This window comes from Thunnus maccoyii, chromosome 22, assembly GCF_910596095.1.
Source record: "Thunnus maccoyii chromosome 22, fThuMac1.1, whole genome shotgun sequence".
NCBI lineage: Eukaryota > Metazoa > Chordata > Actinopteri > Scombriformes > Scombridae > Thunnus > Thunnus maccoyii.
The window spans coordinates 653,214-712,117 of record NC_056554.1 but is presented as its reverse complement, the minus strand read 5'-3'; the positions used below and the strand labels follow the sequence as shown (position 1 = coordinate 712,117).

Genomic DNA, 58,904 nt, shown 5'->3' with positions numbered 1-58,904 from the left:
AATAGTGAAAGCTACTGTTAAAAATATACACTACTGGTGCCAGAACACCAGCAAACGGAAAGAGTATTTCAGTACTGATGATTTTTTTTGATTTTGCTAAGTAGAACATGATTTTCTACATTTTTTTCTTCTCAGAGAACATCTTAGAGAATGTGGACCACACTCAGAGTGCGGATGTACTTTACCATACCCACGCTTAATGTGAGCTGATGTGTCAGAGGACACGGTGATGCTCACACAGAGCAGAAAAACCATCACATTTACACACACTCATACATGGACCGAGGACCTTTAAGAGGATAAAAGAAGCAACAGGAGTTACTGCAGACACAAGTATAAGACCTGAAGTTTGACTGGGAGCAGTTCCCACTATGTTGTTGGGAATCCCAGGGCTCACGGTGGCAGCACATAATGATTTGGAGTGATTCAGCATATATCTGCAAAACATGATGTGCTGCTAGAGCGTACCCTGGACACACTGAGACCAAGAGTCCATCAGATTTACTGCCTCATGCTGCACACACTCAAAGGGGAAAACACACCAGTTTAACACCCAGACACAAACAGGGGAAATTCATGTGTTATGATGTTTTTCTTTTCATCATTTTCCTTGTTAATTTAGGTACAAATTAATTCATCATCTCTTTAATGTACACCAAACATGTCTTCATGTGTATAATAGCTACAAGTTGCTTAAAAATGCTTTTTTTCTTTTCTTTTAGCAGCTGCTCACTTCAATCAAATGTGTAACAGTTTGTAGTAAATAACTGAATTAATTTCAATATTGTGAAAAAAACACCATTGAGCAACACATGAGTTTTTCAGTGTTGTGTATCATTTGTAAAGGAAATCTAACACAAACAAAATGGTTGAGGGAGACAAAATGGAGGAAGAGGAAAAGAAAAAAAAAGAGGAAGCAGTAGAAGTGAAGAGTACACCAGAAACACTGCTTATCTGCTTTAAGAATTACTGCAGAAAAATGCAACAAAGTCTGCAGTTATGTTCAGACCTATTATAGAACTGGATTAGTTATATGGGGAATACCATATTCTCACTGTCTTCCCCCCCTTTGTCTCCTTTCTCTCATTGTGTAGAAAATGTTCAGTGAGCAAAAAAAAAAACTTCTTTTTCATTTCAGGCATATTTCACATGTTACAAAATTCCTTTTACTCTTTTGTAAAGTTACACTGAAACATACAACAAAACAAATACAATTAAATATAATTACAATGTCATTCAGAGTATGAAACAGCAGATTTTGCCTGAAACAACTGGACAGTTGGAAAAAAAAAAAGCCTCAAATTTCAAGGACACAAGTCAAACATCTTTGCTACTAACTCTGATGAATCTATACATGAAGCTACGTCATATCTGCTAACTGCAATAATCCAACATCTCACCCAATTTATTTTAAAACAAGTGTGAAAAATCAGCCGATGATTCTTATTTGACTAGTTAACAAATCAGATCAGCTTTAGTGTCATATTTCTTGATATTAGTGCAGTGATCTGCCTTTATTTCAACATACTAATGATTTCCACAATACTGATGGAAATTGGAAGCAGCTCCATTACTGAAATCACACTACATTAGCATATTTCTTTTCATTTAAGAAAATTTGATTTATGATTTCGATTTTATTAAAAAAAAAAGTACCAAACAAGTGTTGTTTTGGAACTGTAAAAGAATATTCTTACATTATTTGTCAATCTGCTGTGTGTCACTAACTGCCACACAGAGATGTGGACACATGTGATGAGGCCAACTTCTGTTTTCATTCTCAAAACTCTCTAGAGTCCTCTGGCCATAAAAGAACCCTAAAGACAGCAGGATTGTAATGTCTGCTGTTAAAACTTCATACATATCAGCCTTGTAAAGTACATCAACTGCTATTTCAATAAGTCAAAATCAACCATGTGAAACAGGTTCAAATAAAAAGGAAGAGCAGATGGAGTTTGTAGCAAAAAGGAATAAAGATGAAGACAGAAGGTGTGATCAGCTGAACAGCATCTTACCTGCAGAGGGTCACACATTGAACACTTGAAAAGGGAAAAGATGAGTTAGTGTGAGGGGGGAAAATGATGAGAAAGAGCAACATGTTGTTGGAGAAAGATCCAACAAGTCAGAGTGAAGGAATCATCCTAACCTGCTTGTGTTTTATTTAAGAAGATGTCCACACAGCTGAACACACTCTCCATCACAGACAGATACAATCATTATTTTCTTTATCCACTAATCCATCTGTTCACTGATTCCTTTCTTGATCGATTGATCATTTAGCCTATATGTCAAGACCCTCAAGTAGTTCAAATAACAACTTCAAAAGCCCAAAATATTCAATTCTCAGTGATATGAAACACAAAAAAGGAGCAAATCCTCACACCTGACTCACATGATTAGTCCATCATCAAAATTGTCATGTGCCACAATTTTTTTTTGTCAATGAAGGAATAATTTCAGAAAACAACAAACCCTGTAATTAATCTTATTATATGTTATCACTTGTGATACCGATTGATTACACGAGTGAGCAGCCATATTAATGCCACAAAACCAAGCGGACACCTGAGCCATGAAGCTACAACAGAACTACAACCAAACAACACCAACAACAATCACAACACACACTGATGGCTACATTCAGTGTAAAGTTAGGAATGAAGTGAGTAGCTGTTTTTCATTGTCACCAGTGTGGAATCTGTTCTGCTCTGGCACATAGGTGTGTATGAGTAAGAAGAAGAATATAGAATGTACAACTATAACAGTAATATGGGTAAAAATCCTCTATCAGCCAATATGTCATTTTATATCACAATATCCATATATATCCTGATACAATTCATTTTCTGCATGAAAATTCACTCAGAAATGAGATAAAATACCCTGTGAGGACTTTGTTTTTATTTTGTGAATTAAATATCTGACTTTATTTCATTAATGTAAAAATGCAATGATTTGAATCAGTCCTCCTCACTGAGTCCCTCCATCAGCCACAATGCTTTCATATAAAGGGATAGATAGCTGAGTGTTAACAGTATGATGGTTGACAGATTTACATGTATCAGAGTATATGTGGTCATAACACCCAACACTACTACAAACTGATAACTACAGTAGAGCTACAACTAATGATTATTGATTTCATGTCTTTTTTTAAAATTCATCTACAAAATATCAGAAAATAGTGAAAGATCTGAGTCCAAGGTGACGTCTTCAAATGTGACTTTTGTCTAACAGTCTAAAAGCCAAAGAAGTGTTTGACATTTTTACTTGATAAATGACTGATGAATAATCCATTATCAAAATTGTAGGCGATGCATTTTCTGTTAATCTGCAATCTTTTGCACACTTCATCATTTCAGTAACAAACTACAGTGTATATAAGGTGTAACAGAAAATCTGGAGATGTGCTGTACAGGGCTGCACCTAACAATTATTTTCTTTTTTGAGTGATCTTCACATTTTTTTTTCCGATTATTTAATTAATTGTTTGGTCAGTGAAATATCAGAAAATAATGAAATGTGCCCATTATAAGTTCCCAGAACCCAAAGTGACACCTGAATGTCTTCATTAGTTTGACTAACAGACCAAAACCTCCAACATTTTCAATTTCCAATTATATAAAACAGAAGAGCAGCAAATCTTTACATTTGACAAGCTGGAACTACAGATTATTTGACATTTTTGCTTAAATATGGCTTTAAAAAAATTACCTATTTATCCCATTTGTTGCAAGTTAATTTGTCAATTGACTAATCAATTAACTGACTATTGTTTCAGCACTTTTTATTTATATATAGTATATGTAATATGTAACAAACCTTGAATTGTGGTTTCACTTCCAACTAAAGTAAAATAAAGTTTGAGAGCAGAGGAGAGAATCATGGCCTGTAAGCACCACACCCACCCTGGTGTACTTTAAGATTTTTACTTTCAGAAAAGTTGAGTTTGAGTGATAAAAATGCTCAAATACATCAAATGCTCTGACACTAATTAAATATTAGAAAATCAAATACACTTAAAAAAAACAGATTAGGAATTTAAAAACGGAGGCCAACATTTAAGAGAAAAATGAACTTAATGAAGTGGAAAAAAAAGGCATTGTAAGTCATAGTGAGCCTCCCACAGTGCTCACACTGAGCCTTGCACAAGCATACGACCACTCAGTCAATCAGAAAGGGAAGGAATGATAGAAGGTGATCGGATTTAAAACAAGAGGTCATAACAGCAGGGAGAGCAGCGACAGACGGGCGTTAGAGTCAGACCCAAACTTCCAGCCTCATTCAAAGAAAAAAAAAAAAAAGAAGAAGAAGAAGAAGAAGAAGCATGAAACAGAGAGAGAGGTAGACTGAGGAGGGGGGTGAGAGAGAGAGAAGGAAAAAAAAAAAGAGCGCAACTAAAATTGTGGTGGAGGGAAAGGAAGAAAGAGAGAGAAGCAAAGCAGAGCTGTGAAAAGCTCCTCTCTGTGGCCTGCTGCTCTCTCCATTCACAGCAACAGAGGCCATTTTAAACGCTTCAGAGAAAAAAATAAAGATTCACTTACCGTCTGCTGCAGAGATCATAAAGCAAATGAATGGAGCACTAACGAGCCCTAACTACTAACTCAGAGAGAACACTGCTGGTCATCTGAACACAAGTCCATCCTCACTTTGTGTGGATGCTCTTAACCAAAAGGCCAGTATCACCAATCACAGACTAACTAGTCCACAGTTAAAACTAGTCCTGAAAAATAAAAAATACGCGCACATGCACACACACACACACACACACACGCGCACACACACACGCACACACACACGCACACAAACACACACACACACGCACACACACAGACACATACACACACACACACACACACACACACACACACGTACGGACGCTGCACTGAGGCTACAGGATTACAAAGATATTCAAATAAAAATGAAAACAGGAAAAACACCAGGACTAAAAACGTCACTAAAACACACATATGCTCCATACAAAGACATATCAATGGGAATATACCCAGTCTACTATAGTGACAGGGAGAGCAGAAAAAAGGCCTGTTAGGGATTTCTGGTTGCTCCTGCTTCTGTTCCTAGTAAGAAGGGGGGGGTCTGTGGGGGGTTGGGGGGGATCTGGTCCCAGTCCCAAAAATTGGCCCCCCAAAAACTGAGTGTCCCCCCCCTCATCCTTTCTTCCTGGCCCTTCACATCTTCACCTCCTAGCTATGTGAGTGTGTGTGTCCCAGTCCTCCTCAGTGCTGCCTGCTGCCTCGCTGGAGCCCCAGCTACGCACACTGAGACAGTGAGGAGGCTCAGTAGGCATAAAACCTAAAGGGCTGCAGCCTTTTTCCCCGGCCATCACTTTCTACAATACAAATCAACATTTTTGGGGGCGCCGAAAAATCTGAAAAAAAATCAGGGCAGCCCCCAGGATGTGTGCAAGACAGGTGTGAAAGGAGGGGTCTGTTGGTGCTACCGCTCGTGAGTTAAAAATTAATTTGTGGAAGGCGAGGGGGCTGCTGCGCTGTGCCGAGCGCTGAGTTGTAAGCCTGCCAAGCTGCTCGGCTGTCAGACTGAAAGAAAAAGACTGAGGAGACGGGGAGGGAGGAGAGGGAGGGAAATAAAATGAAGAAAGTGTGGCTGTGAGAGGAAGCTCTCCACGCTTTCATACACAGGGTTTAAGAAGTCTGCTTTCAAGGGTAAAGTTGCAAAACTAAAACCATAAACCACAGCAAAGCTATGAGGAGAGCGAGTTCGACTGGCCGACTTTTATACACAGAAACACAAAATGAGAGGGCTGAGCAGAGACATAGGTGGACTGGTATTAATGCAGAAATATGTTGTTAATTGCACTGATGGCTGGGCTCAGTGTCTGCTCCACTCTCTCTGTATTTTCTCGTGTCATTTGGTCATGAGAGGGGAGTCGACGGGAAGGAGGCCGGCCCTCAGACTGCTGAAAGTGCTGCTCTCAAACTACACTGCTTTACCAGGACACAGAAGCTCTGCCCACCCCCTTTCTGTTACGCATGCATGCGTACACACACACACAAAAATAACCATATAGTGCACAAAGTGAAAAAAAAAAAAGACCAAGGCTCTGCTCTCAGTGTGGTGGTTGAATTCTGACTTGGAAAATCTACTGTAGTACTCAGTTTAACACTAGTTACCACAGTAAAGCTTCCAGGGAGACCCAAAAATATGGAGCTTTCTGATTTTACTGTAATTCCTTTCACAAGAAGTGATCTCAGTCACACATTATGTAATAATGACCACCAGGCTCCAGACTTACACATCATAATGTAAGACATGACATTAATACTGAGCATGGTTTCTTAGACCACCTATGGAACCTCTATACTTTTGAGCACTGCCCGAATTTAGAACATAAAGTTTTTCTAATCACACCTACAAGTTTTAAGCTTCTTAGACTTGTTCATTTCTTGTTTTAATCAAATATTTCTTGATTTAATTCAAAATTCTATTCTTTTTTTCTGTAGTTTTATTTAAGTGAACATCTTGTACGTCTGAATGTTAAGAACATTAAAGACTGATGCAGCTGAGAAGATTAAAGTAAAGTCAAAAAGAAAAAAGGGGTTTTGTTGAAAAACAGGTGTTGACTCAACAAGGTAAGTTATAGAAAAATATATTCATTTGTGTATCTGTGCTGAAAATCACGCATTGGCACTAGTATCAACGTATTTCATTACCCAGCTGCTCTAGTGCTGAAAAAAATAGTTTATTAATCAACAGAAAATTAATTGGCAACACATTTTAAAAGACTAATTATTTATGTAATTTATCAAGCAAAGATGTCAAACACTGTCAGGTTGAAATGTGATGATTTGCTGCTTTTCTGTGTTTTATATCATTGTAAACTGAAGATATTAGAGTAGAACAAAACAGCAATCTGAAGATGAAGAGAGAAGAATTTTTCACTGCTGATATTTTATAGACTAAATGACTAATCAACTGACAATGAAAATTATTAGTAAAAGAGACGGGTACTATAATGGCTCTGAAAGTGAACATCCTTACGTAGGTAAACTGGTGGCATCATAAAAGCACATGTAAGTTTATAAATATTTTTACAAGTAATATAAAAAAGACATTTCATATTTTGTATTGGACGGAATGTTTCAGGAAGGATCAGTGGAGTTCTGGATCACTTGAAAGCTAAATTTCACTCCCCTACACCAGATATTCTCATATTCAGTGCAGATAGTTCTCATGAATCATGTCAAAGAATTAAGATAATTCTCACAGACTAAATTAATTTCGCAACCTACTCTTTATCACCTCTGAATGATTTATGTAGCACTGCAATAAAAACATCAACTTATCAGTTAGTCAGTTGACAGGAAATAGACTGATGACAGTAAAATTGCCACACATTTGCTTCTCACAGCTATTCAAATATGTATATATTACCTTCTGTTTTTTTTCTGATTGATCTAATTTTAAATTGAATAGTTTGGGGGTTTTTTTTTGGATTATTGGTCAGACAAAGTTAACTCTTCAAAGACATCACCTTTGTCTTTTGTAATATGATAGATTTCGTTGATAACTGATGATTATTGATAATGCCCACCTATATCACTTTTAGATTTTTGGATGAAATCTATTCTCCAAAAATAATAATCAATATATTAACTGAAAATGAAAACAACTAATAGTTGAAGCCCCTGAAATGACAAAGAATGTAATGATAAGTACATTTTTTGCCAAAATTCACTTCATCTGAGCACCTGTTTCAGTTGTATTCAACTATATTATCACAGAATGGGAACCGATTCTCAGAAATATTTTACAAGAAGACACAAGAGAGGTTCAGTTTGACTTACACTTTACACCTCACGAGATAATTCACAAAAAAAGGGTTTGAACAATAAACCAATATTCAATATTTAAACATTTTTTCAAGGCAGATGTGTGGCATTACCTGCTCTCGTTGTGATATATCAAATGTAGGTGAGACACGGTGGTAACTCTAATGTAATGACACTGTATATTAAATGCTAACAACCAGAGTCCTGAATTATTAGGAGGGAGGCGGGGGCATGGAGGAATATGTATACATGTGGATGGATTCTGCATTGTCATAGCATATCATACCCCCCCCCTCCCCTCCTCCCCTCCCCCCAAGGGGACCCATATTCATCATCATATTCCACCACTCATTCTTATGTATTCTAACAAGGGAAGATACTGGCCGCCTGAAAGACTTGTTGAAGTGCCTGTACTGGTTGTGGTTGGGCCTGAACTAAAAAACTCTGTTATGTTTTTAGTAAATGACAGCTACACTATTTTCATGTTGCTGGAAAATTCCACTAGCAATACAGCAAAATATACAGGCCTAGAGAGCAAAATCTTCATATTGTTCTCTATATTTTCATATGTTTATGAAGGACTTTTTTAACTAATGAATGAAGAAGTCTTTTTTTATAATTTAACACCAACCACTGTACCAAATTGGCCAGAAATCAACTGTAACGTTTTACTTTAATGTATAATGTGCTATTGAAAAATGTAAACTAATATAGATATAGATGGCTTATTAGCGAAATTATCAACAGGATAAAAAGTCGATAAGGGTGGCTTGTGTTTCGATAACTGCACCTGGCTGCGACATTGTATCTAACCGAGCTGCGGATATACTGTCCACAACCTTCTAACAATGTAATGGCATCATGACAGGGGCGAGTCCTCGATAAACCGCTGAGTCAGACCTGGTACATTCTCGTCCTAGCACTCATTCTACATAATGTAAACGGGATTTATCTAGTTTTTGTCGGTGCCTTTAGTCTCAAATGTAGTTGCGGGTTCGTTTTAATATGGTTAAAATCAAATTTCAAAGCGTATTTAGTCGGAGTGTACGGCCGGTGTGGGTTGGGGTCTTTGGGGAGGGGGCTGTGACTGGGGGGAGTGTCCGCTTCCTCAGTTATCTCTTAACTCTTTTGTACAGAAATATAAAACAATTCCTCCGATGTTAACGTAAGCCTATATAGAGAAACGATTTTTTCAACCCACCTGCCTCAACGAAGAAAAGGATAAACTAGCAGCCGTGTGTCCAGCATTAGAGCCGTGCAAAGCTTCGGTTGTAATTAATGCGAAACAGCCTTTGTTTCAAACTGTAGTTCGTTGATAGCCTACTATGCAGGAGGTTACACGGCAGCTTCACTGTAACTTACAGCAACTCCAAATTCAATCAGAAGCAGCTCAGTTTTTCCCTACAGCTAATTATAAAAAGCCCCAAAAGTTACTTACTGGACTACGACTACTAGTAAAAACAAAAATAAACGTATCATTTCAATTATAACAAAAATATATAAAATATTTAATGACTGAATTGCTTACCTTCCGAAGAAAAAACTGTCCAAAAGAGAAGGGGTGTTAAGATATTCCTCGTCTAACAGTAATTATGAAAAAGAGAAATTAAGTGGTGTGTAACTTAAATGTGTTTGAAGACGGACTAACTGTGTCAGTGCAGGATTTGAAAGTGGCGCCAACAGCTCTGTTCCTCGGCTCCCCACACAGCCGTCACACACACAAAAAATAAATAGAAATTTCAACGCGCGCGCAGCAATATTTCACTAGTATCAAAATGTGCTTGTCGACCAGCCCAATCGATCTCTGTCGTTGGTTTTGAATAATATCGCTTCTGTGATTTTTATTTATTTTTTATGTTAAATTAAAATAACCGTCACAGACTTTCACATTGCCGCGGTGCAGGACGGGAGATGTGCAAGGCGGTTGTGTTTTGAATTTCAAACCGGTTAGAGCCCTGCGTGTGTGTGTGTGTGTGTGTGTGTGTGTGTGTGTGTGTGTGTGTGTGTGTGTGTGTGTGTGTGTGTGCGTGCGCGCACGTTGCGACAGTCTGTACTCGTCAAGTCAAACTTTATTCACTCGGAATAGCACAATCAACAAGGAATTTAAACAAGAAAGTGCTTCAAACATGACATTTGTTTGAAAGAATTTTAAGCTCTCCTATGTGGCAACTGGAAATTCAGAAGTCATGAGAAGCTTTTACAGGAATAGATATAGTCTAGATATGTTTTTTACTAACCAGTAGCCTTCCTTTTATATCAACATAAAGTTGATAAAGTGCATATATCAACACATACACCCACACCCACACACACACACACATATAAAGTACACACACACACACACACACACACACACACACACACACATATATATATATATATATAATAGTATGTGTACAAGTACACACATACTATTATACATTATTATATATTAGTGTATTATATTATATTATATTATATTATATTATATTATATTATATTATATTATATTATATTATATTATATTATATTATATTATATTATATTATATTATATTATATTGAATTAAACTAAAGTGCAAGTGGCAGTAATAAAAGTGATGAGTGGATTGTTCTTCCGCTGGCATGTAAGTAAGTCCATCAAACCATCACAGTAATGTGTATTACACAGCAGAACTTAACAATAAATAGATTAATGTACATTAAAAGAAGGGATGGGGATTGGTTGCAGAATGTCCTAAAGAGCAGCCTTACAATAATAATAATAAAATAAGGAAGTGTGTATGTGTGTTGGTGGAGGGTGGGGGGCGGGGATAAGCAAGGTCCAAGGGGCCTATTTAAACAGGCTCTTGTTGAGGATGGTCACAGCTGATGGAATAAATAATTTTTGTAATCGTTCTTCCTGGCCATTGGAACTTTCAGTCTGTGGCCTGATGGCAGCAACTGAAATGCTGAGTGGAGGGGAAGGGAGGGGTCATTGTAGATTTGGATTGCCTTTTGGTTGGACATGAGTGTTGGCTTTGTCTAGATGATAGTGGACTTTATCCAAGAGAGGAAGTGTGGCATCTTCAACACCTTAATTAGCTCAGTATATGAAGCCTACATTCCAAAATATAAGTTGATGAAGTCAGTGATCATTCACAAACTTGATTTCCATTGAAAAAGAATAAAAATGTACACATAACAGGAGCTTCTATCAAGAGGAAATATGTAAAAAACCGAGAACTTCAAAGTAATCCAAATATTTCATCTCAGTCAAAGAGGAGACCATATCAAATTTCTTCGGAAAAAATACATGTTAAAGTTAAACTTCAGGAAATCCAGCATGAATGAGGATTTCTCAGTTAATGGGGTTTTGTAGAGCTTTTACAGTTTATAGTGTTTCCATAAGTGTTGCTACTATAACCAAGATACCAGAGATGTTAACCAAACTTTACTGAAGAACTGACCACCAACGAGTCACTGTCAACCTTATACATTTGGCGGAGTGATATTAGTCTGCGGAGTGTGACATTATCATGACAGTAAGCTCTTGTGAAGACACCTGGGAAAAGGCCCTCCCCTCACCACCTAAGCACCAGCAGAGAGCGCCAGAAACACAGCCAGCACAGATTAAATGAAAGTAGTGGGACATTTACACACCAAAAAAATCCTTTTTTATGACAATTACAAGTCATAAGGGGGGGCTTTTCCTTCGTTAGGTGTCCCTTTAGGTGTCCTTCGTTAGGTGCTTTAGGTGCACAGTCAGACTTAGACATTGAGGCAGATCTAACCCTTCATAACAAAGAGGTGAAAAAGGTTTATTTGGAGCCCATATGTATAATGTATTACAGATACCTACATAATGAGTTGCACTGCATGTCTAATTCATTATAAGAGTTGCTCTAAACCTTCATTATACATATGTGCTATGCGTTATGTCATAATAAGGCATTATATGTTGTGGATGGTGCATGATACACTAGAAGAGGTAAATAAGAAATAAAATAAAAACATAAATAACTGTCATCTTAACTATAAACTGAGAGAGGACCAAAACATCTGTTTGTATTGGCATGGCAAGGTGCTTCATTGGAACTGCATGGGTGGTACCTGCAAAGTGAGTATGTAGCAGTATGGATACAATAATACAGCAATATGAAAAAATAGTAGTAGAAAATATGACAATATTTTCTACTACTATTCATATAAGGTGAAGGCAAAAAGTCTGATGCTTCACTGTACAGCTGTCAGAAGAGCCCCTGGTCCCAAAACTCCCAGGTGATTGGAGAGTGACAGCTGCTGGTAGGAATAACTTCCTGCAGTGTTCCTTGTGGCACCTGTTTGGCCAGTGGATCGTGGAGGGGATGCAGGACATCCTCAAACAACAAAAGTTGATATAGCATCCCCCTTGCCATTACCAGGTCTAATAAGCAGCCTGTAAAAGGCTCCAGAGTAATCCCCAGCACAGAGCCAGCACAGAGCCAAATGCTCTTGAAGGTGTGCTGTTTTGTGTTGTTGTAACACATGGTGTTATGGTCTTATTCTGCTTCTGTCTGACCTCTATTGGCTATCTGCCCATCCAAGTAGACAATGAGCTGCCATGAGTATTTTAAACCATTACCACACTTTCCACCCACGCGGAAAGCATCATTTTATTCATTACACTTTATAACTTTTCATGCAAAACAAACAGAACACCAGCACTCACAGATCAATAGTCCTCTTATTTATTGTAGGTGAAGGTGGTGTGACCACAATAATCAGAGAAAACAGTGACTAATGTCACAAGCTGAAATGTAATGAATATATAAAACTGAATTCCCAAGACCAGAAACATATAGTAAGAGACTATATATGAAGAGCTATACAATCCAGATTAATAAATGAAAATGCACATAAATAAATAAAAACAATTACTACTAAATATTATAAAGAAACATAATGTACACATATTCAAATTGTATATGACCTCAACTGAAGAAAAATTAGTCTATGCTTAAAACTAACCACCATGTACTAATGAATGCTCTATGTAAAGAGAGGGCTCAAAAATAAAAGTAGCATAAGGAATAAAGAAGAAAAATCCCCGGTGGCCAGATAAATTCAGCTGGCCATGATGTATGTTCTCTTTTAATAGAAAGAAGAGCAAAAATAATCTGTAGCATGGACAAAGTATTTGAAGAACAAGCTTTTGATATCTGCAATCGTTTCAGAGATAGAGGCTATAATGATCATGTGGTTAGTAACACTTTGGATAAAGTGAAAAACACAGACAAAAACGGCTTATTAGCCCTTAAACCTCCCTCTAAGAGGGACTCAAAAATTGTGGTGGCTTCCATGTTCTCTCCATTATCCAATAAGAATAAGAGGTGTGTTATCAAACACTGGCATATTTTATCCAGTGGCCCTTTAGTAGGTCATTCTTTCAAAGATATGCCAATCTTTGCCAATAAACACGCCAAGAACCTGAGGGACTCCTTGGTCAGGGCTGATCGTTAACATTTTCTGTCTAACCTACCAGGTGATCATTTCCCATGTTTTAACTGTTCCCATTGTAGCACTATGATTAGAAGAGATATTTTTTGACATCCACATACTGGTAAAAACATCAGCATCAAGAGCAAAAGCTGCAGAACCAAATATCTGGTCTATCTCTCTTGAAATGTTCTTGTGGGTTAGCATATATAGGTAAAACTAAACAGGAGTTAAAAACTAGGATTTCTGAACATAAAAGTAGCATAAGGAATAAAGTTGAAAAATCCCCGGTGGCCAGATAAATTCAGCTGGCCATGATGTATGTTCCCTTAAATTTCAAGGTATAGAAATGGTACATCCTTTAAAAAGGGGTGGTGATAGGGACAGATTTCTGAGAAACATATTGGATTCATAAATTACAAACTGAGAGCCCAAAGGGTCTGAACAAAGAACTGCTGCTGGGTTGCTTCTTATAATCTATTGGGGTCCCCTCTATATTAGGATTCCACATTTAGATTGTGTAGATGTGTTGATTGTGTTGTCATTTATTCTTGACATTGTGTCTACAATATTTTACTGTGCTCTCATGAAAGGATTCAAGCTAGTTGACAGGGTCATATAGCTTTTAATTACTTTGCTTTTACATGCAATTTATCCTTACTATATTTTGTAGATGTAGTTTTTCCTGACATTTTTTCTATGATATTTTTCTATGTACTTGAAATATACTTATATATTTGAAAGGGTTCAAGCTATTTAATGGGGTCACATAGCTCTTAATTAAATTTTACATGCTATTTGTCCTTCCAATATTTGGATTTCTTATATGTATTTTGTGGATGTATCTATTCTTGATATTTTTCTATGCTCTCTTGGTAAAAGTCAAACTACAGGGTCATGTAGCTCCTAATTTATTTCCTTTTACACTTCATGTGTCCCCATCATAGACAAATCTTGTTTCAGAGATTTTTCTGTTAACTGAGCAGTTTGAGCCCTCTATATACATGAAGCATTCATTAGTGCATTTTTGGACAGTTTTAAGCATAAACTAATTTTATTACCATTCTTCCTCAGTTGAGGTTATACACAATGTGAATGTATGTACACCATAAAGGTTATTTCTTTAATATGTTTTGCAGTAATTGTTTTTTTATTTTATTTATGTGCTTCTTCATTTATTAATCTGGATTGTATAGCTCTTTATATATAGTGTCCTTCATTAGGAGAGGTCCGTATCTATGTGGTTCATTCACAGGTGGATCCTATTATTCAGTAATGTACTCTCTTTGCTGATTGGTGTTTCAGCATTACCTGTTTTGTATATAAATTGCCATTTCTGCAGTTTTGATTATGGTCTAGCTGAAACATTCTTTTTTTCCTACAATAAATAAGAGGACTATTGATCCATGAGTGCTGGTGGTTTATATATAGTCTCTTACTATATGTTTCTGGTCTTGGGAATTCAGTTTTATATATTCATTACATTTCAGCTTGTGACATTAGGCATTGTTTTCTCTGATTATTGTGGTCACACCACCTTCACCTACAATAAGTCAGATGACTATTGATCTGTGAGTGCTGGTGTTCTGTTTGTTTTGCATGAAAAGTCATAAAGTGTAATGAATAAAATGATGCTTTCCGTGTGGTGGAAAGTGTGGTAATGGTTTAAAATACTCATGGCAGCTCATCGTCTACTTGGGTGGGCAGATAGGTAGTAGAGGTCAGACAGAAGTGGAATAAGACCATCACACCATATGCTGATCCTAACAAAAGAGCACACATCAAGAGCATTTGGCTCTGTGCTGGCTCTGTGCCGGGGATTACTCTGGAGCCTTTTACAGGCTGCTTATTAGAGTTGGTAATGGCAAAGGGGATGCTATATCGACTTTTATCCCTAATGGCATCCCCGCCATGACCTACAGGACAAACAGGTGCCACAAGAAACACTAGAAAGTGGAAAGTGTGGTAATGGTTTGTGCCGGTGTTCTGTTTGTTTTGATCCTTACCACAACTGTATACCCGATACAGTGTTCAAGATTTGGAGCTGTGCGCGCTGCTCCTCTTCACTACAACTTTTCATGCAAAACCTGCAGAATCCATTATGCCTTAGGCTTCATGAAAAGTGTTACTGAACTGTGTTGTGTTCCCAATTTAGCTGTTTGCAAAAAACACTTTTTAAGATTAAATTCTTACATTGGAATTTGTTGTTGGCCCTGCTTTGTTGTCTGTCATATAAGTCAGAAAATGTCTCACACAATTCATATTTCCATATCCATATTGTATCAACGTACACCTTTTACATGCAAAAAGTGTTACTATTATTGTACAAAGTAACATTTTCATACTGTTAGTATATAGTTATGATATAATAATTCAGACACAGAACAGGAATTTCAATTTTAGCTTTTTCATAATGGTAGCTGCATGGCTGTTGTATTGGAAAATATTTCTGCCATGCATGCCACTGTTCCCCATAGGGAAATCCCAGCTGCCATCATCTGTTCCATTTCTCTCATAACTCAGGTGAACTTGATCGATCATGAGGAAATCAGTTAATCATGATGTAATCTTCAGGAGCACATATTGACACTTGGTATTTGCAACTGTTTCAGCCTGCTTTGTTGTGCTCAAGGGTTGGTAGATGATGACCAACAAACATGTCCTGAGTGCTCAGCCATTAAGACACAAAATTCTGCGATCACATTTTATACAGATTTTCACTTCAGACTAGCAGCAATCCCAAAGCTGTGTGAAATCTTGTATCACCTGGTCTTTGTTCACAGCAGAACGAATTAAACCCAGGTGACTCAAAGAAGAACACTCCACTGTACAGTGTACAGCAATGCTGTGCTCTAATGCCTAACATACAATAATGCATTCATAATACTCAACAGACACTACAATTTCTAGTGGTCCAACACATCAGGTTAAGTCAGGTCAAGATTTATTTATGTGCATCATCACACTGAGGTGCCACACATTTACAAAAAAAAACAAACAACATTTGCAGAAGTAGTAACACTGTACTCTGCATTAATGTTCAATAAGTGAGAAAATAACAACAAAATAGGAACAATGTTAAGGATAAAATTATAAAACAATGAAAACAATGTTGATTATAATGGTAAATAACAGGATCTGTGTTACAGATATGTGGGTTGAACCAGCCAAACAGGTTGCAGTGAACATGTGGGTTTAAGTCTGGCCTTGAAAGTTTCCAAAGAAGGAGCTTTTCTAATTTAGGTGGGAAGACTTTTACAAAAGTAAGGACCATGAAAGGAATATGCTCTGAAACCTGATGACTTTTTATATTAGCAACCATACTCAAGAGAACATTTACTGTGTGCAGGTTTAGTATTATAATGATTTATGAAGCCAAGCGCTAGTCAGGCTGCAGAGGAGGTGAAAAATTATCTTTATGCTTTCAACAAATTCATTTGTACATAGAGTCATCTAAAGGCAAAAATGTTTAAACTTGTTCCGAATGGTCACATTTGAAGGTGGGGGGAAAAGACTGCCATCATAGGGAAAAAATGTGATGAATTGTACAAATGGGGAAAATGACACATACTTTTGGACAGTCTCCCCTGGAAGGCATTCATGTTGTAGTACACAGAAAAAATGATAGAAGTAGTTGTGTAGAGAATGAAAAATGAAAAGAGAGCTTGAAGCTTCAAACTCTGCTCTTCAAAACCTTTCACACCCCTAGACACCTGGCCAATCACAGAGTAAGGTGGGCGTGATTGCCAGTTTTAGAAAGCTAGAAAAGTTATAGTTTGTGTGTGTGTGTGGAACTGGGGGTATTCCTATTTTATAATTCAACAAGCACTCCTTTTGAAGCACACCGCCTCTTGCTTCTAGTGAATGTGAACAGTTCAACACCATGGTAAATGGACTGTACTTTTATAGCATCTTTCTAGTCGTCCGACCACTCAAAGCGCTTTTACACTACGAATCACATTCACCCATTCATATGCTGAATGGGTACTGGGGCTGCCATGCAAGGTCCCAACCTGCCCATCAGAGGAAATCTAATCATTCACACACATTCTCATACTGATGGCACAGCCATCAGGAGCTTAAGTATCTTGCTCAAGGACACATTGACATGTGAACTGGAGGAGCCGGGAATCGAACTGGCGATCTTCCGATTAGTGGACGACCCGCTCGACTTCCTGAGCCACAGCCGCCCCCATGAATAACTTTGAGAAGAGACTGTCCGAAAGTGTGCTCTGCTTCCCTCTTTTAATTGATTATCACATTTTGCCCCACTCTATGAGGGCAGGCTTTTCACCCCACATTCAAGTGTGGCCATTTGGATAAATTATAAACACTTATGCCTCTAGACGTGGTCTAACAACAGGTCTTACAATCTACTTTGTTTCAAGCGTAACCTGGCCTTAAAAGGAAATCTATCAGTTATCCCAGCGTAGCACTTTTACTCTATAACACATTATTAATATACACCCTGCACAAAAAATAACAGATTGCCATCATAGTGATTTGGATACATATCGGAACTTCTTGGGTAAATTTTAAAATATGACTAGCAATTAGACACATAAAATTACAAATAAAAGGCATGTTATTGGGCTTCTTGCTTAGGTCTTCTTTAATCATGGCTTTTGCTACAGTGCTCATATTATATATTATACAATATTTTGTTTTCCAATAAAAGACAATCTACAGTGCATCTAAAAGTCATTCTTTAATTCAGCATGAAACATTTATTCAACTAAATATCTGACTTTTGCTCTGTTCGTGTATGATGTACTGTTGTGAAGTGATTTATTCTCCTTATTAACCATCACATCTTCCACCTTCCCCTCCTCTGCATTCTCTGCTTTTCCCATCATCCTCAGTGGCAACAGAAGCCCACCGTGTTGTTGGGTGGTAGTGTTTACCACCTGACAACAGTGAGCTCCCCCCTTGTCTTTAGTCAGGAAGTAAAGGAGGGCATTGAGCCATGCGTTGAATGATGCCAAGGGCCTCGTGATCTTGTAGCACATGGAGACCATGGTCATGGTGTGACAGGGAACTCCCTTGGTCACTTTCAACAGGAGAAAGATAGTTCTGGTAACATGGAAGGGGAAGAAACACAGAGCAAAGAGGAGGGTGATGGTGATGATGGTCTTGATAGATTTTCGTCTGCGATTGGCATACGGGGAGTGAGTGCCAAGGAAAATGGAAATCCCTTCTTCTCTTCCCAGTGCCCTTGACAGTCCATTGCTTCCTCTTCTCTCTCGTCCAACTATTCTAGGGCTACTCCTTTCTCGTCTGTCCATTCCCTCACGTCCTCCCTCTCTTGGACCTCTGTGGGACGAGGGTTGAGAATGCAGAGTCCTAAATATGGTCAGAACTACGTGAGAGTAACACCAAGCAATTATGGAAAAAGGCACAAAGAAGCCTAACAAATGGAGGATGATGCCATAGGGCACATAATCAGAAAACTCTTTATCAATGGCATCATCCCAACAGTTCTGGTACTCTTCAACCATCCCTCCCCAGTTACCCTGGCTGGTATTACCGTTTATCAACAATTGCTCATGGTTGGGGTTGTCAGCACTGCTTGCATTGCCGCCAAGCCCTGCCAATCTTGTGACATGACCAGTCTGAGCAAACCGGAAGATAGGACAGGTCAGAGCAAACACTACAATCCAAACCAGGACACATGTGCACTTTACAGCCTTCTTGGTCTCTAGTGTAATGACTTTCATTGGGTGGCAGATACCAAGGTACCTGTGGACAGAGATGCAAGTGAGGAAGAAGATGGAGCAGTAGAGGTTAAAGTAGAAAAGAAAACGGACCAGTCGGCACATGAAGTCCCCAAAAACCCAGCGGTCACGCATTATGTAACTGGCCACAAGGAAAGGCAGTGATAGACCGTACATAAAGTCTGTGGAGGCCAGGTTCACCATGTAGATCAGCGAAGCATTCCAGCGCTTGGTTCGACGAAAGGAACGGAAGAGGACGACAGAGTTGAGGGAGATGCTAAAGATGAAGGTGAATGAGTAACAGATGGGGAGAAAGATGTACTTGTAGGACTCATCAATGCTGCAAGACGGAGGTGCAGGGGTAGTGGAGGGAGTGGAAAAAGGTGAGAAGGAGCTTAGGAAGTCATGGAGTATAGAGACAGTGATGTTTTGAGAAACTCCACTGCTGGATGCCATCATGAGGGATTAAGTGATTTTCACGTGAGCAAGAAGCTGAACAAAGCTGTGGGTTGTACGTCTGGCATTCTCTCAGGCTTCCTCTCTGTCATCCTTGTACTCCGTGATGTGAAATGTTTTGTAGGATCCTTTACAGTATACTCTAGCTGACTTTAGATGGTCAGGTCCAGGAGTGGGTGTTCACCTAAAGATAAAGAGACAATTAGTCATAGTCACTTAATCTGATTAACTTTATCTCAATTTACTAGAGTAATCTGAATATTTTACTGGCTCTATGCACAAAACAACCATATCAGTGGAGGTTTGCAAGTATTGCTGATCAATGCCAGTCAGTCAGACAGTTATTTGAATGGCAGCTAAGATTGTAAGCTCTACAACAGAGTCATGTCATACTTACCACTCTGCTACTGTGAGTTTCTCTTCTCTAACCGAAATACTGTTTTCATTCATTATTTTTTTTCCAATTCTACTTCTACTTTGCCATTTCTTTGATTGCTGAATGCTCCTTTCAATGAATCTCAGATGTTTAACATTAAACATTGTGAAGATATGCAACCTCAAGTATTCTTTCTGAAATTGCTTTTTATTCACCCACTGTTTCCAGCAAAGAAGTGGAAACTGGCTCAGTTTTACAGCAACATTATGCAACGTCATGTGGCAACACAAGCTTTGGCCAATTAAATATGTGTGTGCACACATATTACATTACACATTACAGGTAACGTGAAGAGTTAAATTCTACTGTTTACCTGGCATTTGCCATGACTGAAGATAAAATGATTGTTGCCGTGATAACGTTGCAGTTATAAGATCCTGTTTCATTTTATTATAAACCACTGTAAAGTGTTTTGGTGTTTAGAAGGCCTTCAGACTCATGGATCTATCAGTCAAACTCATACTTTGTTGATCACCTGACCTTTCGTCTAGTGCCACACCAGGTCAAAATTTTCAATTTTTCAGTGAAATATCTCAACATCTACTGACTAGTGCTGGTACAAAATTTTATGAATGCATCCTAAAGACTTGGGTGATGCCCTGACTTTTCCTCTAGTGCCACCATATACACATGTATAAATTATTATAATAGCAGGATACATTTTTTGGTGTAGATTAAAATGTTTCAACAACTGTTGGGTGGATATCCATGAGATTTAGTACAGACATTCATGATGATGATGAACTGCACTAACTTTGTTGATCCTCTGAAATTTCATCTAGCGCCATCATCAGGTCAAAATGTCAATTTGTCCAACACCCGCAAAATTAATAACAGTCCCATCAGCCTCAGTTGCACTTCATATTTAGTGCTACTTGGCAAATGTTGGCATCCTAACATGCTAAAGTAAAATGAACATGGTAAACATCACCTCATTAACATCAGCCACATTGTTAGTATTGCCTTTTGAACATATTAGTATGCTAAAATTAGCATTTAGCTCAAGACATCACTTTAAGCACAGCCTCACAGAGCTGCCAGTTGCTGTTGACTCTTAATCTATCTCAAATCCTCTTGAAAAAACTGTCTACATTTGTTTTCTTGGCTCATATTGAGGGGGAGGACTGGAAAGAGGTAGTACTTTCTACTACCCCACCTTCCCCTATCGTTTGACTGTTGACTAGGGCCTTTGCACAATGTGTTGACCTCCTGTTGTATGCTGCTGATTCTTAGTGCTTGTTTGCCTTCCTGTGCACAAGGGTATGCTGCTGATTCAGTCTCTTCTCACCCCATTAACTCAGCAATAAGTAACCACGCTTCCCCTAGGTGTCTCCATGCCTCCATCTGTACATTGGTCATACTCTCACTCTACATACTATGTCAGAGATGACCTCACAATCCCAAATTTTAATCAAATTTTCACATATACAGGACCTACAGCAACATCTAAGCCAACATTTTCCAAATAAACAACATTTACTCAGGTGATGCTTCACCATCAGCTGTACCCCTGCATATTAGGATCAGCACACAAGCAGGTGCAACTCTGTATGTTTGTGCAAGTGTTAAGTGAGCCATCGCCAGGTTATACCACCACTTCACCACGGAGTTCAAGTAAATAAGGGTAATGTGTCAACCAGTAACATGACATATTAGCATGTACATCTACATCCTATAACCTAAACATGATCTTACAACCTATGAGAGTCTCACTGATATGCTGAAGTTTAATGATTCTGTCTCACAGCTAAAAACAAGAGCAAAGCACAACATTTTAGAACTGATTTCTGGTGTTAATGGTTTATGAAATAACACACATTAATGTAGTAAACCATTAATATAATCATTTGCATCAGGTGGTGTAATTACCGTTTTAAAGGTTAAGCTCTTTGACTACAAATCACACTATACTTTTTAATAAATAATTTTGCAGACAATCAACCAAATTGCTGTAATTGCAGTGAAAAACTGTAAATAAACAGTGAAAGGTCTCCATGGCATTACCTCATGATAACAACTTAAGTTCACAAAAGTGAATTCAGACTTGTTCACTTTGATGAATTATACAACTTTAGCAATTTTCAAGAGTCTGTTAATTGACACAAAATGGAAACCAATGGCTTCCTAAAAGGTTAGGAAAAAACAGACAGACTTTAAATCACAGATATCCATTTTGCAAACCTGCTGCAATGTTTTACTGTTCTACTCTTCCATTGGTTCCCATTAATTTTTGTATGATATGTAAATCTATTAGTTGTTCCTTGAAACTTACTGGATGTTAAGATTTGATGTTCACCACAAGGATTAGACATCTCACCCAAGTTATAATACCATATGGAAATGAATGGAAACTAATGGCTGCCTGAAATGGTATAGAAAAACATCCAAAATGTAAAGTATACATGATGTGTAGTTAAGGAGCTCAAACACAATGGATGCAAACACATTCCTTTAAGACAGGTTAACTAAAGATCTTACATACAAACATCATGCATTCTTGTTCAAGCACATTCAGCTCTATCATTGATAAATAATTGGCATATTTTTTATGAGGCTTTGTTAAAGGTAAGTACCACATTTTCTTTGATTTTCTCTGTGGAGTTTAGGATGATAGGCCAGTCAGTTATCTTGAAAAACTGACAGCAAGAAGTGTAAAGTATATTAGTTTCAACAAACTGTAGAGGTAAGCAATAGTTTGGCTTGGATTTTAGAGGTGATCAAATTTTGCTGCTGCTACTGAAATGCATTAAATCTGCTTAAAAATAAATTGTGTTTTTTTTTACGAGCCCATCAATAAAAATGAATATTTTCTGTCCAAAACAAGAAGTGAACCGTACTGGATAGAAGCCAAATCAAAGTTGTTTTCCAGGAGTGGCTACTAGCTTCTGAGAAAACCGGGGATACACAAAGTCCAGCCTGTTGTATCATCTCCCTCTGAATTAATATTCACTCTCATTAAGAAATGTTCCAGGGCAGTTTTTGAATGTACTCAAAATTAGTTAAGAAAACAAATCATTAAACTGATATTTAAAAATGAACTGTTTTACTGCTTTGGCAAATGCTCTGGACCAAAACTAATTGCTATGAAGTCTGTATGTGTAAATGGAACTGCATCTAACTCATAAATACCTGCATCACTGCAATCTGCTGTTCAACAAAGAGCTTACCTGTGCCAGCACCGACTTTTGCTCCATATGGCTCCTGTTCTATCTGTCCCCCATCAGAATAATCACAAGAAAATACAAAAACATCCAAAAGGATTTGCCTGCAGTGCAACTACATAACAGCAGCTTCAAAAACACCTTTTCCTGGTTATTCAAAAAAAAACTCAGCAAACATGAGTTGTAAACAATGACAGTCTTGCTATTGCAGTCTGTGACCTTGACTGTTTGACTACTTCAGCTTTCACCTTTTTCTGGTGCTTCTCTGAATAGTCCAACCAGTTTCTATGGTAATTCAGTCCCTCCCTCTGTCCCTCTGTGTGTCATCCAGTTCTTCTTCCCCACTTCACCTCTGTGTATGTGTGTGTGTGTGTGTGTGTGTGTGTGTGTGTGTGTGAGAGAGAGAGAGAGAGAGAGAGAGAGAGAGAGAGAGAGAGAGAGAGAGAGAGAGAGAGAGAGCTCAGACTGCCTCTCTGCTCACCTGTTGATATAAACTGATGTTTTGCAATGGCAGCTGATCACCCTGAGAACACACAGATGGATGAATTGGTCCCACAAATACATTTATATACTTCTGTGGCAATTTATTTACTACATTCATTCCCTGTGCACTAACAGCACTTATACACAGGTCGTGTCCTCAGTGTTGTTTCTGGAAATTTGCAAGCTTTAACAACCTGAGGAGTTAACATTCAACAATGACACATTTTATTTAAGTTTATTTAACAGTGGCAATACATATAATGCTAAGTAGGTGGTGCTACACATGTGGGTCATTAATGCAGCAATACATTTAGCGGAGGTTGCCTGGCTTGCATATGCATTTTCATGAATATTGGACATAGCACATCCACTAATTATATGTCATGTTACTGTATATCATGTGTAGACCAAACCATGTAAATTTTATGTAAATCAGATGATGTTTGTCACACAAGGCTGACTTCCTGTTGTCAGTAAGTGGCACTATAACTATGACTTAATATTGACATGTACATGTGTTCAGGCCTGGACTCTTATCAAGCATGAGAAATTTGGGGCAGATTGGACAATGTAAAGTCGAGTTACAACAACTTCCTCTCTCATGTTTTGGGCAAAATTGACCTGCACGCCACATCAAGGGCGTTCCACTAAAACTCAAATGCTTTGCAATTTAGCATCACAAAAGTCTTAAGATGTCACCTACCAAATTTGAAGTCACTTGGGTTAATTCTGTAGGAGGTGTTCGTTAAAATACATCTGTAAATGGCCTCACTTTGCAAAAAAAATTGCACAGTAAATTCAAAATGGCTGACTTCCTGTTGGAGTTAGGGTATGGCTCCAAGAGGCTATTTTTTTAGGTCTGAAGATGTTACATCTGCCACATCCAAGCCAAGGACCCATCAGATATCAAGTTTTGCCACTTCTGATGCATGTGCAAAGTTTTGTGAGTTTTCAAGCAACCCTAGCACCTAAAAAATGCTAAAATTAATTAGGGAGGACTATAGAACTGACACGCCACGCCCATGCCCAATTGAGATCAAATCATCAAATCAAAATATATTCTAATTTGAACTTGGGTGAAAAATTCTGTGAGTTTTTGTGCATCCTAAAAACCTCAAAAGTGATGCACGAAATACAAAATGGCTGACCTTTTTCAAAAAAATGTATAATGTCCAGAATGGTGAGAGCAATGATCCCACCAAATTTCATGAACATCAAAGCAACTTTATCCCAATATGGCCCTGTGTTTGGGGGCGCTATAGAACCCACCGGCCATGCCTCAGCCCATTCACTACAGAACTTTCCAATTTGCAAACCCCTCAAAAATGAAATTGCATAGGGGAATAATAATAATCTTTAAAAAAAACCAATAAGTTCCTCTCACTTTCATGCTTGGGCCCTAATAATAATTGAGACACTGGCCGAGGAAATGGAGTTGCAGCCATTTTGAATTTAAGTCTAATAATCAACCCTAGACCTAAACTTAATTATGACACATTTGAAAGCCTTGCTGTTAGTCTTTTACACCCATCCTGGAAAACTTTATGGACAATTCTATGTTATAATGTACCATCCTCCTGGCTCGTACTCTGAATTTTTATCTGAGTTCTCAGAGTTTTTATCACACGTAGTCCTTAGTACAGATAAAGTAATTATAGTAGGTAGTATAATATATGTATAGTCTTTAATATTCATGTGGACGTTGATAATGATAGCCTTAGATGTATATCTAACCTCCCCCTCTCCAAGATCCTTGAGAAAGCAGTCACCAATCAGTTGTGTGACTTTCTACATAACAATAGTTTATTTGAGAATTTTTCACCATTCAGTCAGAGTTTAGAGCGCACCATAGCACAGAGACAGCACTGGTGAAAGTTACAGATGATCTGCTAATTGCATTGAACAGAGGACTTTTCTCTATACTTGTCTTGTAAGATCTTAGTGCTGCATTTGACACCATTGACTATCACATCGTATTACAGAGACTGGAACATTTAATTGGCATTAAAGGAACTGCATTAAGCTGCTTTAAGTCCTATTTATCAGATCCATATCAGTTTGTGCATGTTAATAATGAATCCTCCATGCATGCAAACGTTAGACATGGAGTTCCACAAGGTTCTGTGCTTGGACCAATACTATTCACCTTACATATACTTCCTTTAGGTAATATTATTCAGAAACATTCATTATTATGCAGATGATACCCAATTAAATTTATCAGTGAAGCCAGATGAAATCAGTTAACTAAACTCCAAGCATGCCTTTAGGACCTTCTGCTTGGCCCTAAAAACCTTAGGAATACATTATCTTGATATAGCTACTCTGGATGGCATTACCCTGGCCTTCAGCACCACCATAAGGAATGTAGGAATTATCTTTGATCAGGATATGTCCTTCAACTCCCACATAAAACAAATTTCAAGGACTGCCTTTTTTCACCTATGTAATATTGCTTGAGCCCTAATACCAATAATAGTAATAATTCTTCAAATACAATAGGGCCTTCACACCACCTGGTGCTTGGGCCCCAATAAGAGTACCTTCAAATACAATAAGGCCTTTGCACCACTCAGTACTCAGGCCCTTATAATAATTTCTTCAAATACAGGGTCTTCACACTACTCGGTGCTCTGGCCCTAATGAGAATTCTTCAAAATACAATAGGGCCTTTGCACCACTTGGTGCTCGAGCCCTAATAATCTCTACAAAAACAATAGGTACATATTGGAACATATCGAGAAAGGACTGGTCATGACCAAACACAACAACTCTGCACATTGTGATAACCAGCAGGATTGCTGTTAAATTTTAAAATAAAAGTTTACTGTCTGGATGTGGTATATGTGGGGTGGTGGGGTAGAAGATAAAAGAAATAAAAGAGGAATCAGATCCAGAGGTACTATAGGAATGGGGACCAGGTTTCTTCAAAAGAGTGTATATTGTATTTAAATGATTTAAATGATGATGCAAGTTTCTCCAAATGTGAGTGATCCCTAATTAGGTTTTTAGTGGTTTGTACATAATTTTGTTCTGTCTTTCCAGTTTTATAATATTGTCTCCTTGGCTATAGTTAGTGAGATTAGAAAGCTTGAGGTGTTTGGGAATTTGTAATGCAGAGAGATCTCCAAGCAATGTGATGGTGGGACACAAGGGAATATTCAGGTGGAGAATCCCAGATAGTGTGACCCCTGACTAGAAGTTTTGGACAGTTGGGCAAAGCCAGAAGTCACTGAAATAATTATCTACTGGTGGGACAGTGTGAACAGGTGTTACTTTGGGTAAAACCCATGCTGTAAAGTTATTCAGGACTTTATACTGTGTTAACTAGGTTTTGGCATTACATGACATTGAGAAGATATTTTTTGCATATTTGTTGCCAATTATAATCATGATGTGCATTGTGTATGTCATTAGTCCATTTCCCAGCCGGGAGAGCAACTGAGGTGTCAAGGGATCCTAGGAATATTTGGGATAATGTTTTTGAGGTTTAAGGGACTGTAGCAGAAGGTATCCTAACCAGATGCCCAAACCACCCCAACTGGCTCCTTTGAATTGAATTGAATTGAATTTAACTGAACTGAACTGAACTGAGCTCCCAACTTTGAGGGAGAAGTCCACCTTTTTCCAGTAGAGCACCATGGCCATCATCTTGACCACTTCATATTCTGCTGCAAACTGTCCCAGTGCGTGATGGAGGTCATGGTGTGTTGAAGCAAACAGAATCACATCATCTGCAAAAAGCAGAGAGAGCATTCCTGAGGTCCCCAAACCAGACACTCTCCTCCCCTGGCTGCGCCTTGAGATCCTGTCCATGAAAATCACAAACAGAATCAGTGACACGGGACAACCCTGGCAGAACCCAACACCCACTGAGAATGAGTCTGACTTACTGCCGAGAATGCGGACACAACTCTAACTGTGGTTATATAAGGACCGAATGGCTCGCAGCAATGGCCCTGGTACCCAATACTCCAACAGCACCGCCCACAAGATGCCCTGAAGGACACCTCAGAATTTGTAAGCCTTCTCCAAGTCTACAAAGCACATGTAGACTGGATGTGCAAACTGTCATGGCCCGTCAAGTATCCCTGCAAAGGTGAAGAGCTGGTCCATTGTTTTACAGCCACGACGGAATCTGCATGTTCCTCCTGAATCCGAGGTTTTTCAATTGGCCAGAGCCTCCTCTCCAGCACCCTGGCATAAGCTTTCCCTGGGAGCCTGAGTAGTGTGATCCCCCTATAGTTGGAGCACACCCTCTGTTTTTTTTCTGGGTTTTTTCAAAATGGGAACCACCACCCCGGTCTGCCAGTCTACAGGCACTGTCCCCAATCTCTATACGACACTGAAGAGGTGTGCCAGCCATGACAGCCCAACAATGTCCAGAGCCTTCAGCATCTCAGGGTGAATCTCATCCATACCTGGCACCTTGTCACTGAGGAGCACCTTGTCACGGCTATAGGATAGTTGATTTTTGGCAGGATGTTCATTTTAACTCTTGATATTCAGCCAATCAGTGATAAAGGTAGTTTATCCCATCTTTCTAGGTTGTCCTTTATTGCATGGAGTATAACAGATCATCCAAATTCAGAAAGATGTGGATTCTTTTATTATTATTATTTATTGATGAGTGTGGTTGCATATTTAAGAGGTAAAATGCTGTCCTTCAAGTTACATTCAGTTGTAGGTCAGATTTTTACCAGTTGATGGAGTAGCCTGACACTGTGCTGTAATTAGTAATTAGATTATGGACTGACAAAAGAGAGGATGATGGTTTTGTGATGCGTAGTAAAATGTAGTTGTTACATGGGCTTATTGTATAGTAGTATGATTTGGTCTGGATTCCTGAAATGTGGTCACACTGCCTGATAGATGCAGACAGTAGTGGAGATAATGTTGAGTACAACTTTGTTGCTGAAATAGTTTAGATTTATGATTGTTGGTAATTACAGATGCTGTAGGTGAGTTGTATAATGTTTTTCTCCAGTTGGTGAAATATTCTCTAAATGCAAAGTGGCTCAGAGGAGTGAAGAGGAGGGTCCAGTCTACCCAAACAAACACCTTTTCAGCATTAAGAGATGCTATGGTGAAGGGTGGCTTGTTGGGGGAGTTACAGTTTTCATGGTACTGAATCAGTTCAAATAGTCATCTTGTATTTTCTGAGGAATTCCTCCTTTGATAAAAAACAGTTTGGTCTGTCTATCAGAGATGAGATGAAAGATTCCAATCTGAGTGATAAAGTTTTGCTTATGATTTAATGTCAGTGCTGATTAATGATTAGATGGTAGTTAGAACATTGTAGAACATGTATGGTCTTTATCTAGGGATTTCTGTTATATAGGCAGTATTCATGTTCGGTGGAATGGCTCAGTCTTTGTAAATATCAGTTATCTTTTTAGAGAAAGGGGGTGATATAAGGTATTCTGTTTGATATCAGTAATTGATGCCTGCGAAATATGGCCAATGGGGAAGGAACCTGATAAATTTTCATTTGGAAATTTTATGATTTCTAATGTTGCTTTGCCCCCCTTAATATACACTTTTAAGGTAAAAAAAAAAAAAAAAGTCGGGTGAAACTAGTGAACAATATAACAAGTAACAAGTAAAAGTGTAATTTTTCATATTTCCATTGTTTTTATGTATTTATGTATTTTCTCTTCCTTGGTGATCCAATTGGTCAAAGTGTAACTTTGAGACTGTAAAGGAAGAGTAAGGGAAAAGATTCCCTTGGATAATAGAGACAGCTGTCTTGATGATGAATCTAATGAAAATTGATTTGAACCTAGATGTTTTCTTTTTTTTTGCTTGCTTGTTTGTTTCCTTCCTTTAAGCACTTGATTTTGTTGTGATATATAATATACAAAACAGGTGGGAAGTACAGTATTTGTAATTGTCCTTTGTAAATCCTCTGGCTGCCAATAGAAAAAAAAGAAAAAAAAGAATAAACATAACAGACGACAGTCATACAACAGGACTGTGAGACACTGGTGTGATGTGATGAACAGTCCTTGGTGTTGGTAGTGGGGTTTTGGGGTCATCACGAGATTCAGCTATGGAGAGGGGTCTTTGGTATTGGACATGGAGTGGAGATGTACCATTGCAATGCAGAGGTTATAAAAATGCTGTGGACAGAGGTATCTGGGAACATATTGAAATAAGGTAAGGGAGTGGAATGTGAGGATTGGGAAGGGGCAAGTGTAAGGCAAAGAGGCAAAAGGGACTGGAGGAAAGAGGAGCAAGGTAGGTAATAGTAGCAAGATCACTAAAATGGCCAGGCTGATAAAAGCGTATTGCATGTAATATTTGTATCCGTGTATATGTAAACCATGATAGCAAACATTTAAGGACTTATATTCCATGAGGGAAAAAATAATTTAAAAAAAGAATGAACATTTTCCAAACCAGTTTATTTCATATCAGTGTGAACACAGACGTATATGAGGAAACAGTTTCAACCTGCTGATTTTTGATGAGAATTGGTGATGCTCCCTCTTTCCTTTTTTTGAACGTCAATAATTAAACCCTCCTCCTTCCTAGTATTAATGTTCAGGTAATTATCAGCTCACTGGCTGAAAAAAGCTGTCAACCTCACCTCTGAAAGTCTGATCCTCACCACTTCATGTGAGGCTCACAATGGGCAGAATCATCAGGACATTTCTGAAGATGACATAACGCCTGGCTATGCCTATGATCAGTGGTGTGAAGGGTGAATAAATATGGTGAAAAATGTTTCCTTGGAAGCTGCCTTCAGAAGGTTTGTTGATCAGTCTGACATACTGGAGATTAGATCACCTAAAATGTGAGCAGTTGTGGAACTGTGAAGGTTAAAATCCAGCCTGGCGAATAATTTTCTGCTGATACATAAATGACTGAGTTATCTGCATACATTTGACAGGCAACATCTTTATAGCTTTCAGGAAGATCATTTATATGTAAGCTGAAGAGAAGAGGCCCAGTATTTAACCTTGTGGTACACCCATTTCGCAATTTTGAGGGGGTGATTTCACAAAGGTAATTTTAACACACTACTGTTGTAACAGAATTTATATTGTATGTGATTCCACTTGCCATAACTGTATTAACTCATAATCCCATCAAACCATAGTTCCATAAATTCATATAGCAATTGTAGTTATGGGCTCATAGGCGCCCTCTCTCAGTAGTTAAAATCAGCATGGTAACTGTGAAACTTGAACTGATATGCCTGAGATAGGCTGCTTAGCTCAGCACTGCACATAAATATTGTGTATCAATATCAACATGTCCTCTGTATGAATGCGGTTGTGGTATGACTTATTGAAATGCTATTGAGAAGTGTTATGAGTGGTTGTAACACATTTTTGAATGCTAATTTCATCATGTAACAAGGAAAAGTACCATCTGTAAACTAGCCAGCTAGCTGTTGTGCTAAAATAGCTTGTTCTTTTGTAGTGTGCTGTGTATGAGTTGACTGTGGCAAGCCAACTGTATGACTGACCACACAGAGTCAAGGGGTTGCTTAACTGGCCAGTTAGAGTGGCGTTTAACTGAGCTCACACTGTCAACATTCTAAATATGATGTAAACCAGTTTATGGCTTGTTATTTTCACAGCAAACAGTCAGGACTCATCCTATGGTAGCCATAAATATCCAAACTTCATTTCATGGCTATCTGACCAATGGCTGTGAGTATATCTTGGTTTGGATCCAAGTGTTGGACAGAATGACATCATTGCCATTCTCAAATGGGCAATGTGTGGGCCTAAACTGAGAAGCAGAATTATTTCTTTGTTTTTCAACACCAAGGTCCCATGTTAACAGAAATTCACTCACTCACTCACTCACTCACTCACTCACTCACTCACTCACTCACTCACTCACTCGCATACAAAGAGTGAACAGTGTGACTGAGTTATAGGCAGGTGACAATTTATTAATTCACGGACCAATACACAGCACATCAACCTGCCATTGTTCACACACATTGTAAGCAGTGACATCACTGATTGAACTAATACTTGTTCTTTTTAAAGGCACATTCCGTAATTACATTGTAAACAAAAGGGTCACCACCACCAAAATTCAAAACACAGGACTGGAACCTGCAATCACTCCCAAATTGATTGACAGTTTTTTTTTGAAATACACAATATTATATTATATATACTAGACCACAAAATCTAAGATATTAATATTGTTTGCTGTTAAAAATGTTTTTACATTAGTTTGTAAATATATGTAAACAAGGAACAGGGTCCTCTTCTTAGAGTGGAAACTCATGATCAAACCATGACCATAACTTGCATTATTAGCTGAGTGCTGGTCATGTAGGTTTATTTTTAAAGTAAGGACAGACTGTGGTTATTGTTATGTATTAAAATTTCAACACTGACTATGAGAAGTATGAGACAGAAATAAGGTTAACTGACTTCAGTGTCCAAACTACTAATGGTGAGTGTTCTGTTCCTTTACATCTCCTTGGTCCCTGACACACCAAGCTGACTGTTGGAGATTGGGCACCATTGGTCCATTTGTGGCCAACCATGTTAAGGGTGTGTCATGTCTAAGCCCTTTTGGAAACCTTGAAATTCCCAACTCTTGGTCCACAGTATTGGTACAATGCTGAATGTGAGTAAATTTTCAAATAAAAACTGGCATTGAAATAACTGGAAAACTGGAAAACATAAAGGCCACTTTGTTAATTAACATCAGGTAAAAAACACTGAGTGGGGTTGGGTGGAAGCAGGGTGGGTATTCTGTCCAACAACAGTCCAAAACCTAAAGACATTCAGTCTACCATCACATAATATGAAAAAACAAAACAAAAACAAAAACAAAAAAACCCCAGCAAATCCCCACAATCAAGAAGCAGGAAATAGAGAATGTTTGGCATTTTTGTTATCAAAGTATGATTCTTCTGTTGATCAACTGATCAATTAGTCGACTCAACATTTCAGCTCCAGTGTACATTTCCACAGCATTAATCCCATCAATCCAACAACAGAGTCATGTCCGACTCACCACTTGCTCTGAGTTTTTTTGTTTTCATTCATTTGATATTTCCTGTAATTTCTACTTTGACGTTTTGTTGATTGCTTGAAAAGTATTTGTGTTAACAATAAAAACGGAGAGAAGCAGATGACATGACTCTATTGTTGTACTGATGGAAGCAGTGCTGTGGCAAAGGACATTATGTTGAATTTATTAAGATGACAGGTAAACATAGAGAAAGTGTTGAGTTTGCATTAACAGGCAATGAAAATACTGTAGGACCAGATCAGAAAACAGTGAAACATCTTATTGAAATAAGTTTAAAAAAATACTTTCCAACTATTTTAGAATTTATGGTAAACAACTTTGCAGGTAAACGCATTATCATAGGGTTCTGCAGTTTTTTTTGCAGCTTTTCATGTGGTTTTGTAGTTTTGGTGTTTGGAAGGTGAAAAATATCAAAAACTGTCCCATGACTGTCACAAAAAAGGATGAAACAAAAAAATGAAAAAATACCTTCCCTTTCATATGCAAATAGCACTTTGGTGAAGAAAACAAAAAGATGTGCTGTATGTTGTGAGAAGAGCATGTACAGATCACAACCACATGCATGAATACAACAATGAAATATTTTCTGACATCAGACACCAGAACTACACTTAGACAAAGTAGAAAACAATGACAGATTGCTCAGTTGGCAGAAGTAGCAGCTTCTTAATAGGAGTCCCTTTTATATTGCAGTTTCAAGCCTTTGGAAAAGATGCTAAACACTACAGCATGTATTTAAGCATTCAGTCCAGTGTTGAATAAAAGAAAGAATCTTTTTTTTACATTTAAAGGTGCACTGAGTAGGATTTAGAGGTATCTAGTGGTGAGGCTGCAAATTGCAACCAACTGAATACCCCTCCCCCTCTCCCCTTCCAAGTGTGTAGGAGAACCTACAGTGGCTGCAAAACTCACAAAAAATGTGAGAGGCCCTCTCTAGAGCCAGTGTTTGATTTGTCCACTCTGGATGACTGTAAAATGGTGGAAGAGGACCTGCTCCCTATGTAGATATAAAGGGCTCATTCTAAGGTGATAAAAAAAAAAAACATTCTTATTTTCCGGTGACTATACACTAATAAACATACTTATGAATACTGTATTAGATTTCTGCCAATTTTGTCCCACTAGATGCCACTAAATTCTGCATGCTTTATACTAAATATGTCCTAGCTGCATTTTCATGTTTAACTAATAATATTTGGTATTTTTACTATATACTTGAGTACTGTTTTTTCCACCTGAAAAGGTATAGGCTTCTTTTAACTATCTGAACTTCGATGGTCTTTATACACCCTTTGCAATTTCTTAAGAGCGAGGCCAATCTGGAAAGTGAAGCTAACTGTCATCAACACTGGATGAATCCTTTAAATGAACATTCTGGTATTTGGGAAAAGATGCTTGTTTACCATCAAACCATTATCAGTGTCATCTCTATGCTTGCAGAACAGATCAATGGCTTGATTGGTCCAGGAACTTAAAATCACACAAAGAAAAACAGGAACATGCAACAATTCAATTCAGTCTTCCAAACTCAAATTGTGCCTTCTTAAGCAGCAAGTGTTTGCAACACAGGATTTTCCATCTGCTTCCAGTCTTTGTGCTAAACTGGGTTTAACATGACCCAGTCTACCTCTGCTTTGGAAACAGTGTGGGATGAAACTGACTCTGAGTCAGAAGGCAAAGCTGAATGTTTCCCAGAACATCAGTGCGTTCCTTTAAGACAGCTGTCCATGGCCTGCATCTTGTGTGCAGTTGTTAACTGTACCGTATGGCTCCAGCACCATCACCACCTGCTGGACAAAGCACTCAATGACATGTGGCTTTCTTACAGTGCTGCCATGTGTGTGTTTAAAAGCTGGCTAAAAACAAAATTTCCCTTATAAACATACAACACAGACAACAACATTAAAAAATACTGTGCAACTGAAATGTCCAGGTCCTTTCAGGGAATGACACTCCTCACAGTAACTGGCTGGTCAGACCAACAGCAGCAGCCTAACTGAGATGTTTGTGGAAGCCACTGTGATACCGTCTCATTGACAACAATGTTCACAGACTGTGACAAATGTTTGTGTGACATAACTGATGCTGAGCTAGACGTGGTCAGCAGGTTCACAGCGATGTCAGATCTTGGACCTCCAGCAGCATTGCATCCTGCTCTGTCCTCAGCTGGTCCCGGACCTGGAGGCGACCCACCAAATCTGAGCTTAGGTCTGAAAAGGACAGAGGCACAAAAAAAAAAAAAAAGTCAGAGGGCATTCACGTGAAGTCATATATTGTTTCCACTAGTAGCAACACCAGCAGGTGACAACGTTGTACTCAATGAGTAAGAGGCTAAAGGGTTCAAAAAGCTGAACTGCAGCTGCATCAGGAAATATCCTGATGGCATGATGGAATAAAATATTGTTCCCGCTATATGACCCTGTGGCGGATGACAACATCCTCCCACTGTCAAACCCTTTTGAACCCCCAGCCGACCTAGAGGACAACCTGGAGGATATCTCAGCTCCATCTTCTCCGCTCCCCGCTGACCATATGAGTACACCCCAAATCAGGAAGCGTGTCTCCAAATCCTCCTGCCACTCTCCCCACCTCTCCCCTGTATCCAAGTGTCCGTGGATATCTGACCCCTCTACTGCGCCCAGCCCTGCTGCTCCTCAGCCCATGTCTTTGCAGTCAATGCAGAGGTACCATTCTACTCATCCACACAACTGGTGGCATGCTAGCGTTGCTAATGGGTGTTAACAGCTTACCGGTTTCTGTAGTTTTAAGGTTGCTGATATGACTGAACAAGCCCCTGCTATTATTGATTTGCATCCCTCTATTCACACTGATTGTGCATCTGAAAACTAATGACGTCATGAGGAAAATTCAGCAAAATTCCACTACGAGTTCCAGTCCATATCGAGCACTATTGAGAGCCCTGGAAAGACCTGTATTCTGTCAGGTTCAATTCCTTCCTTGAGGAAAAGCTCTGAACGTTTTAGCGGCTTTTCAGTCTTCATTCCTGGTTACAGACTTTCTATACAGCTACTAATGTGATTTTATTGACCACTTTGATTCATTTTGGAACAAAGAACATTTACTTAAATGGGATGGCATTCATCTATCCAGACATAGGGTGAAGCAATTTGTGTTGAATGTGAGGAAATCTTTTGACTGATTGACATATCTCTCTGCAGGCCCCTATCCAAGATAGTCCCTGTTATTCCTGTGCTTATCAACAACCAATCCAAACTGCCCAGGGCTAAGTTAAATTTTAGGAATGAATATCACTCAAATGTCAATAGTAACCTAATTTCAACTGAGTATAAACCAATTCTGGATGCTGTTCAGCCCACCCTCTTCACTACTAAGCTTGGTCTTCTTAATGTCAGATACCTTTCTAACAAATTATTTTTTATGTTACAATTTTATTGTCAGTAATGATCTTGATTTTATTTCTGATCATCGAATCCTTGCTGACCTAAAATACTATAGTTCCCCTAGTTGAAACTTGCCCCCCTGGTGATTCTACCTGAACCAGCCCAGATTAACTGGCTGAGGGGGTGGTCTAGTTGTTTTTTTACAACAATAGTCTTAAATGTTGCAACATTATCTTTGGGTCTTTCTCTGACTTTGAAGCCCTCTGTTTTATTTTTTCAGGCAATCCACGGACCTTCTGCATTCTGATTTATAGACCATCCAAATCTGCAACTGGTTTATATCACAGAATTCTCAGAACTATCATCAATTGTTATCCCTAAATTTGACAATATTCTGATTCCTGGCGACTTTAATATGCATGCTTGCTGCCCTGAGAATTTTTTAGCTAATGAGTTTTCAAATTTGGTAGAATCCTTTAATCTGCTTCTTGCTCCTACTGGTCCTACCCATATCAAAGGCCACACAATAGATCTTGATTTATATACTTGAATTTTTTGTGGTTTTATTTCAATAATTATTTATTTGTTTTAAAGTTTTAACAAGTTTTAAGTACATAGCAGAATGTAAAACTGTGAGATAAAGTGTAAAATTGAATAAAAATTGAATAAAATGAATCAAATTAAATAAACCCATAAAAAGAAATATACAAACAAAACAGGCAAACAAATAAATAAAAAAAGTATTGTTTGTGAGGAAAGCATGTGCTATTACGGAAATAACATATGATCAAAAAGCCAGAAGGCTGGGCAAAATTGAAGATGTTTATCAAGTAAATTTACTAATGTTTCAATAACATGTACCCAGAGAGATTTTATAGTTACACAATCCCAAAAAATACGTATGCATAAAGGTTCCTTGTTCAGAATGGGAACACCTGTCACATAGATCAATATCAGTAAGTTTCAGTCTAAATCTGTGCTCCAGTATAAGGAAAACTCTATGTACAAGCTTAAAATGCACCAGCTGATGAGCAAGGTTCTTGGAAGAGGAGAAAAAACATTATTCCATATCTTAGGCCAATCTGATTCAAATCCAAGCTCATCAAGGTCTCTATCCCAGACTGATGTAACAGGTAAGGGGGTTAATGTTGTGTTTTGATAATCTATCATAGATTGAGGGTACAAATGTTAAATGAAAAACTTTTCCCCAAGGGGATGGTAAACTGTGGGAGAGTCCCAAGGTACTCCATACGTTTTGAGGGCAGTATGAAATTTAAAATAGAACAACCACGAGGAGCCTGGTAAAGAATAAGAATCCTTGAGATCTTGGAAAGAACAGAGACCTTGTTGATAATGTCACTAAGAACATATATACTCTGTATAGCTCATTGGGGGAAGGTGAAAGGCATGGAGCCTGTCAAGAGAAAGTTATTGTTCCATATATGGGTCAAATCATGAAACCTACGAGTGTAACATAAATATTTTTCCATTTGGTACCATGCAGTCAGGGAATTTGACATGATAGATTCCATATGTATCTGTGTTAGGAGTCTGATAGGATGACACAAGGTGTTCTCAAGAGGTCACCATGGTACACAGGAGAAGGAGTCAAGCCAAACTGGAATTATTTTCACTCTGCTTTGATATTGGGGTTACTGATCATAATTGTATTTTATTTAACACTATCCTGCCTATTATCTCAAACTGACATGAACGTCAGACAAGCTCACACATTTTTAATTCCACTTCTGACACAATGTTCTGCCAAGACTTTGCCTCCTCTGATTCCAGATTTGCTCTTCAATGGACACCAATTATATTTTAAATGGTTTTAACAGTACCTGTTCAGCCATTCTAGACAGAGTTGCACTTTTTAAAACAAGAAAGCCCAAAATACTTCTAAGCCCTGAATAAATGAGGAAATTCATTCATTGAATAGAATCTGTCGTAAAGCAGAACAGAAATGGAATGCCACACAATTAACTGTCCACCTTGACAGTCTACAAACATTAATGAAAACACACGATTCAGCAATTAAAAATGCTCGAGCAAACTTTCACTGAGATCATTGAGAAAAACCAGCATAAAATTAGGTTGCTCTTTGATATTATTAGCCACACTACAGATGCCCTCCCTAATATGATTGAGCCCTCCACAGAGATATGTGAGGAGTTTCTATTTTTCTTTTCCAACAAAGTCATCACAATAAGAAATCAAATTACCCCACTGTCTCTTGTAACACCCAAACCTCCTAGTCATTTGTCTTGCTCTCTAAATTTATTTCACCATCTCAACTGATCATTTAGCGAAGACCATTACCAATATGAAGCCTGCATCCTGTTCTCTTTCATATCTGGCACTGTCCACAATCATTTTAAGTCTGCAATAGTCCACCCGGTTCTCAAAAAACCCTCACTAGATCCCACTATCCTGAACAACTTTTGTCCCATCTTCAAATTTCCATTCCTGGCCAAGATTCTAGAAAAAATAGTTGCAGAACAAGTAATTTCACTTTTGACTGGAAATGGCCTCTTTGAGAAATTTCAGTCAGGCTTTAGAGTGGGTCATAGCACAGAGACTGCACTACTCAAAGTGCTTGATGATCTTCTTTTAAGCAGCTGACTTTGGCCACTCATCTATTTTAATCCTTTTAGATCCCACCCCAGCCTTTGATACCATAGATCATTCAATTTTAATTGAGCATCTCTAAAAATGGGTTGACATCTCTGGCACTGTATTAGACTGGTTTCACTCTTATTTCTGAAATAGGACTTTTAGTGTTCCATTTACATGTTATCACTTGGACACATAATACGCAGACACAATATTAGTTTCCATTTATTTTTCTGTTGGGAAGCACTTTGTAACTATGTCTTGAAAATGCTATACAAGTACACACAAGTAGTTGATGATGATGATGATGATGATGATGATGATGATGATAATGGGGTGTTCTTGGTCTGCAACAATGTTTAGATAGGTGGTATATGTCAAAGTAACATCCACATGAATGCCAGGACCCAAGGTTTCCAAGCTTAACATTGCTCAGATCATCACACTGCCTCTGCCAGCTTGCCTTCTTCCCTTCTTCCATCCTGGTGCCATCTTTTCCCCCGGTAAACGATGCACACGCACCCGGCCGTCCACATGATGTAAAAGAAAACGTGATTCATCAGACCAGGCCACCTTCTTCAATTGCTCTATAGTCCAGTTCTGATGCTCACCTGCCCATTGTAGGCGCTTTTGGCGGTAGACAGGGGTCAGCATGGGCACTCTGGTCTGCAGCTACACAGCCCCATACACAACAAGCTGCGATGCAGTGTGTTTTGACCTAACCTGTCTATCACAGCCAGCATGAACTTTTTCAGCAAATTGTGCTACAGTAGCTCTTCTGTGGGATCAGAATGGACAGCTTTAGCTGCCTACATCAATGAACCTTGGGCGCCCATGACCCTGTTGCCGGTTCACCAGTTGTCCTTTCCTGGACCACTTTTGGTAGATACTGACCACTGCATATTGGGAGCACCCCACAAGACCTGCCTTTTAGGAGATGCTCTGACCCAGTCATCTAGCCATCACAATTTGACCCTTGTCAAAGTTGCTTAGACCCTTATGCTGGCCCATTTTTCCCACTCCCAACACATCAACTTCAAGAACTGACTGTTCACTTGGTGCCTAATATATCCCAACCCTTAACAGGTGCCATTGAAACAAGATAGTCAATGTTATTTACTTCACCTGTCAGTGGTTTTAATGTTGTGGTTGATATTTTAAACACTTACTTTTGATTACATTATTGAGAGTATTTAGGGCTCAGGTGGATTGATAAATGACTATTACTCATAACAGGTCTTTATTATGTAAAGCAGTAACAGTTTTGAGCAGCAGCCTGAGTAATGTTGATAACCTGTAACTCACAGCAAGAGAAATAATATAATCAAATATGGCTCTGTATTGTAATAACAGGTGAAGCCTACTTGCTGTTTCACACTGTTAATGAGATGCTTGATTCAAATACTGGACGTCCTGATTCACAACTATTAAATCTATCAGTTTAAATCATTGATATGATATGTATAAAAGTTGTGGGAAACTGGCTTCTGAAGTAGATGAGATGCAATCAGCTGATTATTTCACCAGAAAAGACAGTTCTCTGTTGGTCTTGCTGAACTGCAAAGATACACCGTCCACTTGTAAGCGAAGTTACAGGGTCATGTTTCTCCTCCTAACAAAATATAACCTGCCGCTGGCTACATTTGTCATTTCAACCCGCGAAAGTGATGGTCTTCACTGGTTAAAAAATAAAAAATGATGCTACCCAGAATCAAAAGTTTTGATAAGAGATACATTAGCATTTTGGGATTTTGTCAAACAGGAACTGGAAAAATGGAAGTGGATACTGGAATTCAAGCCTAAACTAGTAGCAGTGTAGTTATTCTGTGTGTGAGTACCTTGTATGGTTTGGCTGAGGGACGTGCAAAGAGCATTTAGCTCCTTGACACTGAAGCTTTGTAAATCACTGCGCTCCAAATGTTTCCTCTGGACTACAGGATCACTACGAGCTGGAGTCTTGAGAGGTGAGGAGAGGAAAGGGAGAAGAGAGGAGAGGAGAGGGAGAGAGAAGAGGATTATCAAATCTGCATTCGCAGCTTAACAAGGTGATATACAGTATTTGGGAGAAGGCATAACTAGAGGACATTTTTCTCACCAGTGGTTTATGGTCAGTTCTCAGTCTGTCTCGCAGGTTTCTCAGAGTGTTCCTGAAGCCTCTGGATTTTGGCTTCTCTGGCTTGGCAGGAGGCTGAGGATTCTTATGAACCTGAAGAGTTCCTCTCTTTACCAGCAGGGATGGAAAATAAGATGAGGGGGGTGAGTATGGAGGCCCTGCAGTGTTTACAATTAAATGCATAACTATGATATTATGAATAATGCTGATATGAACCAATGCTGAGAAAAACGAAGGGAAATAGTGTATCAGCTCATTTTTTTAAATGTCCTGCTTCTTTTCAAAATAAAAGTTTATGGCAGCTCATTTTTATTTAATTCCAGGTTTTCTGACTTGAAATGTCCTTTTTCCAAAGTTTATTATTTCACTTTTCATTTTCCCCAATGAGACTTTTGTTCCATAAAGATTTTCCATCACAAAATCTTTGTCAATCAAGATAAAAACAACAGAACCTTTTTAGTGATTCAGTCTAAATGAGTGGCTATGTGGCATTAAAAAATTGGTCATTGGGAAAAAAACATGAAATAGAACAGAATTTGGAAAAATTACATTTTAAATGACATAAAAACTGGGATTAAATGAAAATGCACTAAAGTAGACTGTTATTGTGAAAAGATGTAGGATGAAATAACATTTCATAATATTGAGTCATGTTTTAAAAATGTATTGTATGACAATGACTCGGTACTACACCATACATTTCTCAAAGAACTTCAATAAAAAGTCAATAGGTTGTGATATGTAGCACAACAAGCTCTGTAAACAGAACCATGTTTCTGCTCAGTGGTATCTGCTGTACAAGGAACCTCACTCCTGAGGGTAACTATCTTATCGCTGTTTTTTTACTCTATGTAGCCATTTCTAAACAAACTGTGGTATCCACTATTTTCATGGATAAAGGAACATGTCACCCTGTGCACCTGTGTGACTCATTGACACGTTTTTAATAGTTTTTGGACAACAATGGAGGTCTACGGCACAAAGGAAAAAGATATATCAGGCTTTGGATACACACACATGAATACATGAAAGTAGATCAATTCATTGTTGGTTTGGATCCAAACATGAGATTTATTGATAATAAGAAAAATGTCTTTTCTTTTTATACTCCTCTGCATTGACACAGTTACACCACAGGAATCATTCAGTTTTAGCTATAAACTAGTTAATGAAACTAGTGTAAACTAATGTAATGTATTGTGGTTACCCGTGTGTTGTTGCTTTCCTTCTTGCTGCTGTCTCCCTCCTTCTCCTCCTCTTCCTCACTTTCACTGTTGTTGATGAAGCAGAGCTGAAGATTCATCTGTGTCTGCAGGCTGGAGGATACACTCAGTGTTAGAATGGATCAACACAAACCTCACAGTCTTCACAGACTGGATTTATACCAGCTGGTGACCATTTAGGGACATCTGATTGAATGATGTGTGGCTTGAAAATACAACTAAACATGTTTGCATTGGGACATCACATGCATTCAGTCACCGGTGTTTCCCCTAGGTTGACTCCGGAGGAGGTTGGGGGGAGGTCAGGTTAGGCTAATCCATTGTTGCTAACTTTGGAGCTAACCCCCTTCACTTTTCCAGCAGTTGGGGAAACAACAGGCATGACTTTTCTTGGTCTTGAAAGCTGCATCATTTAACTGACAAACTGCAGCCTGTACTGTACATTTACTGCCAGACTGACAACTTACTGCTAACCTTTTCCTTTGCTCTGCTCTAATTCACCCCGTCACTTTTCTACTGCTCGTTCTATCATTCAACCACTCACTCACTATGCACACACATTAGGCACTGCCCCTACCAAGAGTTTCCCAGGCAACAACATAGAGGTTGACTCACGTTTCGGATCAGTGCTGCACAGAGGCTCACAAATGTTATTGATTTTCGAATGAATGGATATTTGGTGTTATTTTTGGCATTAAAAAAAAAAAATTTTGGCCTGGCGGGGGATCTCATTGGCCTGGTGGCCTGCCAGGTCTGTTCAATTATAGGGGAAACACTGGTCACAACTATCAAAACTTAGCTCACAGGGGGGAAAAGTGTAGAATTAAAGCTATAGGAAGTTCAATTGTTGCATGTACTCTACTAATTATGAGGAAAGAAACATACTGGTTCACACACATGTGGGAATGACAGTTATGTTATGAGAGCCTTACTACCAGTTTGTGCCAGTGGCCAACGCCAGTACTGTAACAAAAAGTCCCAAAAGGCATTTTCCTCAGACTGCCATATAACGTGAAAATGTTGATGGGACAACTCCAACTGAAAACAAGGTAAATTATTACTCTTTGTATTAAGAAATTTCAATACATGAGGGATTTATATATATATTTGTGAAACTTTCCCAGATCCTAGAAAGTCCAGTATCCATCAGAGTCAGGTTATTCTAGAAAATAACAACAACAACCACATCAGAAGGAAAAGGGTTTAGAGTTGTTCAGAAAGGCTACACTTGTAGGTGGGGGGAAAAGGCCTGTCGTCATAGAGAGGGGGGAGACACGAGAATTGTTTAAAAATGGGAATAACAATGCACATTTCAGACAGATTCTCCTGGAAGACATTAATAGTGTTGCACTCGGCTGTAAACACAAAAACTTACAAAAATAGTAAGGGAGCTAGAGAGACACTTTCAAAGCTTTCTTACTTTCTCACCTCTGTACAACCAACCAATCACGGCGTGAAGTGGGTGTGAATGTTGAATTGTCAGTTTCGGTAAGTTACAGATATTAAGCCTTGCTAAATACAAAGTATGCAAAGTTGCATACTTGCATACTTTGGAGTTTGAACTTGGCAAGTACAAACTCCTGAGGACAGGAGGACCCAGCATGATCATTCTTAGATTTTTTCTCAAGAAAAAAAATAACCTCATTGACAGTGACATGCAGTGAATTATGATAAAAATCCAAAGTGTAGATCAACAAAATGAAATTTAAGTTAAATATAGACTGATCTATTCATTTTAATATATTTACATTCATAAATATGTATTGAAATGTGGCGATATCTGTACATATAAAGCCCCAGAGGCAGCAATGTTGTTGTGTCCAATAAAACATGAAGCTTAACTTTACATTCAGACAGACTAATTGGTTAAACTGATATCTTAGTCTGCACCATTGCACTAATATATATCCAGTCTGCAGATATACAGGCATATAAGTTGCCTAATACTTGACTATGATCTGTAGGACTAATTTGCTATGTATTCTGGAAATATTATGTCTGCTTTCAAAGTAAAATTCCTGGTCTGAGCTGCACTACTTTACTGATGGTTAAGTCTTCACATTGTTTTCATTCCGTCCTGCACTTTCATATTATAGACTTGAATGTAAACCTCAGCTTGAAAAGGGTGTTTGTTTGTTGTGTCAAACTTAGATTTTGTTTTTTTTCTTGGTATTCTTCCTCCATTACACTGATGAAACCTCCAAAATCAAGTTTGGGCGTGTTAGGCTGAGGGATGAAACACACCAAATCTGAATGACATCAAGCACATGAGTAATAGCAGTCTCATGAGAGACTAGCAGTCTCATAATAAGTGTGTGTGTGTGTGCATGTACGTACCGGGAGGTAAGTGCCAGCACGTGGCTGTTGCAGGCGTCGTCTCCGTCCTCCCAGCTCTCGGCTCTCCTCCCTCTCTCTTCCGTCCAGCCCACTGGAGCTCTGCCTCGTTCCAGAGAAACTCCACTCTGAAGACCACACCAGGCAATACACAACATTTCACCATCCCATTCACTGAACCTACTATTATGTGCATACTATGAAACTGTTACCAATTTCACCATGTTTCAATACAGACAGGTGACAAAATCAAGCAAAAACCCAGTGGGAAATCAGACTCAGTGAATGGTGTGATGAGGATGAAAATGATTTAACTCATATGGTCCTCACAGTCACCAGATCTCAACCCAAGTGAACACCTATGGGAGATTTATGGAGCACTCTCACCACCACCATCATCAGTAGACCACATGAGATGTTTTGGAAGAATACTCCCTCCAGTAAAGTGTGTGTTCCACACGTTTAGAGAATCTTTGATATGGAGCACTGAAGCTGCTCTGGAGGCTCATGGTGGAACAAAACTTTACTTAGGTCACTGAATATTGGGTTTTACTGTGCTTTGTCACTCATCTATAGATATCTCAGTGGTTTGATTGAGTCACACTGTAACTGATAACCTGGTCATGATAAATAGGTTTGCTCATAATTACAAAGGACTGAAACGTCTCTATTACTTTGTTAGGTTAAATCACATATTCATTTCCTGATACTGTTGACGCTGACTCTTCAACCTAAATTAACGACATAATTTAGGAAATACTTCATGGTGACAAATGCAACTGTTAAACCAATATATGTTTCCAAAAAGCTTATATTAATATTTGGTTTCATGTAAACTTGCAAACATCATATCCCATACTGTACACTACAGAGATTTTCTTTACTCACTTACTGGAATTTATGGAATTTGATTTAACAGTGTTGCAAATTACACTGCAGTTTCCAAAAGCTGCTGCAAATTCAGTTTTTCAGTAAAATTCATCAACAGTGAAAATGCAGGGCTGAATTACAAGTTCTCATCCTTTCCTTACCAGCATGAGACAGACAGCACACAAGACAGTAAGTGAGCTCTCCAAATTGAACATTTAGAGGGGAGTGCTGCTTTGATCATTATTGGAGTTGTATGATTTTTTTTAACCTGTTTGCTCCACACTGCAAATGGAAAACATATTTTCAGTGGTGGAAAGTAGCTAAGTTTTTGAGGTACTTGTACTTTACTTGAGTATTTCCATGTGATGCTACTTTTTACTTCCACTCCACAACATTTCAGATGGAAATATTGTACTTTCTACTCCACTACATTTATTTGACAGCTTTAGTTACTTTTCAGATGAAGATTTGACTCAATGGATAATATAACAAGCTTTTAAAATACAACAAATTGTTAAAGATGAAACCAGTGGTTTTGGTTTTTGGTGTCTTACAAAAAGCAGTGTGTAGTCGGGGTCACATTTCACATGTCTATGAGTTGTTAACAGCTCCACCAAATAGAGTTTTTTCCCTCTAAACTTCTCACATGGTTTCATTTCAATAAATGTTCAAATGATCCAATATTTCACCAAAAATCAAAGATTAGAGAAAAAGTCCAAAAACTGAAAACAGATTTGTGTATCAGAACTTTTTCTTCTTTCCTCTCCCATTAATCATCTCATGACCCCTCAGATTCATCTGGTGACCGTTTGGAGGGGTCCAACCCCTAGTTTGAGAACCACTGGACTAAACTAGCTAACTGTATATAAAGTAGTGTAAACTAGCTCCACCTCCAGCAGCTACAACAGTAACATGCTGCTCTAACACTGATGCTTCACTATTAATAATCTAATGATGTCATATATAATAATATATCAGTCAGAGGGACCAAACCACTACTTTTACTGCAATACTTTAATTACATCAAGCTCATAATACTTATGTACTTTTACTTCAGTAGGATTTTTCATGCAGGACCTCTACTTGTAATGGAGTATTTTTACATTGTTGTATTGATATTTTTACTTGAGCAAAGGATATGAATATTTCTTTTACCACTGCATATTTTTACAGACTGATCAGACATGAGAAGAATCTCCTAAACAACATAGTGGCTCATTCGCAGCATTGGTTTATTTAACCGATTTTATTTTCTTTGTGTAGACGAGATAATAATTAAGGTATACATTTATTACAGGGCTCTTCAGACGTGACACAAGATTTACATGTCTGTTGACTGCATTGTTGACTGCAATGACTGCAGCCTTACTATCTGACAGTGTTCAGTTCCGACTTGTGCTGTCGGCTGACCTCATCAAAGTGCTGTTTATAAAAAAGTGCTTCTTCAGACATGTATCCGATGTAAAATCGCCATAACATTTGTGTCACAAGGTGTCTTGTGACACAAATGTCTGAAATCACAATGTCTGAGAGGGGCTTTATTACTCAGTGGATCATGTCACTGTCATCTGTATGAATCCTCATCTCCTTTTTCATTTTCCTTCACCTTTACTGAGATATTCAAACTGACCCTTTCCCAGCCCAGGCATTAAATATCTGACCTTTGCCCTCTTCTCCTTCTTCTCCTCTTCCTGCTTTTCCAGTTCAGCGATGCGTAGGCTCAGCGCCTCCCAATGCATGATGGGAAGGCCCAGATTATCCTCTCCGTAGCCTTCCTGCCAGACCAATGCCGCACCTTCAGAATCTTCATCTTCCTCCTCTTCATTGTCAGCCTCCTCATCACTCCTCGTCTCATCCTCCGCCTCATTGCTCTCCTTCTCCTCCCGCTGCTGCCTCTGCCTCTCCTTCTCTCCCTCCATCTTTAAGTGCACTCACTCATTCTGCAGGGGTGGAAGCAGCAGGAAACAGGTTATGTGTGAATCACTAATACATTCTTATCAATAACAACAAGACTGCAATTATAAATACATTGTGATGGGGTTACATTCTACCATTCAAAACCTATGCTTGTAAGTATTTTTTAGGCTGATTGTAGTATTTAGTGTTTTTACTGAACATATTTGAACACAATATTGACTAATCTTCGTCTATTTCAATTTCAGCTTCAGCAAAAACCTAAAAAAAGTTTTCTTTTTCCCACATTTTATTTCTGCCAATGAGAGCATGGCTTTGAAATAGCTCCAGTTTATGGCTCTAATGTATCACCATTACAATACTAAATGCAATGCTAAACGTTTTACTTTTTTAAGAAAAAAAAAGAATCTAGCTTTGAAACAGCATTTTGACCTTAATGTTGGGAAAAGAAACGTTCACAAAATGAACCTCACAAGATTTTTGGAACTGATCTAAATGCGTCCAAAGCACAGTGTTGAAAATTACGGGTACATATAGTGGGTCTGGTAAGATTTGTGATGATTTAGGTATTGGATCATGTTAATTAATAATTTGATCAGAGAGTTCCTGATTTAATTCCAAATGTTGCCAGTCTTAGACTTTTTTTCTTTAAACATTTGAGAATGTAAGTTTATTTTGTTCTATGAAAAATAAGGTTTAATTTAAAAAAAAAAAAAAAAAAAGAAGAAAAAGAGTAAGGTATCGAGTAAAGCTGATGGGGGTGGGGATAAAATCTGGATACGGCCCTGCTAAAAAAAAAAGTGGCGTGTTTCATAAACTTTCAAACAAAGGTTTTTGGCGGAAATATCAAACCATAAACAATGGATCACATCAAACTATACTTAGTGGTTAAAATGTAACTCACCACTTTCTCCCGAAAACAAACACGACTGTACTGCTCTCGTTGTTAGAGAAGTAGTTGAGAGTTTTGCCACATAGCTCAGCTCTTTCCCCAGCTCCTCCTAGTTATCTTCCTCCTTCCCTTCCTTCATCAGGAGTTTCACTCTCTCTGTCCACTACTCCAAAGTCTAAATATGTCCACAAGAGCCCTTCAAGTCCCATTCGTATCAGTCCGCACTCCCAATTCAGTTGTGTTTTGGTGGCTTTATCTTTTTGGTGATAATCATGCCAGAAATCCACTTACTCCTGGTCCAAGTATTCGAACAAAAAGGTTCAACTTTAGGAATTTCACGCACATGAACAAGTCGGCAGTTCTCAAATGTAATTGCGGGACTTCCCGTCGCAGCTTTCAAAATAAAACCCTTCTTGTTCGCTGGATGGTGGTAGCTAAAGGCTAGCTAAAAATGATTGTTGTCTCACCCGCGCTAATAAACGTATTTAACAGAAGCTAGCATTAACAGGTGAACAATATCTATTTAAGCTGCATTTCCCTGTTTACAGAATAATGACCATTCTTGAAAACCCTTACTGCTAGTAAAGTTTAAAATGTGCAGATTGTAGACAAGAGTTAGAGAAACGGTCAGATATTTGAGTCTGCACCTAAAACTGTGCTCCTATTTCATTTGATTCATTTATATAGATGTAGTCCAGTCTTTCTAAAAATTGCGTTGTTTCCGGTCTGACCCAGCTGTGCGAGCTTGACGCAGCCAGTAGAGGAAGAGGAGAGGTGTCCGGTTTCACTATTAATCTGTCCAAATTCAATCGTCTGGAAGAAACCAGACTGACTGTGTGTGTATATATATATATATATATATATGTATATATATATGTATATATATATATATATATATATATATATATATATATATATATATATATATATGTGTGTGTGTGTGTGTGTATTTATAGCTATAACAATGCATATAACAAATTGATCATATGTTTTATGTATAAAATATTATCTGAAAAGTAAGTACAATATTTCCCTCTGAAACATAGTAGAGTGGAAGTATAAAGTATTAGAAAATGAAAATACTCAAGTAAAGTACAATTACCTCAAAATTGTACTTAGGTAGAGTACTTGACTAAATGTACTTAGTTACATTACACCGCCGCGCTTCACACAAACACTCACATGCACTGCACATACCTTTCCTGTATATGTATGTTGTCATGCCTGCCATGTCTGTGTCCATCTATTGTATATACTTTATCTCTCTGTCAATAAAGCTTAGCAAATTAAACATGTGAAAGTTTGTCCATTTAAGAAGGTCATGGTTTAAAGAACTTTTTCACTAGCTGTCTGGTGAACATAGTTGAGTTTTTAGCAGAGGCAGATATTTTACTCAGGATTTGATATCTCAATAATGAAAAATATTAAAAGTTACCTTGAGAGTCACTTTGACACAAATTCTTTTGCAGCAAAAAGTGATGACATTTGTGGTTTCAGTTGGACTTTCGATTTCACTGGCGGTGCCAGCACAATCTACACGAGCTGTCAGCCTAATTTTCTGTGCTCTTCACCTTTCAACATTTCAAAATACAAATAAACTTAGATAAACAGAAAATACAGTTTGACACTGAGGTTTTAAGGGGATCAAAGGTGTTAATTCAGGGATCCAAGACACATGCTTGTGACAAAATAATACACAATATGTACAAAACAATCTAGAAATTACAGTCTGTAGGCTCAAATGAGTTAACATTTCATCAGCTGTCAGTGGCAATGATTGACATGTAGTAATGGAGAACAGAAACCAGCAGTCTGTTGTAGTGTATGCTTTGCTTTCAATAACAGTTATGTTTGAAGTCTTGAATGAGAAGTAACAACAAGGAGTTAGTAAGACTGTTTCATACTACTAGGCCTCTGACTGTAACTGTGAAGTGTCTGTCTGTGTTACAGATCAGTGAATCTACAGGGAACAACCAAAATAACATAAAGGACTTTAAATTAAGCCAAATCACCATTGCAAATATATGCTACACTCCAGAGGAACTATGTAATGACTGTCAACAGGGTTAGAATGCTGGAATGGTCTTCATCACAGTGGAACAGTAACACATATAAATATGTTAGTTCCAAACTCAGTTTAACCTCAACTTTGGAAGAGGTAAGATTACTGTGGCTTATTTCTGTTGAGGAAAGAGCTTATTCTGTCAAATATATTACTTTTCTCATCAGCTACTTTCCGTATCATAACACTCAGATGTGCATCTTGCAGTGGTGGTATTTTTACTGAAATACTGTACTTAGATAAAGATTTGAGATACAAGTATTTTACTTGAGCATTTCCATTTTATTTCACTTTATACTTTTCCTATATTTCAGGAGGAAATATTGCACTTTTTACTCCATTACATTTATTGGACAGCTGTAATTACCTTGGAGATTAATATTTTACACATAAAACAAATCATCATATATAACATAATGTTATATAATGCAATGTCATGAAGTACCTACTAATAAAAACTTACAGTATAAAATTGGTTATTTTGCATAATGAGTACTTCTACATTTGACACTTCAGTACATTTCCCTGACAACATTTATGCATGTGTACTTTTACTGATATTTCATATTTACATTGCATATTTCATCCACCACTGCTAAATTGTTTGATAGTTGTGTAAAATGGACAGTTATTCCTTTTCACTGACAAAGGTTCACATGGACTGAAAGGTTTGCAGTCCTTGTAGTTGTCTGTTTTTGCACTTTTATGAACAGATGCCTTGTGAATTTAGTAATCTATCTATCTATCTATCTATCTATCTATCTATCTATCTATCTATCTATCTATCTATCTATCTATCTATCTATCTATTTATCTATCTATCTATCTATCTATCTATCTATCTATCTGTCTGTCTGTCTGTCTGTCTATCTGTCTATCTATCTATCTATCTATCTATCTATCTATCTATCTATCTATCTATCTATCTATTTTTTAATTCCTGTGTGCCAGTCTCTCTCTGATCTTAAAGAATCTTTCTAATTAAGACTTATATTTAACTAATCAGGAAAAGAGGATGATTCACCTTGTAACACTGAGATTTGTGATTTGATTTCCCCCAATTATCATTATTAACACTGAAAGTGAAGTTGCATTAATGCATTTATTGCAAGTATTGGCTTTAGTTCAAGTTGTATTATTATTATTATTATCATTATTATTATAGCAGTGGAAGTTCAGTGTCAATTGTTCATCATGTGTTGTTGTAGCAGTACCAGTAGCAGAAATAGCAATACTAAATCAATGAATATATTAATACTACATGTGTAATATGTCTGTAAGTTTTACATTCATACTATTTGATTTGAATTGGAAAATTGGACACTACATGGTAGGCAGTTTTAAGAGTTTTGGTATATATAGCAGATCTACTTTTATATGACAAATTAACTTTTAAATTGTTGAGAGAGATAGTTCTTTCTTTCTTGACCTTTGAAAAAGTAGTCTGACAAAAACAAAAGAGTAAGTCAAGGTCCACTCAGAATTGCACAGGCTGAGGAAGACCATGAGATGTTGTGGAACATATGGGAAAAAAAGCTATTAAGTGGGCATTGAGTTTGTCAAATGACTGCAGTTGTGTTGAAGATGCACAGTGTTGTGATTGTTGTGTATATTGTGTCCTTGCAGATAAACACTGTTGGTACACGTACGTATGTTTGAGAAGATGGCAATGCCCAACTCTGGATCCCAGACTTCGGTAGAAGTCATCAAGGAGTTGAGGAGGTGTGAGAGACCTCCTTTGCCAGGACAAACTGCCCCTTCTAACACCTGGGAGGCCTTACAGAGGAATGAGAGACCTCCGTTTTCTGTACAAGCCACCCCTTTTAATGCCTGGGAGGCCTTGCGGAGGAGTGAGAGACCTCAATTTCCTGGACAAACCGCCCCTTCTAACACCTGGGAGGCCTTGCGGAGGTGTGAGAGACCTCCGCTTCCTGGAAAAAACGCCCCTTCTAGTGCCTGGGAGGCCTTGCGGAGGAGTGAGAGACCTCAATTTCCTGGACAAACCGCCCCTTCTAACACCTGGGAGGCCTTGCGGATGGGTGAGAGACCTCCGCTTCCTGGACAAACTGCCCCTTTTGACGCTTGGGAGGCCTTGCGGACGAGTGAGAGACCTCTGTTTCCTGGACAAAATGCCCCCTTTAACACCTGGGAGGCCTTACAGAGGAGTGAGAGACCTCTGTTTCCTGCACAAACTGCCCCCTCTAACATCTTGGCAGAGTTGCGGAGGAGTGAGAGTGAGAGACCTCTGTTTCCTAAACAAATCGCTCCTTCTGAGATCTGGGAGGAATTAAGAGGTGGTGACAGACCACCATCTGCTGGACAAATTGACCCTTCCATAGTCTGGAAGGACTTGAGAAGGATCGAGATCCCTTGGTCTTGTGGAGAAAGCACTCCCTGTGTGAACTGGAGGGAGTTGCAGAGGAGTGAACCACTTCAGTCTCGAGGAGAACCAGCTCCTTCTGTGACCTGGGAGGAGTTGAGGAGGAGTGACGGACCTAGGTCTCAAGGAGAACATGCTCCTTCAAAGATCTGGGAGGAGTTGCAGAAGAGTGTAAGACCTCAGCCTCCTCAATCGTCTACATCTACAATCTGTGAGGAGTTACAAGGGAGTGACAGACCTCTGTCTGATGGAGAAATGGATGCTTGTTTGGTCTGGAAGGAGTTAGCGAGGAGTGAGAGACCTCGGTCTCCTGGAGAAATAGCCCCTTCTGTGACCTGGGAGGAGTTAAGGAGTGTGAGACCTCAGTCTCCTGAAAAAGCTGCCCCTCCTGTAATGAAGGGGAAGACGAAGAGAAGTGAGCAAAGTCGGCTTAGGAGGAAGATAAGGTTACCCTTTGAAGAGGGTGTTAAAGACCTCAGTCTTATGGATAAAATGCAGCTACTGTGGTTTGGGAGGAAATAAGGAGGAGTAAGGGACCTCGGCCTTGGAGGAGGATAAGACTGGCTTTTAGAATAAATGTAGCGAGATAAGGGGAGCAGGAGGCAGGAGCTTGATCATGTCCTTCATGTAAGTACGCAAGACAGCACAAATTAGAAGAAGAGAACAATACAGAGGAGGAGTAGTATGCAACGATCTCAAATTTGGCAAAATGTAAGTTAAGAACTAGTCAGACAGAAAATACCCTAGCAACCACCCTGACGACCACTAAATAACACTAAATGTTTCTTTTATGATATTGGCCTCAAAATTTATACAAACAATGTAATGTAACCTCCTATCATCAAAGCTATTCTGGTGCAATCAAACTGCATTAGATCAGATAATCGATGAGATGATTCGATGAGATGTAATCTCATCGAATCTAGTGCCATTACTAACATTACTATTATGGGTTAGGGCTAAACCCTTAATCCTTATCCTTACCCTAACCCTAAATAACATTACACGTCAAAACCCTAGAATTACCCAAGTAGAGTCCTGAAAATGAAAAATATCAAGCACACAAGATAATGCATTGTGCCATTGAAAGTTCATAAAAATGTGGTGTTATTTACTGCAATGTTAGCGATTTGAAGACCACCAGCCTTAAAAGGTTGGAAAACAAACATTTTTCAGGTCCCAGCCCTGCTAGGGAATTTGCATGTCAGTCTAGATATAGAGATAGATATTCATGTTTGAATTGTAGTGCAGAACAGTTTATGATCCTAAATATCAAAACTGCCCAAATGTGTGCAATATCGTGACAGAGGATGTATAGAATGCATGCACACACCTCTTTCTGATACATAAAGAGCAAAGTGAATGAGGCCACTGGGGTGACTCCTGAGTCCCTTATGTATTGATTGAGCACCAATCAGGTCGGGCATGTTGAGATTCTCCGCAAAGCTGGACTGGTATAATATGTTATGATAGGTAAGTTAAAGCCAGCAAAAGACATAGCAAATGTTGAAAAATGGGGCAAGTATGGAAGACTGGTTAGCCAATGACGGGTAAGATCCCCCTGTAAAACTCTGGGACAACCTAAGGCAGGCACAGCCACGAGTACTTGACCCTGCAGCCACTGTGAGCAGGCACAGTGTGCATGAACCCCAGACATGGTGGTTCTACAGCTGATGGAAAGCTGAAAGATAAGAGTGAGAAAAAAGGCAAGTATGGAAGACTGGTTCGCCTATGACGGGTAAGATCCACCTGTGGTACTCTGGGTCAACCTAAAGCAGGCACAGTCACGAGTACTTGACCTTAATGCTCCTGTGAGCAGGCACAGTGTGCAAGAAAAGAAAGTGCTACCTATTGGTATGTGCATAACAGACTGGTACAGATTCAGGAGGATGTGGTGTGCTTTGGCCTTGAGTGGTGTACATCTATTGATACATGGGACTGGAAGAGACACCCTACCACTGGCCTCTAAACTTTTGTTAGGGTCTGATGCCCCATAAGGTAGGATTGTAAAAACTTTTATAATGAATGGGCCTCAGACAGAGAGAAAACACAGACAGCCATGTGACACAGTAACATGTGTATGAGAACATAACTAGCTACAAATCCTTGGAATGTTTACAAGGTATTGCAAATGATCAAAGTATGAAAACAAAACAAACAAAATCCAGAAAAAAACAATAAATCATAATAATGACAATAAATTGCCTCAAGGGCAAAAAATGGGAATATCTGACATGCAGATCCCCCCTTTTTAAAACAACATTTCATCTTTGACCCCCACCCCCCCAAAATATACCATTCTCCTTGATAGCACAACATGCAGACCATGACAGACAAAAAAAAAAAAAACGCTCAAGAGTTGACTGCATGCTTGTTTCACAAGCTCCTCTTCAGTTGTGTGGGTTTCCAGTTGTGTTTTGGGGGGTTGCTAAGGTATTAATAGGTGGTTGCTGCATGGTCATGGTTGCCTTGCCACATGCACCTCAGAAAACTCTTGTCAGAGAGATGTGCAAGGCTTCCTTGAACCCTGCATTTCTGCCCTCTCCACAGACAGCGGGTTGGTGGGGTTCAAGTGCTCCTTCCACTGCCCAACTATATCACCGGTCTAGCTCAGTAGTTCTTCACTGCTGAGAACAGCCAGGACAAAGTCCTGCCTCCTCCTCCTCAGTTGTCTGACACCCTGTTCACACATATCGACTCAAAGTAAAATGCTCCCTCCTGCCTCCCACAAGCCTGACGCTTCTGGTCGTGTTTGGTGTAAAGTGTTAATTTGCAAATTCAGCTCTAAATGGTCATTGTCTCCAACTAAGTAATTCAATTTCTGAGCGATGTGTCTCCATGCATCATTTTTAAGTTTTTTGCAAGTTATATAATATTAAATGGAGAAGCTGTTAATGATGTGAATGGCAGCCTGTTCTGTCTCTAGTGTTTGAGTCCATATGTGTTAACAGGGGTTTCACTTTTCCAGAACCTTCTTGAGCTCCTCCTCCAGCTTTTCCTCCTGTAACCACAGAAGCTGCAGTCCCTCTGTCTCTATCATATGTGTCTATCAAGAGTTCCCCAAACTAACCAAGTCTCTATGACATTCTAACTATCTATGACATTCAATGTCTCTACAATTCTCTGAGTCCATGTCCTCAACCTCCACCATGCAGAATGCAATTGAAATATCTCTGTAGTTGTAGTAACGTCTTTCAGACATTCCCGTTTAACCACTGCACATTTAGATTCTAAATATGCCCTCTCTACAGAGTTGTGTTTTTATTTTTTTCAAGTGTTACTTTCACTGTGTGATCATTTATCTATTTTCAAGGTCAGTATTTCTCCTCCCCTGCTGAGAAAACACTGGGCAAAGCCCTGCCTCCCACCCCTCAGTTGTCTTGCAGTTTGTCACAATGTCTTTGAAGACTCTCTCAGCTCCTCCACACCCCAGCTTTTGCCTCTGCAACCACAGAGCATGCAGTCCCTCAGCACTCTTATTCCTACCTGTCTGTAAGTTTTTCTCCTCCCCTGCTGAAACTAGCCTGGGCAAAGCCTGGCCACCCACTCCTCAGTCATCTGACAATTTGCCAGAACCTCACTAAATAATAAATTCTGTTTATTTCCAGTGTAGCTATCTACATTCATGGTCACTAGTTCCCCTTTCTCAGTTGAGAACAGGCTGGGTAAAACCCTGCCTCCCACATCTCAGTTATCTGATGGTGTGCCAGAGCCTCTTTGAGGCTTTCCTGAGCTCCTCCCACACTTCAGTATTTGCTTCTGCAACCAAAAAAGTTGTAATCCTTTCATTTTGCTAATTCTAACTTGTCTATAGGTAGTTGTCCTTCCCTGCTGAAAACAGCCTGGACATACCCTGCCTCCCAGAAACTCACTGAGGCGCCTTGATACTCCTCTCAAACCAAAGCTTTTGCTACCCTGTGCATAATGACGTGTCTGTTGACTCAGAAGTCCCCTGAGCTAACCAAACCCCAAAAGCTGTCCTTCAGTGTTGGTAACCTTTTGGTTTCAGCCAGACACTCTCATTTAACCCTCATTGTGTGCCCTTCTCTATGTTGGTCAGGTTCAAATGTTCCTTCAGCCCACTGATTATATACCTCCAGTGGAGGTCAGTAATCGGTCTTCTCCTCTGATAATTGCCTAGACATACCCCCGCCTCTCATTCCTCAGTTATCCAACATTTTGCTAAAACATCACTTAGGCTTACTGATGCTCCTCACACCCCAGCTCTTCTTCTGAAAGCACAGAAGCTGCAGTCATCCAAGCCTGTTGATACCTCACTGTATATCACTTCAGATGTCACACAGTCTAACCAAGCCCAAACACTTTCCTGTTTGACCTGGAGGCTTTCTCAAATGATGTCGTCCACCTACAGCATGTCCGACATGGCCCACCCAGAATCCATGTCTCCAACCTTCCCTGAGATGCAAGAAATTCAGAGGGCAGGACTCACATCTTTTAGCCAGTCACTCCTGTTTAACCCTTAAGCATGTGTATACCCAAGTCTGTCAGTTGGAGTTGGATCCATCTGATCCAACCACAAAATGGAAATCTCTTCACCCTCTCTGATGTCGATCATCAATTATCAGCCTAATGTGTTCTGAAACTAAGTACAACTTACTTCCACTGCACCTGAAAACCTCTGTTGTCCTCTTGATGGAAAGTACTGACAAAGCCTGTTCATGGCTTAATCTATTTTTAAAGCCTAGATTTTTTCTATTGCTCTAGTCCTTCTTATAGTAAGTATGTTTAAGCCTTCCCTGAGAAATGTGAGGATTTCTGTTTTACAGCGTAAGGTTTCATATCTCTCCTGCGCCTGGAGGAAGTTATTCAAAACCTTACTCCCTTGTCCACTGCCTTACTTATCAGTTTTAAATAGATGTCACTGAAAACTATTTCTTATAATCATCTTGGTCAATAAATAATACCCAAATAATTCCTGAACACAATTTCACACAATTGCCCAAACTGAACAAACCTCAGCTATCTGATGGTGTGCCAGAACCTCTTTGAGGCTTTCCTGAGCTCCTCCCACACTTCAGCCTTTGTGTCTGCAGCTAAAAAAGTTGTAATCCTTTCCTTTAGCTAATTCCCACCTGTCTGTATTTTTCCTTCCCTGCTGAAAAAGCCTGGACAAAAACCTGCCTCCCATTCTTCCATCACCTGAGTTTGCTGGAACCTCATTTATGCTCCTCTGACACTCCAGTTTTTACTTTTGCAACAACAGAAACTGCAGTCCTTCTAACCTCCTGATACCTACCTGTATGTTGATTTAGCCAACCAAACCCAAAAGGCTTCTATGTTTGATGAGGAGGCCTCCTCCATTGTCATTGTCCACTATCAGATTCATGGTTGTCTGCCACAGCAAGCACAGATTTTGGCCTCCACAATAGAGTTTTGAACACGGCCCACTGAAGAGGAATACATATGGCTGAAGATCAGATTAAATTATTCCAATGCTGAACCTAAATGTTTTGCCTAATGTGTTCTGAAACCAAGTACAACCTATGCTTGTCCTTGGAGCCAGTCATGGACAGTCCTTGGCACCATAGCCAAGTCCACTCTGCGTTTGATAAAAAAAAAAGTTTAACCAAGAAAGAAATTCAAAACATAGCCCTGTGTATCCAGTGCTCCATAGTCTTACCTACTTGTTGACCTTTGACTATCTGCTGCTTTATTCCTCCTTCCAGTCAGTACAGTCAAGACTCCCCTCTACAACAATTTGTCCAGCAAATTTGAGGCTTCATAACCCTTCTGTGTACAGATAATTCAATATTACTCCCTTGTCAACCACCTTGCTGTTGCATTTTAAACAAATCTCACTGTCAACTTTATAATGATATCATGTCTGTCAAGTCAGACATTCCTACAGCATTTTCATATTTACAGCTTCCAGCTTGTCATTAGCCTCTGTCTGCATTTTGTTTTACCTTTGTTTTATTTATGATTTTCTTATGTATGTCCATATTGTTGTCCTTGTTTGTTGGTGTATTTTCCTGTCTGGGCCAGCTGGACATGAAGGCAGCACAGTGAGTGGTCCTGGTGAGATCTAAACCAGAGTACAATCCAGAGACACCCCCCTCCCTCCCCTCATAGCTTTCTGCTGCTTTATTTTTAATTTTGCAACTCAATGTGTTTGTTGTAAATAAATGTGCTTTATATTTCAGTATACCTGTGTGTCTCCTGTTCTTGTCACTTGTCACAGCTTAAGAGCAAGGCGCTTACAAAATTCTTGTCTTCATTTATGGTTTATGAAGAACTTTGACTTTAACTATAAAAAGGAAGGAAACCTTTAATTTAAAGATAGAAGAAGGTGAGTTAAAGGTTTCCTCATTGAAAAAATCAGAGTCTGTGAATATGTGAATATTTTTTATTTCAAAACTGCTGGACACAAAATGTCTCCTACTTCACTGTTAAGTCCATTCTCAGTGTATCTGCACTTGAGGCTTTAAGTTTTCACATCACACTTGTGCAAGTCGCTTACTGGATCATGATTGGCTCCAAATTAGTTGTGGTGTCACAAATCATGATTGCAGTTAAACATCTTCCGCTCAAAAGTATATTTTTCTTCTTGTTACTTCACTTGGATGTTATTTTTTTCACTGTGCAGTTTGTTTTCACATTCATCTG

At 38.8% G+C, this 58,904-nt stretch overlaps 3 protein-coding genes and 1 long non-coding RNA gene across 7 annotated transcripts in view; 1 reads left to right on the top strand and 3 right to left on the bottom strand.

Annotated features, from left to right (window-relative positions):
- LOC121889466 overlaps nt 1-9,672 on the bottom strand; it is an 11,683-nt gene extending 2,011 nt beyond the window's left edge. Inside the window, exon 1 of the long non-coding RNA XR_006093542.1 lies at nt 9,340-9,672. This is a non-coding gene — a long non-coding RNA (uncharacterized LOC121889466). The remainder of the gene's footprint in view (nt 1-9,339) is intronic.
- Nucleotides 9,673-17,843: 8,171 nt separating this feature from the next.
- si:dkey-6n21.13 (P2Y purinoceptor 4) lies at nt 17,844-23,043 on the bottom strand. 2 transcript variants are annotated; one of them, XM_042401363.1, is made up of 3 exons: nt 23,020-23,043; nt 18,774-19,600; nt 18,414-18,559 (listed from the first exon to the last, which is right to left on the bottom strand). In XM_042401363.1, exons 2-3 carry the CDS (start codon nt 19,417-19,419, stop codon nt 18,498-18,500), a joined length of 708 nt encoding a protein of 235 aa, XP_042257297.1. In that variant the 5' UTR covers nt 19,420-19,600; nt 23,020-23,043; the 3' UTR covers nt 18,414-18,497. The 2 variants fall into 2 exon arrangements, with proteins under 2 accessions (XP_042257296.1, XP_042257297.1); XM_042401362.1 differs by having other exon boundaries at nt 17,844-19,600.
- Nucleotides 23,044-31,382: 8,339 nt separating this feature from the next.
- On the bottom strand, nt 31,383-48,488 carry si:dkey-6n21.12 (schwannomin-interacting protein 1). Of its 2 annotated transcripts, XM_042401360.1 has the most exons (8): nt 47,848-48,488; nt 46,691-46,969; nt 44,163-44,287; nt 41,810-41,918; nt 40,585-40,710; nt 40,328-40,445; nt 34,595-34,724; nt 31,383-34,301 (listed from the first exon to the last, which is right to left on the bottom strand). In XM_042401360.1, exons 2-7 carry the CDS (start codon nt 46,946-46,948, stop codon nt 34,624-34,626), a joined length of 837 nt encoding a protein of 278 aa, XP_042257294.1. In that variant the 5' UTR covers nt 46,949-46,969; nt 47,848-48,488; the 3' UTR covers nt 31,383-34,301; nt 34,595-34,623. The 2 variants fall into 2 exon arrangements, with proteins under 2 accessions (XP_042257294.1, XP_042257293.1); XM_042401359.1 differs by having other exon boundaries at nt 31,383-34,724.
- A 3,041-nt stretch (nt 48,489-51,529) lies between these two features.
- On the top strand, nt 51,530-58,422 carry LOC121888883. Of its 2 annotated transcripts, none has more exons than XM_042400451.1 (2): nt 51,530-51,736; nt 51,863-58,422. In XM_042400451.1, the coding sequence occupies exons 1-2, from the start codon at nt 51,549-51,551 to the stop codon at nt 52,797-52,799; spliced, it is 1,125 nt and encodes a 374-aa protein (XP_042256385.1). In that variant the 5' UTR covers nt 51,530-51,548; the 3' UTR covers nt 52,800-58,422. The 2 variants fall into 2 exon arrangements, with proteins under 2 accessions (XP_042256385.1, XP_042256384.1); XM_042400450.1 differs by having other exon boundaries at nt 51,530-52,692; nt 55,591-58,422.
- The last annotated feature ends 482 nt before the right edge of the window (nt 58,423-58,904 follow it).

Excerpts from the sequence above, each read along its gene's own strand:
- si:dkey-6n21.13 (XM_042401362.1), bottom strand. The coding sequence starts at position 19,419 with ATGATGGCATCCAGCAGTGGAGTTTCTCAAAACATCACTGTCTCTATA.
- si:dkey-6n21.12 (XM_042401359.1), bottom strand. The coding sequence starts at position 46,948 with ATGGAGGGAGAGAAGGAGAGGCAGAGGCAGCAGCGGGAGGAGAAGGAG. Across the intron at positions 44,288-46,690 it reads AGAAGGAGAAGAGGGCAAAG|AGTGGAGTTTCTCTGGAACG; the intron begins GTCAGATATTTA and ends TGTGGTCTTCAG. Across the intron at positions 34,725-40,327 it reads CCTCAGCCAAACCATACAAG|ACCTAAGCTCAGATTTGGTG; the intron begins GTACTCACACAC and ends TGTCCTTTTCAG.
- LOC121888883 (XM_042400450.1), top strand. The coding sequence starts at position 51,549 with ATGTTTGAGAAGATGGCAATGCCCAACTCTGGATCCCAGACTTCGGTA. Across the intron at positions 52,693-55,590 it reads GAAGGGGAAGACGAAGAGAA|GTCAGTATTTCTCCTCCCCT; the intron begins GTGAGCAAAGTC and ends TCTATTTTCAAG.